The following is a 60,948-nucleotide window of genomic DNA, read 5'->3' on the forward strand; positions in this document are numbered from 1 at the left end:
CATGCCAGCATGTCTATTATATGTTGTCTGCTTGTTCCAACCTAACTTTATTTTGCCACTGTGCATTAGCAACCAACTGATTGTACAAAGCACAGGTTAAAACTAGGGTCTCTTTGCACATGATTAACAGCAACAGGTTTGAAACACTGCAATAAAGTAAGCAATGTATCTTTTCTGTTTCAGTTTAAGTTTCATTTTAGTTAAGTTGTAGCTTAGTTGGGTGCGATACAGCTGATGTTTAGATGTTGGAACACCTTGATTAGCTCCTTACAATACTAAAAAAATATCTCTTTCCTAGCAACATATTCATAAAGTTTGGGAAGTTTAAGAGGCAAACAAGGCTCAGGGTCAAGCTGTCAGATAAAGTGTGAAGAGGCTGGCAGTTCACTGTGCTGTACCGCTCGTAATTATACACAACAAAAACTGCTATCCATCTCTTTCTTTGACAGGGGACAGTGGTCAGAGTCAGGAGTTGAGTTAAATGTGAGGAAGCAAAAATTGCCTTCATTGCTGCCCTGGCATTACCTATGCAGATCTTTATCAGGAGGGCCAGTGACTCTATTGTGACTGTTTTGCTGGCCTTACAATGGCTTTCTGTGCACCCATGCTACCAGGAGATTGGCTGAAATTATATTCTTTTCATGCTTGGCTAGGCTGCAGCTTAGAAACAAGCTGCTTATGGAAGCCAGGGGAAGATTGCTGATAATAGGAGCTTCACATCCAGTTGACCTTTTTCCTACTCTCTTTCCTCCTTCGCAATAGCTCAATTGCAGTGACAGGAGAAAAGGAAACAATCTGTCCCGTAGAGGACACACAACCTGCACCATCTAAGCCAAAGCCTTGGCACTGAATGGCAAGGTCCTGGCTCCTTGCAACCAATACTGTGATTTCCACCAGGCCTAAAAGGGATTGCCCGGGCTTACTCATTATTTATGTCTGTCAATTTCCACATCTGCTTGCATCTTGTTGCCTACAGCTGGGATTCCAGACCATCAGGTCTAGGACCTGCAGTTGGCTACGGGCTGTTTGCCACAAAAATCCTCAATTTTATCTGCCCTTTGTACAACATATAAATACAACTTTATAGGCAGAGTTACAGAAATATTGCAAAGACTCTGGGAAGCTGTACACAAAGTTGGAGGCCTTCATTCTCTGAGATTACTCAGGTAAATGCAGATAAATTTGTTTTGGGGAAGACATAAAGTTATTAAATGAATCTGCTAAACCTCACTGCCAACATTTCGCATTGCAATATTGCATGTTATGGTCTGATTTTGGCTGGTCACTAAATGTTCTTGGTGAAAAAGGGTCAGTTCAGGTTCTGAAAAAAAAGTTTTCATAGGGAATACCTCTTCAACACTTCCAATGAAAACATATTCTTTGTATTATCCAGAGTAATGAGGATAATGGTTCTGGAAAGATTTATATTGCTATGATTATTCAATTCAGCTTCAAACTAAAGCTCTTCACCTTTATCTTACTGAGGTCAAGCCAAAACCTGGGCAAATAATACCCAAACTATCTGCATGACTAGACATATGCAGAGCTAAATGCAAAAAATGTTGGGGTATTTTATGTGTGTCTAAGGACAGGAAAAGTTTGTGTTCAAGGTCAAATGTGATACAATAAACCAGTCTGACAGTGTCGAAGACGCTGAAACGTCTTAAGTATCCATCCATCATCCAACTATCCCTCCTTAACTTTTCAGTGAACTGTATCAGTGCCACTTTACTTGCATATATAAGTACTTGCGGTTAACCCGTAGACAACACATTAGATAGATTAGACAGATAAAAGTAATTTAACATTTTTACATAATAATTGGATGCACAATATATTCATCCCTAATAGACGTGAACTACTTTTCTTTTTAAGTTCTTAACATGGTTTACAGTAAGATGAATCAATAGACTTAAGTTTTTGTTTCTTGATTTCTGAGCATATGAGTCAGAATGAAGTGGAATGGACTTAAATACATTCAATTCTATCCCCTAATAAAAGGTAACCCCATGAAGCTTTTGACAACTAGAAGTGTTATGGAGCAATGTTTTTATGAGCAGGTCCCTGTTTATTGATGTATATGTATGCACATGAACCTACAACAATGTGACACATTTCTGTGAATGCTGTCTGACAGTAGCTTTTAGCCAAAAACAATCCAATGAGCTTTTACTTTACTTGATTATTTCCATTTTATGCAACTTAATACTTCTACTACATTACATCTAAGAGGCAATTGTTATACTTTCTACTCCTGTACATTTGTCATTTTACTTACTAATTTACTTTTTCAATACTTTATACCTTTCTGTATGTGTTTCATTATAGGTTGAGAATATTTTCAAATGTCTTAAGCTAAATAAACTCTTCAAAAGCGCTCTTGGATTAGCTGAAAATGTACCATCACAAAGCATTAAAGAGATACATGGTTCTAACAGGACAGATGCTACAAACATATGATGATCTTATAGGGGCTGCCCCCTGAGAGGTGATGATTTGAATCATTAGTCGGAGCCTCCACAGTCGACTGAGACTCTGAGTCTAGCATTCGTTTGTTTTCCTTTGTCACAGAAGCTTACAAAAATGTATAGGGATAACCTTGCAATTACAAATTTAAGGAAATCATAAATAGCCTACATTTTTATAATAGCTGGTGCACTTTTTGAAAAATATCATCGAGTTCACATGTGCTGTCGGTTGACTGATGAGAGAGGGCGTAAACAAGTTTCAGCTTGTTTCTTCATCTGTGTCATTGGCGTCAGAGTAATGTAACAGTATTACAGGATGTAAATTTTACAAACTGATTCTCTAAGTCACCACAAACCACAAGAGAAGAGAGAAGAGTGATAGAAATGCAGAGCAGGTGACGCGCTGTCAGACACCTCATTCAGGTGCACCCACAGAGCGCGCAAAGCAGGTGATGCTCGTTTTGTTTGTTTTTGCCACTGACAGGCTCAGATTGTTATTGTTAGTGTCTGGTAACATTATTGAAAGGATCACAACAGTCAGAGACCTTATTTTTAAGTGTAACATGAGTTGTTTTTAACCAGAAACAGCTGTAATTGCTCTCACTAAACTTGCCAGACTCCTTTTACATCATCATCAGCTTCATTCAAACTAAATACGACTCACCATAAACATGCTAGTTCATTTTTCCACTGTCACAACAAACTCTGGTATGGTGAGCAAGGCAGGTGATGCTGGATGCCTGGATGGGAGAGAAGCTCCACAGGTCCGCACACACACGTGTAATTTATCTATATGAAAATATTAATATTTTATATATAAAATAGTATATTATTTAATATTATGTGAAAATATTAATATTTTCACAACACAGGTCACAAAAAAGGGCATTAAAAGGTGAGTCTAACTGGTAAGAGAATGAATTGTCGAATATTCCTCTAGGATGGCCAAATCTGATTCAACTAAGGAAAAATTTTAGCTGTAATATAAAGTTGTTAAAATAAGCTCAACCTTAAACATCTAAAGCTATGAAAGCAACACAAGACATAAATGACACAGGAATATTAATCCAAAATATCAGATATAATAGTAAAACTGATGGGGACCATTTTTTCTACATAATGAGTACATCTACTTTTGAAACTATTCAAGTAAACATTATACATACTTATACTGTGGTTACATTTTGAATGCAAGACTTTTATTTTTAGTAGTGGAGTAGTTTAACATTATGGTATTAATACTTTTACTTGAGGATCTGAATACTTCTTCCACCGAAGATTAAATATTAGCAAAGTAGGTAGTATTTATCATAGCTTACATTATGTACAGTACACATTCATGTAAAACTGAAATAAAATAGTACAATAGTGACATTGTGACAAAAATCTTTGAAAAACATGACATTTCTGTTTAAGCATTAATATGAGTAAGGTTAGATCAGGTCTACGTGAAGCGAACACAGATGTACTAGCCATGGGAAAGACAAGGAGACTGTTGCATTGTGTTGATATTGTGTCTATTGTGATGTTCTTGTCTGCTTGTGTTTGATGTTCCTGACACTGTTGTATGGAGTTCACCTACAAGCTGTACCGAAAGCAAATTCTGCCAACCTTGGCCATGTGGTCATTAATAAAAGAATGACTGAGTGATTGAAGTGGATTAGGGTTGGGCGATATGTCAAAGTTGTCCAACCGACCATCGTCCGCCCATCCTTCAGCAATATCTTCACCTCATCTCTGTTTGGTGGAATCAAATTCATAATTCACCATGTGAAAAGAGTGCGAAGAGTCTAACTCTGCGGGCTGTTTTCCTCTCACTTGTCACCCAGCTCAGCGCACTCATGGTTCGGCTGAGTGGGTGTGTACTGCACCACTGGATGAGAGCTCGGCATGGAGCAGCAGCTGTCACTCTGTAGACCACTGCATTAGCAAAATAAAATGACAAATATCGCCCAAAAATCGTCAAAAAACAACAACAACCGACGATGGATTCACCCCATCGTCGATGGATTCACCCCATCGTTGATGGATTCACCCCATCGTCAATGGACAATTTATTCATCCAATCCAATCCAATCCAATCCAGCCCAACCCTCAAGCAGAAACAGCTGATCAGTCATGTCAGTTATACGTTTCCTTTGTCAGAAGTTATTTTTGTTCTAAAGAAGTGTTTCTAGCTCCCATGAACTCTTTTTAGAAAAAGATAAAAATTATAATACATTGATAGCAACACGGCTACTGATCTGTAGAGGGAGGCTATAAGGCCTCCAGAATATTCTGTCCGAACATGAATCTGGTGCGCCTTGGGGCAAATGCTTGTACCCTCTCCATGACCGGGGCTTTGTCCTTTCAAGCCAGAAGATGAAGTTTGCTTGACAAAATGAAGGAGTTCAAAAACTTTAAACAGATATCATCTATAGAAACATCTATCTATTCATTCAGAGGAGGTTAATAAAGTGAATGTTGTTTTCAAGTGACATTACAAGGCCGGCACTGAAAAAATATTTTATGAACATCTATTCACTTAAATTAGAACTATGCACTTGACTTGACCCAGAACCAAGGTATATCATTTTACATTAAAATGCCAATGATTCCTCTGAATACGATCCATTTGTCTTATTCATTTAAGTGGTTTAGTAATCTCTATTGATGTAAACTACCTATATGAGATGAAGTCGTTCAATTTTCTTCTTGTGCATTATTAGACAAAACTTGTTGAATACATACTGGACTGATGTGGTTTCAAAATGTGTGTGTATTGAAATACTTATTCATTTAAAGTGGGGGAAATTGAGGAAAAGTGTAAGTGGTTTAGCTGATGCCAGTTATGGTCTTCACAGGTTCTCAGTACCACCGAACAAGTCAGATTTTGGTCCTCAACATCTGAAACCTATACAGGAGTAACTCTCATTTCATTTTGCAGATCAGCACATACACTCTCTACATCACCAATACTCAATTTGGGGAGAGCAGTGAGATTTTATAAACCCTGTACAGTAAATTTTATGTAAAATGAACTGCTCCAACATGCCTGGAACCTACCACTTACAACAGTTAATCCAACTCTATGACTGATCTAACATGAAGGAATTCTTGTTTAGCTGCCCTCAGTGGTTTCTAAAACAACCTCACAATAATTTTGCATCAACAAGGACTCCCTATTTAATATAATGCCAGAAGACAACAAAGACAATACCATAAAGAACTGTAGGTGATAAGTGAAAGAGCTGAAATGTTTAGAGAGAATTGTCTACTTTTCAATTCCTACATTTCTACACCGACTTGTGAATTTGAAAGATTTCCTTTGGATTTCCAGTTTGTTGAATCTTACTCCATCTACGAGAATTTCACACAAACTCTCAAAGAGCTAAACTGATGAAGTCTCACGTTTTTCCACCCTTTCAGATAAAAAAAAAAACAGGAATAAAAGTGATCCAAGAGATAGCTCTGGCCCTCATGTGGGGGCCAGTGGTTGCAGGGGATATGTATATCTGCAGATAAAGCCTTCTGTTCCGAAACAGTATTTACCAGGCCTTTTTAGATACACATCAGCTGTGAAGCCATGGGTCCAGCCTTCATTATACTGTGTGAATCTTCCCTCATTTAGCAGGGATAGCATCTCCTTTCTTCCACCTCCAAATACCCCTATCCACATTCCCCATTCGCTCTGCACAGCTAACAAGGCAAGATGTTGCCATTGATGGTGGCAATATAGCTGGAAACAAATGTCTTTGTTCAGGCTTTCTGCGAGACCCCCCAGTCGTTTGTGACAAACCTCGAAAGAGCCAGGGAATCAAAGGTGCCCGAACAGACGATACAAAGTCAGGTGGGAAGACTTGCAAAAAGGCCACCGGCCGATAAGCAGAGATAAGCAAGACAGACCTTTGAAAAGTTATCAGAGAAGAAAAAGACAAAAATTTCCAGCAGAGATCTTTGAAGAATTGCATCTTTTAAAAAGAACAATCCTTGATTTTAAAGTGTTGAATCTCATGTGAGAATCAGACACAACAATATTTTTAAATTATAAAATTTCTCAAACATTTACATGCAATTAGAGCCCAATCAATATATTGGTTGACCAACATTATCAGCCCAGTACTGGCCTATCACAGCTGTATCACTCTATACCAGTCCTGGCATATATGTTGAATGATATGGACCTATATGAAAACTTTTTTTTTTTTTTGCCCCAACAGAACATGAGCCAGATTGTTTTTATTTCTTAACATGTGTTTTTACATTTATTTTGCTCTATTTGTTTTTTATTTCTTATTATTAATATTTATTTTAGTTATTTAGAATTAGTAAAAAAATACCAGTGAAAGTTATTGTTCCAGTGCCCTGATGTGATGAGTTACATAATATCATGTAAAATATCCTGCCACTAAATATCATTGTCACCAGGCACTAAGCACTTTTGAGGGATAATTGCAAGAAATGCGTTTATGTATATATTGAATATTCTGTATATTATATTCTGTATAACATTGGCATCAGCTCCAAAAATCAAGTATTGGTGGGATCCTACATGCAGTATTTGATCCAACAAAAAGAAAAAAAAGACTAAAAACTTTTTGTGACAGCATACTTCATTACACAATGATTTCTGTGCGAAAGCAGTAAAGGCATGAGGTGTGTGACATTCTCACTGATGACCTCTCTCGCAGCTGTAATTAGAGACACTCCGTCCTGAGCTTACCGCCCTGCTTAACACAACTGCAGAGAAAGAAAAATCCTTCATATCCACATGTACAGACATGCATGTTAACTAGCCACAAATGATCACATTCTGCCCTTTGCATGCATGGTTTACATAGTAAAATAGACTAATTCAAAAATCCAAATGTATCCATTTCCTAAATTTTAATCTTCAAATAACAACGTCTAAGGAAGGATTTTATGATTCGACACACTGTGATGTATTTGCCGTTTAGGTCAGAAGACACCCTCTCATTGGCAAGATGCTCCCTGTGACACTCTATTGACATTTTTCCCTTGAGAACAGAAGGCCCGGGAAGCATAAACATTGGCTTGCTAGGCGTGCACTTGCGCTGATGTTGAGATGGGACCATTCCCCTATCAGATTTCCGTCATATTTCTCCGGCTGACTAGACTAAGCACAAGTCAGAGGTATGAGCCGATAAAGGGTGTCTTTCACACAGCAACAACACGTACCAGTGTGCTTATCACCTCAGTGCCTAACATGCAATCACAAGGAGGACAGGGGGAAGATTGTTACATTTGGTGATTTGTTTTTTTTTTTTTTTGCTTGCTTTTGGGGACTGATAAAGAATGTGGAATCTGAGCAGGAAAAGCCCATCTGTGCAGGCACGACATGAACTGCTGCTGAGGCAGGCCTAGATTTGTTCCCCTATGTCTTAATGTAAATAAAATGCTTTGTTGGGTGGTTACTGAAATAAACACAAAAGGTGCAACCCAGACCAGATACAGCACAAAAAATGCTGGAAATTAGACAATGCCTTTAAAATAGAAAAGAATTTGTATTCTAAATTAAAAGGAAGAAAAAAACATCTCATGGACAGATGTGACAAAGGGACTAAAGGATAGAAAAATGTATGCATCTTTACTTATTACACATGCTATTAAATATAAAGCATAAAAAGGCTTTTGATTCCATTAAAAATGTTCTGTGAGCTTTTACTGTGAAAACCACTGAGGCTCAGGCTCACCTTTATTCCTTTAGCTGTAATGGCAGCAATTAAAAAATATAAGGTAAACTTTTAAACAGCCTTTTCACTGGCATGAAAAACACTGTGTAGCAAAATGGTAATAATTCATCCCTAGGTAAACATCCCTGCCATGTCCTTTATAAACAACGGCGGTGAACAAAATGAAAGTGATAATTTCTCTCCCTTTGAGAATTCTCTTCTTTAATTCTGACAGTAAACTCGTGGCTGTTACGGGGTGTTAAGTAGGATTTAAAACTTGTCAGACAAGACATGTTTGAAATTGCTTTAAATAAGTGCACTGTGTTGCTGTCAACCACAGGCTTAGAGGAAAATATCCCTACAATTGAAGCACTCATCTGGGCTCAGAGAGCTGTGCCCCAGCAACCGCGCCAAATTCTTCCCTCCTGCTCGCCCGAGTCTAAGCCCTGTGAGCCAGCACCCCCTGCTGGACCGAGGCTGTACTGCCAGAGTCATCGTCTACACGAGGCACAGATGTTTCCCTTGCTCTTTTCATGTGTGGTTAACTCTGAATTCCAACGCCATGGCTTTAAAACAGCAGAAAATGTCATCAGGTGTTGAATCCAGTACATTTTGTGACCTGAGAAATCTCCACCTGGAGTGTTTTTGATGAATGTGAGTCAATTCTAGATTTAGTTTTTGGCCTGGTATGCACCTCTTTGTTTAAAACTCCAGCCTTGTTCCTCTACTGGAAGTGTTTTGTGTCAAAATAAACCTGCCTCAGTCTTTCTAATGCCACAGCAGAGGCATCTCCACATGTGCCCCCATCGGCTTTAGCTACAGCAGCACTTCCACTTTTCTCCCAGCACATTTTAAAATGTCTATATTGTCAATGATGTGAGTGCTGTTGCATTACAATGACAGGCTCAATTCTTTTCTAACATGATGTTGAGAGTCACTTAATAATGTTTGTGCTCAGGTTTCAAAACCAATTATGATTTTCAAAAATTCAAATCTATATTTTCTTTACACATTTCTCTTCTGATTTTAGACATTCTTAGGGTAATAAGGATTAAAAAGAAGACTATTATCAGTATTTCAACACAGAAAAAGAACAACAATAAGATTTTAATTTCAGACCCCAGGAAGTTTTCGGATGCCACCTTGAGTCTTTTGATTCCTGCAGCCTATAAAGCTCCACTGTGATCTACTGGGGAAAAAAAACTGATTCTGCAAACAAGAAAAACTGCACCAAAATATTTTTAAAAGGAAAAATGTTACAAACTTCACTCTCAGTGTGACTTCTCGGGGCGATTGCTGTGAGGACTTAATTACTGATAATAAGGCTTCATCCTTACTGTGTGCTCATTGTGAGTGAAAAGGAACCAGAGTCTAATCTGTCACTAGAAAAGAATACTTTTGTAATGTGTAATAAAAAAGAAATTCAGTACAAAAGCGAGTATTATTTGGTACATGCAGTGTTTTGTATGTGTTCACAATTGAAGTACCCCTTTTTAATGGAATATTCTCCCTTTTAAACACAATCATATGGTTTTCTATTTTCTACAAGGACAATTACTCTTATGTTTAATTTATACCTGCAAACAAGAACTTTTGAGGCATGATTGTTTTTGAAATTCATTTGCAACTATTGTGTGAGGATTAGAGCTGCAGTGATTAATGGATTAATCAGTTGTCAACTTTTATAGCAATCACCAACTATTTTGATCATTTTAAGGCACTTAAAATGCCTTCTCAATGTGAATATTTTCTGATTTCTTTAGTCCACTATGACAGTAAATCTTTGGAATGTGGACAAACCAAGACATTTAAGGATGTCACCTTGGGCTTTGGGAAACATTTTTTTTTTACCATTTTCTGACATTTTACAGACCAAACAACTAATCAATTAAAAATCAACAATGAAAACAACCATTAGTTTGAGCCCTGGTGACGATTTGCTGCTTTTCTTTGTTTTAAGTCACTGTGAAATTAATCTTTTTTAAATTTATTTCCTGACATTTTATTGCATCAAACAAGTACTTACACTGATCATAAAAATGTACTTTTTTCCATTTAATTCCAAACGCTCTCACTCAATTTACGATTCATGCTATTCCACGACTAGAAAGGGTTAAACCAGCTGTTGTCAAGTGCATCACACAACTTTTTGTATTAGTGCAATAACTTTGGCTGCCGGGCCTCACATTGCTAGTATTTCCCAGTGAAAAGAGGAGGGAAAGAAAGAGCGGGGTTGTGATTTGAGGGACTAAACCTCTGCAGCACCTTGTCCTATGATCTGGCACACTCTCCTGCCAAGACGAGTCTTTATCATACAAAGGGATTAGATTGCCCAGTGTAAGTGCCTTCAAGTTATTAGCACCTTCTTATACAAAGTATAACAGCAAACCCAAAGACATTGATTGCAGGGAACAGTTCAAATATGATTTCCTTATAGCTATTAATATGTATGCCTTAAATAGAAGCACACCGCTAAGCAGCTTATGATATTATGAAAAGAATGTTCCCTCAGGGGCATAATATGCCAGCAGTGACAGTAAGGAGAGATTCGTATTTACCCAGATTGGCTGTACTTACGTCAAGCATTCTCAGAGCTTGTGGGAGGGAAGATGGGGCAGTGGCAACAGCTCGGTTTCGATAAGCACTTACCGTGAATAAAAGACAAGCATGAAAGTGAGGTTTAGCCTCTTTAAAGATTCCCGACCAAATGTAGAGGCAGATAGGGCAGGTGCCTTTGGTTCCGGACGTGATTAGCCGTCTGTGCAGCACTGTTCCCACAGAAATGAGACATAGCAGAGACATTGTCCAAGCTTGTCCAGGTGGGGGACCTGTCATCCCAAACCAGAGCTTAGCAGTGCAGTGCTTGGAGCGAAAGATTAGGACCCAGGAATTCAGATTTTTCTCCTTTTTTCTTTTTTTCAATGAATGCTTAATTCCAAACTGTTTTTTTCCCTGTTCCTTCTGCTCGCATCACATCAGCTTTCATTCTATTTTATTCATCATTACCTTCATATTATATTGATCATTTCTACCTTGTCTCTCATGTCTCATGATGGCTTTATACGCCTATGTGTCATGCAGACATTTTTAGGTACAAATGTTCTTGACAGACACCACCAGTGAAAATATGAGTCTGTGCTCTCTTTTCTCCTGCTTTGTTGAGCAATATGCAGCATATTACAAATTAACACTGATCTGTACAACTGTATTAATTCTTTCTTATGACCCCAGCTTAGATCATCTACAGAAGAAAATGATCCTTTGAGGTACATCAAGCACAGATCCTATGACACATCTAATTAGGGGAGCAGGGTTTTACTCTGTATATTTCATTGTAATATTTGATTTGCTTTGGGTTTGTGATTGCAGGACTCGTCAGCACAAATCCGAGGAATGGGAAACTGGGGCAAATTAGGGCAGGGAAATGTAATACATAACAGTTTTTCTTTCTTCAGTTAAGGTGGTCTTCAACAAGGCTCCCAACTCCATGAAGCGGGTGAGTAGTCAAGGATGAAGGGTCAAAAGGTATTTACTAATGAAAAATCCTTGACTAAAATCAATTACTTTTTAAACTGTTTAATAATACACCATCAATATTATTTTAAGGAAATTATTGACATGAAAAATGACTTTCTCCTACACTATCCCTTTGTGGGGCTTTAAGGGGCAATGAGTCAGATTTACTGCCCCAGAGCTCAGAATATGTCTATGATGGATTGGTAGGATTATTGATCAATACCAATGACTTCATGACCGCTTTGCAAAAAAGCCAGAGATTTGTGGTTTTCCAAACTCACTTTCCAGCCTATAAAAGTGGAAATAAAAACACTTCATGTCTCTCTACCAACCTTTTCTGTTTGCATGTTCGACTGCTCAGTAATATTACATCTAGGGCTGCATGATATGATTAAAAAAAAAAAAAAAAGTCATACTGTGATTATTTTGACTTAAATTGCAATTGCAATATGCAATCCACTTAGTGGGACTGCATTTTTGCATTATGGTTTTCATTTTTATTGAAAAAAAAGAAAAAAAAAACAGCCAAGGCATCTATGCAGCACTACAGTACTTCATTATAATGATGGTTTCTCACATTTTTCTTTTTTTTTTTTTATAAATTGCAATTTGGTTCTGGTTTTGCAATTTGGCTATTTGGCACATGACCACACTGCAATTTTGATAATATTGTGATTAATTATGCAGCCCTAATTATATCATATATTGACTATCACTACACCTGATGTTGTTGATAGCTCTGATGGGGTAGCTTACTCATCTCTGCCATGAAAACATGACGTTTTTGTTTAGCTGATGTTGCTCATAATAATCCGAACATATGACAAATTTGGTGACTGTGCCAAACATTTGTGTGGGAGGAGATGATGAGTGCTGCTGTGATTCTTACAGGTCACCACTAGATGTTAATGACAGTCATTTGAAGACCTTTTTTAAAGTTTTTGTATATCAGCAGCAAACTGGTAACAAGAGGTATCTAGAAGAACATACAGACAGGTGTAAAAGTCTCACCATCATATCCAAACAATAAAAAAAAGTTGCCTGTAATTACATGCACTAGTTTCATAGTTTTCAGTCCAAGTGTGAAACAAAGTATTTATTTAGTGAAGGAGTAAGTCAATCCTTTACTTAGGCAAAAGCACTTAGCTATTATTAGCTAAATGTAATTAAACATGGAAGTACTTGTTCTGCAGAAAAACTGATATTTTGATTGTGTTGTACTGTACACAGATTATACTGTGGAATTATTATTACAAATGCACTGATGTATAAGCAGTTTTTTAGTTCTCCGCCTCAACCAGCTACTGTTGTAGGGCTGACTGTTTAATTTAATTTGCAAAACCTTCTGCTTCATGCAGACATTTCTGTCTATAAATGACTCCTAAAAACATATTTTAAAACAAGTCAAAAGACATCTCTCAGTGGGGTACTGTACCTAAACTGGCCTTTCTTACTTCAGTGTTTGAGTAAATGTCAGCAGCAGCATACATACAATCCTGCCCTGCACTACAGGCAAACATTAAAACATGGAGCCTCACTCAGTATTTGTCTCTGCCAAACGGAGGTCTGTCTCCCCAATAAATGAAATATTCTTCTCTTTATTTTATTTTTTAGAAAGGGTGTCAAAATTAAATATTCATCCACTAGAATGATTACAAAAGTTTTAAACTGCATTTAACAGAGGACATTCTCCTAAAATGCGCCGGTCAAAAATGATTTAATATGATTTCATGAGTCTGTTTTTGATTTGCTTTTTCTGATTATTAGTGGAATAAAAGGCTAAATACACCAAACAAAACAAAACACACTAAAAGAAATACTACAGATGAATAAAATTAAATCATATTTGAAAACAAATGCACAATGAGCCAACAAACAACTGTTCTTCAGTTCTTCAACACAACATTCAATGACATGTTTTAAATTAATGTATGGTGTGTAACTGTATACATGGATACATCAATCAATCAATCCTTTCACATAAAGAATTTCTATTAGATATTGATAGCATGTTATTGGATTAAATTGTAAAGCTCCAATGCTCTGCTGAGCTGCAGCAGAAGGAAAATGGCTCAGATGCACAGCCATCACCAGCTGTGATTTTACCTGTACTGTGTAGTGTTAACCTGTTGAGAAACTAATTTCTCATAGTGAGATCTGCATAAAAAACACGTAGCATTACATAGTGTATATGCTAGGGGTGGGAATCTTTGGGCACCTGCCGATTCGATTACGATTACGATTCAGGGGCTACGATTCGATTATAAAACGATTACTGATGCATCTTTATGTATATTGATGCACTTTTTCACTAACACATTTCTTTTTGTCTCACTGAATAAGCATTCGTCACTTGCAATTTTTAAAAACAGCGCATTTGTAATAAGAATTCATTTCGATTATATTTTATTAAACTATTGGAAATATGTGCAAACTGGAAAGTACCAACAGTAGCCACTAGTAGCCGCAGCAACAGCAGCCTGCCGTCTCCCCGACTCCTCCGTCGGGTGGAATCGAGTTACGGCTTCTCATGTTTGTTGTGTTGCCAAAGTATTTTATTTTAGCTCGACACAGCTTACATATAACGTGGCTCTTGTCCAGTTCGCTTCCACCGTCGATGTTGTAGAAGCCGAAGTGTTTCCACACGGCTGCTTTTAAATTAGAAGGAGCTGTTCGGACCTCATGGCGAGGTGGCTGCCGGTCGGCCATGTTTGTTTTCCGCTGTGCGCGTGTCGCTCCAGGTGCGCGTCCCAAAGTGTCCCGGCGATGACGCGTACCGCGCTTCTTAGTTCCACATTATTTAGAAGCTTCTGTATCACTTTAATTAACAGATTTAAATAATCGAAATTTGGACGTTTGTGAATCGATTCAGATTCGTCCACGTCCGAATCGCGATGCATCTAAGAATCGGAAATTTCCCCCACCCCTAGTATATGCCCTGCAGCTTATTGGCAAAATTTTAGACTTCAGTGAGCAGCAACACTAAAACCACTCAGGTGAAGTAAAACCAGGCAAGTGAAGACTAAGCTGAAGGAGGTGCATCAGCAGCAACATCAGGAGCAGGAACAAGTGTACAGCATGTGGGACAAAGTATAAACATAGCATCAGACAGTATTGTGTGATCTCAATGAAGTAAGTCAACAAACAGCAACTGTCTCAGTTACTATGCGCATGATATAAAACATAGAAAGACAGAAGTGGGTTCCTGTGTCATGAAGGTCATTCAGCTGCATTCCACTCTCTTCACTGTTGATCTGTGCCAGTACTACACCAATACTACACTGCATTCTCAGAGGCTTAAATGTAGATGAATGTCCTTTATACAATTTTCTGACTTGGTTAGCACTGAATGAAAATCCCACCAAACACTAACATAATTATCTCTGGTAAAAGACTGTTTAAGATTAAATTTAGTGTAGAAGTACCATAAAGTTAGGAACCTGACTCATTGAAGGGACTGTTCATCTTTCCTCTGGTCTGTAGTTTTATTTATTCATCTAGATTGTTTTGGTGTAAGTTGTCAAGTTTTGAAGATCTAATAAAGAACTTGATAACAATGTCTCTCATGACCCTGTTACTTAAAATAATCCCCAGATCTTGTGAGTAGTCTTCTGTAGGAACACCCTTCTTTCTAAGGCAGAAATTACATAAAACTGTTCACAACAAGGTATGTGGATTATATTGAGTAACCAGGTCATGATTTCTGTAAATAGGCATTGCTGTTGAGTTAAAAACCATAAATAAATAAAAAATCAAGAGAGAGCAGACTCTACTCTCCAAAACTCAGGGCCTCACACCAAAACAGTTTAGATGGATTCAGTACTACAGGCAAGAGGAAGCATATGTATTTTTTATTTTGGGTTGCACTGTCCCTTTAATATCTGTTACACAGAAATATACAACTAAAGTTTGGTAAAATTTGTATACATTATCTAACATATTACTTAGAGTTGTAAGAAAAAAAAATCTAATCCATGCACAATATTATGTTTTGTGATACTATTAATTCTCAAAACACTGTATCAAGTATTTTTTGTGGCAGCGGTTCATTTTGCGTTCTGTTTAAACTCCCAACCATTACAAAGCAGTGTTGTTATCCATCCTCACTGTTTTGACTGCATAAATAGGTCAACCTATTTAACTCAAATTTTATGCATATAGTGGCGTCTTCTTTACACCTTGAAAGTTTTACCAAAATTGGATTTAAAAGGATATTAAAATATCACCTTTCTAGTACTGTGTACTAGAAAGCCCAGTATTGATATATATCGTATGGCCAAATTCTTGCTGGGCAGTATGACAAAATTTTCATATCACTTTAAAAAAAAAAATAAAAAAATCATATCGGTTTCACGGTATTTGACTTTTTTTTTCATGCAACAGTGTTCTTACCCACATTTTCTTCTAATGAGAAAAGAATTACTGCAGTTGATTATCTTTAAATAGTCCATTTTACTGTCATAAGGACTGTATCATGTTTTTTTTCATTTTCATCAAAAGGTGAAGCGTTTACTAAGTTGTTATCACGTTTGGTACAGTAATGTGTAAGGTTTGTATTGCACAGCGCAAAGTCGCGTGCATTTCAGCAGCATTTAAAGTACGATTTGGCGATTGTAGACTGTGATTAACGTCTTCAAATGGTTCTTACTGTTAGTGACTATTCTAAATAAAGTTTTGCAATTAGTCACCAGGAACATCCCTAGTGCACACACTCAAGCAAGCACACCTGTGCTGTTTGTGTGCAGCAGTGAAATGGGTCCCCGCTGAAACACTTTCCCGCTGCGCACGTTCTGGACATTGTTAAGGCTATTCACTGGTATGGCAGTATATGAACAAGTGATATTATAATGAAAATAAAGATCAGTTTTCGGTACGAACCGGTATACCGCACAGGCCTACCCTAACGTTAGTCATCATACCAGACCACATGACGCTGTAGCAGGAAAACCCTTGAGAGCTCTATCTTCCACCTGGCACAAAGCAGCGTATAGTGCAGGGAAGCTGGCATTGCTATTTTCTGACCAACGCCGTCTTCATTTTCAAATCCAGCGCTCATGTTGTGTAGGTAGAAAATGTACTTGCACCCATCTTGCACCAGTGGGTGTGTTGGTCTTAATATGAGGTGTGGTCAAGCACATTGGTGGCACCTTGCTATCTTAAATAAACAGAAAGCGATTGCACCTGGACCAACAAAAACCTGGTCTAAAGTCAATGACACAGTAATTTCCTGCTATTTGAAGGACGTACTATTCAGACAGTAAGATGTGCCTACAGAGACAAGTTCACAACGTGCTTTCACTCTGCTTCTAGGACACTGCTTTTAATCCACTGGTCATAAAAATGAACATTCTGATTAACAGTAGATGATTGCAGGTGGGTGAAAAAGGATAAAGCGGAGTGCACGTAAGAAAGAGACATTGTGTCCATTTTCGCACAGCAGTGTGTTGCTCAAATTTGACATGTTCAGTCCGGATCTAAATTTAACTAAATTTTAATTTTAATGTTCTGCGTTTTTCTACACATCCAAAAAGTCTCACACACAAAGTTAATACAGATAAATTGTTTGGAGTAAAGCAGCCGCCTGATAAATCCAGAGCTCCATCAGATCAGCAAAACTATTTCCTCTGTAGATTTTACTCTGTCCTGTCAAGTTTATGACTTCAGTTTTTAGTCTTTCTGCTTTAATATTAATGATATCTGCTGCAATTGCATTACAATGCATATGGAAATGAAACTAAAAGCAGCCTCTGATCATTAAACCATCGTTTAAATGTTGATGGGCAGCACTGGCTTCTGAGATGATTTCTTTATTGTGTGATGTATTGTCTTTAACAGTTTAATTTAATGATACGAGAGGTTGCTTTCAGTAATTAACCTACTGCAGTAATGTTTCCATGTGCACTGTGCCACAGCAGTTATCCTTCTGTGAGTCTGTTCGTGCATAAAGCGCACACACACAGTTAGGACAGGGGAAGACTCCTCATCTTATTTCACATACCTGCAGCCCATCCGCTGTTAATCATAATGTCCATTTTCATGACCTGGCCCTCCCAACCAGCAGGTTAACCGCAGCGCCTGCATCGCTACAAGTGGGTCATTTCAGCGTCTCTGTTCACTTCTCCAACTTGCCGTAGTCATCATTTAAATAGCAATGCGCCAGAGGCAGACGTACCAGACTCTTAAAGGGATTGGGAGATGGCACTCTGATTGGTTTCATTCATGCTACACTCAAATCACACCTATGATTAGTTAAGACAGTCGTTGTCAACCTTTTTTCCTTGGAGTCCCTCCTACTTGTATTTAAGTAATGCTGAGCCCCCTTGCATGCACACAGATACACACACCAAATGAGTGATTCATTCCAAAACTTTCTCAAAAACTCAAAAACGCACAAATCATACTTGTTTCCATTCTTAGAACCTGTACCTTTGGTAAATGTCTCTTTGATTTCTTATTAAGTTAAACTTTTTGCTAGTAAGAGTTTCTTAGATGTGTGTGTGTGTGTGTAAGATATTATGTTATTTCCTCTTTGAAAGTGTGATCTTTAAACCCTACTCACCAAAAGGAGTGTGAATTTAGTAGATGTTTACAGTTTCCTGTTTAACTCATCTTTTTTTTAAAGCAGTTCCAATTTTCTAATAGATATTTTCATTTTATTGAGTGAAAGCATGTTTGGAGATGTTAGAAAATTAGCTTTCGTTATACACAAATGATATGATAGTGTAACATTTGTGCATGTCACAGTGAAACTCAGTATGATAACCATTTAAACATACAGTGACATGGCCAGCGAATGGGCATCTGATGGCTGGTTTGCAGTCTGTTTCCAAAAATATACTTCCAGGAAGCGGAATTGCATTAGCTTGTAGCTGTATTTTCATTTGGACTGAAATAACTTATCATTACCACCACTTATTCATGCATTCATATACTGAAGCATGTATAACTACATCAGAGGTTCCATCAACATAATAATTTTCTTGTTGGCTGATAAATCATGACCTATTACTATGTGAAACCAAGGTACAATGGCTGTGTTAGCAGTGTCACTCAGAGCTTCATATCTTTGCTGTTCTAGCAAGCTGCTACGTGCTGGTGACCAGCAGCAAGGGCTCCAACCATTCGGGGCTGATGTGCATATTCGTAACCAATCACATCTGTCACAGTCACAACATTCTCCAGGGTCAGATCAAGGCACATTGATATTTTCATGTGGCCTATTTCGACTGAGCATGTCACAAATTATACAAATTTTCACATCATAAATGTAGTCTGGTGCAGAATTAGAGCGGTCATACTTCTTAAATTTTTCATCTCAGATACCAAACTAAATTGCACAGTGGTTGCAAGTTGCATTATAAGATGCAGCTCTATACAGAAAATGCTATAGCAGGCAGCAGGCAGTGACAGTGTGACCCTAAATGTCCTGTTAACTATCCACACAATCACAGTTTTGCAAAGTAGCCCTTCCTGGGTCAATTCTCACTGTTATGGCAAATGACAAAAATATGGTAATATGCGTATTGAGATTGGACTAAACACCTCCTGAACAAGCCCCGAACAATGAACTCACCCTGACCCTAATGTTTATCGACTCAATTATCCTTCTATCTCCACATTTGGACCGTACACTTGGACTACTTATTTGTCCCGTGTAAAAGATGAAAGCAAGTGAAAAGTGTGGCAAGGAAAAAATGAGGGATGGGGAGAGAGTCAAAGAGTTTCATTTATAAGAGGAGGGAGGTATTATGAGCACATTTATCCAAAATTGGAAAATAATGAAGAAAGATTAAAGCCCTCCCAGTATTTTAGATGTTCCAAATGGACAACCAGTCCTGTAGTTGACAATGGACCACAGAGAGTTCCAGACACTATTATGTGCCTCAAATGAGAGAGTGACAATGTGAAAGCCTCTTTGCAAGATAGAGGGAAAGAAACTTGAATAAGGTCTACTTGTGCACATCCCCTTTTATACATTTTGTGCAGTGGTGACAAGACAAGAGATAAGCGCTCACTGTCTTAAATGAAGTAAAAAGTGTTAAGAGGCTTTTACATCACCCATTTTGGCTGTTTTATACTCCCACCTTTGCAAGTGCAGCATCTCCATCCTGACCCCTTAATTCTCTGTTCCCCTGCAATACATGGAACCAACACATGCGGCCTGCTCATTCAGTCCTGTTGCTGCCTCTGATTTACCTCCAAAAAATGAAAAATATCCTTTATTAGTTCTAGTTTTCATTACGCTTTCTTGAATGAATGGGCTCCTGTGAACTATGTGTGCAGTTTCTGCTACACATGACAGGTTGAGCATTTTGTTCAGTAGTGCTAGATGAGAACTACAGCCTCCATCACCTCGACCTAAGCTGAGAAAATACAGACAACCAGGTCACAGGAATTCTGTCACAAGTTATTGGGCACCTAAGAGTGTGGGAAATCCTGTGGTGCAATATTATTCTCTGTAAATCTCAAACTGTGAATAACACAAGCCAAGCAATTTAAAAAGGAAGGTCATAGCAAAGTAAAGCAGGAAAATTGCCAGGAAAAAAAACGGGCTTTCTGAGAGAGTGAAATAGATGAGAGATGAAGGGAGATGAAAAGTTGACGGGCTACCCAGGCAGGTCTACAAAAAGTAATGAATATCCCTTGGTGTGGAGCGATTTTGAGGAACTGTCATTCTGAATGAAGTGAGATAAAAATTATATTTCGCCCAGATAAAAAAAACCAACCAATACAAAAGCAGAAAGGACATATGTCTGCCTGATGCTGCCCTTAATCCAAGACAAGGCCTGACAGCCTGCACCATCAAATGTCAGTGCGACTGAAGCATCAAAACAGTATGATTATACAACAACACATATGGCCAAAATAAAACCAGAAGAGCATTCAGAAAAAAAAATAAACAAACAGAAAAATAGAATCTATGGCTATATTTGAAATGCAAATTTAATTAACTCTTAACTCCAGCAACTTTTGATCTGATACCAGTGTGTTAAAAATGATATTGATCTCATTATTAATAGAAGAGCTGGGCAATAAATGAAAAATATTCCGGACATACAAGTATGAATTAATTTGCAATACAGTAAATTATCATATTGTCATATTCAAGTTTTCAGTGTTGCATTACTGTAGTCTATAGGGGTGTGTATCTCAGACTGAAACGATTCAACACATATCTTGATATGTGTTCAACGATAAGATACATCTATTTAAATAGCCAGTGATTCAGTACAATACAGTTCAGCCTTTCTATCACAATGCAATACTATATGATGCAATGTGAGGCGATGCAATGTGTGAGTCTTCACATTTTGATTGATTTTGATGATCTTATTAGGAATCTGTGTGAATGAGATCCTGCAGCCTAAATTAGAATGCATGAACAAACTTTAAAACGGTTTAAAATATTAGTATTTTTTCAGTAAGATGATCTGCTGCTCAGTTTCATATGAAGAGTGCTGTGGTTTTGATTAATGTGGAGGAACAGTGATGCTCCATGTTACCTGCTCTCCCAGTGACATGATGTCTCTGTGGGTCAGACTCGTAGCTCTGTACTCTGGTGTCCGACATGTTCTGCGTAAATGATTTGCAGCAGTTTCTCATCTTTCTTATAAAACCCAAACTTATTCCACACTTGCCCGTTATGAAAACTTGGTGGTGCAACATGGTACGACTTCAGTTCTTTCACTGCCTGTTTTCAGCACTGTCTGTTCTGAGGAAATGAAAAGGAGAGACAGGACAGGGAGAGGGGAGCGCTTGTTTTGTGTGAGCAGGGCAGCAGGTGTCCAGTGAGAGCAGGGAGAGAAAGGAAAGTTACAGTGGCAGTTCACTGATGCCAAAAATGAAATATAAGCGCGTCCTAATAAGATGCATCGATATGCTAGTGCTGCAACAATTTTTTCAAATTCACATTCAACTTTTTACTGATACAGACCATCTCAACTGATGCACTCATATCTTACACATTAAAGCCTGATGCATTGGATGCATGAGTGAACTGTTATAGCCCTAGCAGTCAACCATAAAGACAGACAGAGACAAAGACAAATACGCTGAGGTTGCAGTATAATTTGTGTTTGTAGACCCTGTTTTTACATTAACTCAGAGTCTTCTTGTACCCTTCACAGTAAAGTAAAAAGCTAATGCTAGCTAGTTAGTAGCTACGAGTTATTGTGTTTTTTTCTCACGGTGGTGGGAAAAAAATCTCTACAGAAAATGCAATCAATCATCTGATCGCTTTTGATACCCTTCTCAACTTGTAGACCACAAACAAACAACACTGCTTCTCTCTCTCCCCCTCTCTCTCTCTCTCATTCACACTCACACTCACTCCACAAGCCCACTGACCTTAAAGGCAAAGGCGCAGCCAGTAACGGTAGATAGTTGCAGTCAGGCTATGGGTATATTAACCAAAGGAGGAAGAAGCATTCAGATCCTTATTTAAGCACAAGTACCTCACAGTGTTTTAAACCTCACTAAGGTAAATGTACGCAAGTGTTCCGGCAAAATTTTTAGCTGATACGGACAACTGATAATTACATGCTTCTCAAGGCTGACGCCGATAAGATAACCAATAATTTCATGTTTTTGTATTTTAAAAAGTTCACATAACCTGTAATTTATGCACACCTGAGGGTAAGAAAGGCTAAGATATAGTGAGCAAAGATGAATGATTGAATATTCCACAGCTCTGACCGAACTAAATCTTACTGACATCACTGTTCCACCAAAAACAAACAACAGTTCTGACTCTTCAAATGTTCTTTTTCTTTTTTCTTTTTTTTTTAGTAAACTTAATCAAATAAATAAATAAAATCAAAACCGTACTTTGACTTTTATAGAGCATTTTGCCCAAGAATTCAAATGACTTGCTTTGACATAATCCACCAAAGCAGATATTAATACCACTGTTATTTTTTGGCTAATACATGCAGATACCAATATAAGCTGATATAGCCGGCCCATTACTCTCTCTGTAATAACAAAAAATTGAAAGCCAGTATCTGAGTGTTGGTTAACACTAGTAAAATCCTAAGCCAATCAAGACAGTGAAAGAACCCCAGTTATCTCCAACAACAACATATCCAACAAGCTAATCACCTGAAGATGTCAATGAGGTTGTTGATACCTTGGTTGAAGTTTTGTTGTCGATGGAGGAAAAGTTACACTGTTAAGGCGCTGGCAGCAAGTGTGCTAATGTTAGTTGCAGCTGCTGTTGGGGAATTAAGCTTTCAGACTAAGAGCTCCTCAGCTTTTAGATGTACTGTATTTTGTGTTTGTGTATTTTTCATTCTGTATTCAGAATGGAAAAAAAGGTTAAAATAAAACATCCATTATCATATATACATAGTTATTTATAGAGTCAAAACTGAGATGCAAAATGGACAGGGTTATCACTTTTAAATGTCATGGTAGGCAGTAAAAGATGGCCTATCTATGATTTCAGACAAACTTTTTCCTCCTCTCCTTTTTCTTTTATGAATTTCCTTTGCGAGTGCAGAATGAACTGAGCAGCCATAGATTTTGCCTTGTGTGGTAGAAAATAACGTGTCCTTCGCTAAGAATGCAGTCATGCTTCTCATTCCAAAGTCTTAATGCTTTTTTCCTTGAATAAATCATCCACATCTATTGACTCCTTTTCATTTTTTCACAACACAAGCCCACCATTCAAAGAGAAAAGAAAAGATTCTGAATTACTTCAAGCTCGAGAGTTACCTTGCATAGAGCGGAATTAAGGACCATTTGCCAATATTGTGGATCAACTATGCCAAGAACAAAAGCAGCATTCTTGTGTTACCTGGCTGGGGAATATAGCCACAATGGACTTCAAACAAGGACCAGCGCACAATCCACGGATTGATTTTTACTTGAGGGACCTTGGACTTTTCACAACAAACATTTTCCAGCAAAGACAAGCATAAAAGGGAAGCATCTGAATAGTCGTTGTATTACCCTCTTGCCCTTTGTCGGGAAGAATGTAGGCTGTCCATTGTACGTCAATGGATGACCTCAATCTCATAATTTATCATTGTAGCGCAGAAAAGTAAAAAGCTCCCTTTGAATACGGTTGTTTTGCATTGTTCACAAGCTATTTGGTGTGGTTTATAAAACGCAAAGTTTTCTTGCATTTTTGTACACTCGGCACCTTCACATGCCCTTCTCTGTTGAACAGTAGTTTACTAATGCAGAATAACCCAAAACAATGATGAGCAAGGAATAAATAATGTCTACACTTTCTACAGAGCAGACAGAAAATTAAACTCAAACTGTTTTTCCATCCTTTTCAACCACACAGGAAAGGCTGTAAAAGTTTCAGCATCTGATTTCAAACAAATTTTTAAAGAATGAGTCAAAGTGAATATGGGGGTCTGATGTTTGTGCGTTTCATTGTCAGTACTGTAAGCCGGCTGACTATCCCTGCTGCTCTTAAGGTGCCCACACTCCCACCTGAGTGACACTCACTTGAGCTCTGCTCCAGTCTCTAGCCCCTCTAACAGCAAGATAAGACTCTTATCACCTCCAAGAGTGAAGATTTGGCCTCAATCCAAGAGAACCAACGGAGCAGGAAAACCACTGTCTAGACACTTAAGGTGAACTAAAAGCAACAATGCTCTGTTTGACAGGAAATACTAAAGGGCTGTCGCTGAGGCACGGCACGCTGAGGAGGCTGTAGTTCAGACAATGTCATTGTGCGAAAGCGCCTCACCAAATCCTCTTTCCTGAAGTCATTTTTCATCACCATCTACCATGAACCTTCTGTAGGACAGGGGAGGTAGCAGCACATGTTTTCCCAGGTCCCAGGCCAGTTGCATTGATGTTAATTGCCATGACACATATTGACGTGCTGAGATGACGATGATGATGATGATGTGGTATTTTGGTCCAGTAGATTAAAGGTACCCTGTGAAGTTGAATTTTAGACAGTTAAAGTTGTGTTTGCATTCAGTGTGACTCAACAAAAGCCAAATTTAGTATCTCTGAGGCCTGAAAAGTGTGTTGAATGCTTTCATTGCCTCATCTTTTACATCCAATAAAATACTTCAAATCTTGCATGTTTACACTGATTGTTTGGTTGCTGGCTATCTTCTTCTTCCTTGCCTTTGGTGGGGCATTTTGTTTGTGCGTTACCCTCATTACTGTCAATTAGCTCTACAGTAGAATAAAATAGAATAGAACAGAATAGTGCTGTTTGAGGCTGCAGGGATTGTGCAATAGTTTCATGGTGTTTTTACCACAGGGTATGTGCAATATGTGTTATGTATTTGTATGTGCAATATCTGTAATGTGCAATGTGGATTATGTGAAATTTATTTATTATGTTGTTTGTTTTATCACACTGTGGAGGTATGTTGTGTGCAGCATTCATGTCCAAAACAAATTTCCCTATGGGGACAATAAAGTATATCGTATCGTATCATATCGTATAGTATAGTACGAAACTGACTGCAGGAATGTGTGTCATGTCGCCTGTGCATAAACAAAGCAGGTATCCATCTCATAAAAAGTATTGTAGAGTCAAAATCTCCACCTTTAATTTTAGAAAGTCCAGCCCAGTGATTTACTCCAAATCACATAATTGACATCCCAACTAGCCTTTTTACATTTTGCATTCTTCCTTGTTTTAGAAATTTACCATTCCAGCATCCATTGGTTTCCATCAATTTCTGTACAGTTTGAAAATGTATGAGCAAAGTATAGTATTCAAGGTTAGTGTGCATTCATCTTTGTTATTTTCATCACCCTCACTAGTCAGCACCCGAAATACTAGTTTGTTTATTGTTTATTTATTGTTATATAGCCACCTGACTGGAGCAAAGCGTAACTTTAAACGTAATTTAGCACGGACACGGACCTACAACCTGCAAGCAGAGCAAGCTGCTGCTCCTAGCACTGCTAACATTAGGCACACTGTGTAGCAGCTAACGTCAGCTCCAGGTAAACAAAATAGCTTACCTGCAGACACTGCAATCCTTTTCGGTCTAAAAAGATGACGCATTTGGTTGTCATGTTTTGTAGGTTAATGTGAAATGTTTGTATTGCACGGCATAAAGTGCCACACATTTCAGCTGCATTTAAAATACGATTTTGCAATGGTAGACTGTGATTTACTGCATCACATGGCTCTTAATACACACAGATTTTTTTTGGACAGTGTTTAACGTTAGCAATTAATGAATTGCTTGCTCAATTTTGTGTTTTCTTACTGTTAGACTAGTCTAAAATTAAAATTTGCATGTAGTTGACAGGGAAATTAGTCACCAGGAACATCCCTAATTGTAAGAATATGTAATAATTGTTGTGAGGTAATGGTACACCCCACATAATATTGTAACAATGGCATAAATTAAAGCTGACTTGTACATGCTTCCATACAATATGAAAATGAGTGTAAAATAAATTTGAAAAGACACTAGTTAGCAGTAATTTACAATTAAATACTCATTTTGTGACACCTATACTTTGGTTTTGAATGTAAAGCTGTTGTTCATGGCAATGTGCCGTTTACTTCACTGTGTGGAACTACAGTGGAAAAACAACTTTATTTTATTTTTAAAAAATTCAAAGTTTGGTTAATTACATTGGAACTTACATTGTCTTTAATGATAATAAATTATGAGCTGGAGATTCAACAACAAACAGTAAAGTGCTGTGCCATCTCGTCTGTACATCAGTTTGTTATGGTAAGGCATTTCTTAAAAACAAGGCTAAGCTGTGAGAGATATCAGCTGCTGCGGGTTGGAGCGTGCAGGAACACGAGACTATTTGTGCTTTCCAACACTTCTTTAGGTAGGAACTCACCTGAAGGTTTTTTTTTCTTTCCACACCTTGTTTTAACAGTAAAACATAACTTAAAACCAGTCAGGTGATGTGGACCTGGATGTGATAAGGTGCAGACTGCATGACCCGATTTGAATTTACTGGTTTACTTGGATAATATTTTGTCCAGTTAAAAATACTGAAAAGATGCAAAGAGAAAAATGTGAGGCTAGTCATTGGTTCCCAAACGGCACACTTATGTGCCTTAGGATTGTTGTGACAACCCTGTATTATTATTGCAATGTACAACTATACAAAAAGTTATGAATTCATTTTTAATTTACTGTATTAGTACTTTATACGCACTCATTTCCCAATACAGAGGAAAATTTTATACCCTTTTCTTCCCGCCAACACCTGCATTCATTGCCTCTGATTGGCAAGTACGTTATGCATTGCCACTGTTAGTTAGGTTGGTAATAGAGTCTGTTTTATATGGATATGCCTTGAGATTTTGGCTTGCCATTTGGTGTGCCTTGGGCATAAAATTTTGTAACCCACTGGGTTCTATAACTATTTACATGAAAATGCAACAAATTATTGATTTAGCATTTCTATTCCTTAAGGGCCACACTGTAGTTTTTAACCACATAAATCACAAATATGTTAAAATGAAAAAAAGATTTTATTTGATACATGTGCAGAGATTGACACTAGAAGGTTGTTTTCAAATATATCTGCTCAAGGGGGAAAGTTAATTTGCGCTAAACCTTAATCTAGGTTAAAAACATGTACATACAAGCGTGATTTTGTCACATCAGAAATGATTTGGCAGCTAATCATGGCCTACTATACAACTTACACATGTGTGATATGGAAACCTGAAACCTCCAGTGTAAATACAATGACAGCTGACCTTTCAGTGAACTCCAATATCTCGCAGTTAAATTAAACTTATTTGCATATTCATAGATTGGGGATTCTTCGCTGTGGTATAATGAATAAATACTTTTAAGAATCAGAACATGGTTTATTGAACCTTTTTTTGTGGAAAACCCATATCAGATCAAATTATTATTAAAAACAGAGTATTTTATGTGGCTTAAAATGTGTGTATGGGATCTTTACTATAATAGATTGTTGTTTGGTGTACATCTGGATATTGAGAAGAGACAGAAATAAAAACAGAAATAAATTGTATGTATAATGACAACATTAGGTAGATAGATGGCCAACATATAAAAAGAGTCATAGCAGATTATGAATTTTATTGGCAACCCTCTTGTTTACATTTAGATGGTGGATAGTGCCTTTAAGCGAGCGGTGAATTCCCTGGCCACATGTGACCCCTACTGGTCACTATAACAGAGTCCCAACATTAAAGCAGGCCTGTTCACACCCCTCCTTTAGCTTTTTAACTGCACAAGTGCTGACACAGTCGAATAAATACTTGAGGTGTGTGTGTGTGTGGACTACTCATTCTCTCACTAAAATCTTAAGATATGGTACTCGTGTCCTGTCAACGGATGCAAGAATGCACTGAAATGTGGTTGCTGATTTTCAACTTGACCGAGTCAAACCCCAATGCAGGACAAATCAGAAGGCAAATTGGATGTTTTTCTTCTTCTTTTTTTATAGAAGTCTTTAAGTTCAGCAAAATTTCACATAGCCAAGCCTTTTCTGGGGAGTGTGTCAAGGAACATTGTATTCGCTTGCATGTGAATGTGTTGCCTCTCATCATTTGATTGAGCCCTGCCAGTCTCGATCGCAGGGGATTCCACAGTCTGCCTGTGCCATTTACTGCCAGGGCCCTAAAATCCAAATTGACCTAGACAGACACACAGATGGGGTCTTTTTTTAGCATATAAAATATTAAAATTAGACATTCAAGCCAGAAGACACTTACGCAGTTTCTTTTTTTCTGTGTCAAAACTGCAGAAAAGTTTAAGACGAATGATGCCGCAGCTGCAATATTCACCTCCGCGTGGATGAATTCAAACACAGGGGATGTAAACTATCACCCTCCTTACTACTGCATGACACCATTATCCAACTAATTCATTTGATAAATCTGTTGCAATGGGAATGTAAAATATATCAGAAGTCATCCATGTATCTCAGTGGAATCATATTATCTGTTTAATAATACATCTTTTAAAATTATAAGGTGCACATACACAGTAATTCTAAATTGAGTTTAAGAATGATCTATATATGTGTAATCATCTACATTCTGTTAAAGCTGCACAGAAAACAATAATTCAAATTCAACAAAAAATTACCAAGAGACAAGCAGTCAGACGAGGCAAGAAAAGTGGAAAAATTTGCACAAAATAATCATCATAATGTTGCTTAATACAGTTGTGTTTTAAAACGTAATGTTCTGTGAATACATCAAATAATCCAACTTCACCAACTTCAGCATTTTACAACTGTCCAATTGAATAGTAGACACTGTATATATAGTGAAAGATGAAGGATTTATCAGCTTCTGGGCCAGTTTCATTTAATACAATATGAATATGAGATGTATGAGGAGATTTCTGGGCAAGCTGACGCTGAGCGTGAGGGCTGATCCTGGCTGAGAGAATATCAAATTCAAGTCTATCAATGCCATCTAGTGGAGGGAGAGATTTTAACTTGAACACAGGGAGACTATTTGATGTTATGCATGTATGGCATCTTCAATATAATACCCTTTTCATTTTTTTCAAACTTTTTTTAAAGACTAAAAAGATAAAAATTTCACTTTTGTTCAATACACAATAACCCTTAATAACAGAGCAACATGTTTTTATACATTTTTGAAAACTGAATAAAATACAAAAAGAAAATCTCATTTACATCAGTACTGATAGAACAGCTTTTGGTTTCTTGTTCACTTCCTACAACTACTGAGTTTGCACGACCAGCTGTAGGAGGTTATAGTGTTATAATTGTTATAATGTGGAGTTTACTAAATGGAGATGTCTGCATTATTAAATTAACAGCATTATTAATTGTTAATTAATATATACACTCAGTAATATACAGTTGTACTTAAGTAACGAGTAATGACATATGGCTGATACATTTCACTTGACCATTGATCAAAATGCTATTTAATAAATAAATAAAACTAAAAAATAAACTAACATTGGTAAGATTAGCTTAATTAACGGTTTACCACTCATTCTGAATGAATACTACTGAGTCAAAAACACATATTTCTCCTTGTTTTCACAGAGAAGTAAACCACCAGGTCGTACCCTTATTTAAGTACTGCCAGTTAAGTTTAATAGGCTAAATCATTTGTCCAACTAAAACAGTTTACTTTATTTAGACCTTATGCAACATCTTGTGATGCTTCAGTGACATCTTGTCTACATAGCTGACAGTTCCTGAGTGGAGGTGTTCAAGATGCTTCATAGCAAACAATTTACACATAACTAATGTCTTTATTGGTAGATATTTCAGTTTTGATGGTGCAGCCTGAGTTGGTAAATTACTAGTTTGAAACTAGTTACCAATAACGCAAAGGTCATAACATCCCTGTCTTCAAAAATAGGTACTGCAGTCCAAGTTGAAAAAATTGGAGCCAGTACCCCAACGCCCCCACCCCCGACTCCCTCTTCCCCAGACTCGAAACTCACCCTACATTAACACAATACATTACTTTTCTCTTCACTTCTTCTCCCCACAAACACACACACAACCAGCACCGACTCTGTCTCTCTCCCTGTATTTCTGATCTGTTGATTTTCTTCATCAGCAAAATAAAGTCACCCAAAAATGCAACTCGCGTTGTTTTTTTTAATCTGCGATGTAGTTTACACAGCAGCAACTAAAGACACGCTAATGACAAAGCCTTAAAATGATCGAAACTAACATGCTACTGAATGACATCGACACCAATCAGCTGCACTTACAAACTTTTACGAAACAGCTGCATGAGTAGGCATATACTGTACATAAAATAGGAGACTGTCTTTGCGTTTCTCCACAAAGTCTGTGCAATGTAACTGTCTGACCCTTTTCACACAGCAGAGCAAACAAGTGAGGGAGGGGGAGACCAAGGGTAGATCGATCTTGGATGGCGTTGTGTTGTCAGATGGATAAAAAAAAATTAAAAATGTCAAAATGGGCCACAAAATTACTTGGGCAGCTGCACAAGTGTAAGAAACCCTCCAGAGTGTGGAACATCATATTGGTCACAGACAGGCACACTGTCATGAGTTTGACAAAGAGACAGACAGAGACAGGTTTGTGTCTTGCAGGGAGCCCCAGACCCACAAAAGATCGTGCAACAGTGATCATTTTAATAGAAATGTACAAATCTCATGAGAGTTTTGCAAATCAAAGGTTCCCTTCTAGTCATGGCCGAGAGAGGTGCACACAGCTCTAAAATTTGAAAATCAATTTGTGATGAGCAATGTTCTTATTGTGGCAGGCTGCCACAAATGAACACTGGGGAAACACTGCAAAAACAGACATTCTGCACCTGACTGGAAAATTTAAAGAGTAACATAGCTTTGTTGTCTGGAAAGCCACTATTTCAACTTAGCATGTTTCTTTACCCTCTATGATTTGGAACAGTAAATACATTACATATTTCTCTTTTAAGAAGGACTTAACACACAAACTTAGTGATGGATTTATGAATAGCTGGTGCAACCCAATCATGGTGGCTCCAAATTTCTGATTTTATTCCCCTGCCCAGATTTGTGCCTCAACACAATTGGACACTTTGACATGTGACAGTGGAAAAAGCACCGGTGTAAATAATTAAATTATTGACGTCTGAATTCCATTTACCTGCTTCACTTGCTATTGTGCATGCTGGCTCACTGTCACACTGTCACGGCTTACTGGGACATTTGAATAGAACAGAGCCATCGTTAATGTTATTAGTAACACCTGTGCCTTTTCCTACTGTGACAAGTCAAAATGTCTATGAAAAGGGACTGTTTGAATGCAGAGGCGTACAGAAAGTCCCTTGGACTTCATGGCTTGGTTTTTTTTGTCTGGACAAACACCATGAAATGTAGGATATTACATACAAAGACATGTGCCTTTCTAAATCATGTCCAATCAGTTGAATTTGCCACTGGTAGGAGTACAATCGAGTTGTATAACTCAAGGATTATGAAAGCAAACAAGATGCACCTGAGCTTAATTTGGAGTGCAATTTTGTATTAGTGATAAATTTGCTAAACTATGTACAAATGTTTTTTCCTTGTCATGATGAATAACTATCTACCTTGCAATTACATTCATTTGCAGTGTTTCAATACTAAACCTCCATAAGGCTCATGAAGTTGGGATTTCTTTACAACTTTTTTGTCCAGTAATCTCATACATACCTGTCTAATTAAATAGATGTGTGAAGAGTTGTTTTGCGTGAAGTGATGGCCAAAAACTACATTTAATCAATTTTAGTGAAGTTTATAACACAAGGTGTGTAGAAGGTAAAGGGGTCTGAATAAAGTTCAAAGCCACTGTATACCCTGATCACATTTATTATTTACTTAGTTTGAACTCTGTGATACTCAGAAATTAAAAAAAAAAAAGGTATTTTTATGTTTTATACACACATGAACCTAGCAAAAACTTTTAAAATCAAAACAAATTATAACAAAATATCTCAAATACATTTTTTAAAAAATCTCACATTCTTAAATATTTTAATATTAACCTTCTTTTTACTGTAACTGCACATAGATCGTTAGTCTTCTGTTTAATCTATTTCATTAAATTTCTGTTTATTTTGATATTTATTTTACTCTTTTAAAATCCTATCTATACATCTTCTGTAAATCAAGTAGATTCAAGAAAAGACAAGTGAAATCATTTAGGGCAAAAACTTGTTGTCTGAAGGTGCTACAAATAAACATGCCTTGCCTTGAACAAACATAGTAGCCTATTTCATTTAGGAGAGTATTCTTTTTTATTATTATTACTGAAATCTTTATACATTTATCAATTGCAAGAAGCTAACATCCTGCATAGATTTTCACCCCCTCACACACAGTAATCTCATACACTATGTGTTGAATTCTGAGTTTGTCATTGGATGGCGAGGGAAAGACGGGGAAAGAGAAAGAAAGTGAGACACAGATAACGGGCCACTTGGCTCTTTTAAGTCACAAGATGCAGAAGTAGATGGCAGCAGAGGCAGGTAATAAGACGACAAATGCCCAGAGACACAAATCCACCACTCAAATGTTTCTTTCATTTTCAAAATCAAAACTGTGTTAGCTTACGGGCAACCTCAATGGGCAAAGAGATACCTGAGGCCACCTGGATCCCACTCCAAAGAGTTAGCCAAGACAATTTCCCTCAAATCACCTGCTATCTTAATCTGACAGCCAGACTCGATTACAAGGCGTAAAAATTGCTTTTCTCGCCACCAGCAGTCGTTGGGAAATTATCTTAATTGTGTCATGATTATGCCTCAAAGCTCTGGTGAGAGCTTTACGTTGCTCCTTTCAAACACACAGGAGCACTTCATGAGTGTTGAGAGTGCACCTCTATCAGCATTCAAGAGGAGAGAGACAGAGGATGAGAGGAAAATAAATTCATCAGACTGCACGCTTTTTTCTGTCTGTTCAAGTATTTCACAAACACGCACACATGTGAACCACAAAAGGGAGGAGATTTCAAAAAAGTCCTTATATTCAAAGAAATAACCAATAAAAAAATATTCGACATTAAATACAAATTGCCCTTTAGGTAGTTTTAAGGGGTATAAAAGCTATTTAAGTATTTAGTTTGGAGTAGCAATTGCATTTGTCGTTTGTTGCCATTTAATAATGAGTAACAGTCTTTGTTCTGGTTGGATACAATTTATTAGAGAGTTATTGAATTATCAGTGCTCCTGTTAAAATCACTGTTGTTTTTGTGGGGCCGGTTAAAATGAGATGCTAACCTAAACACTCATTTCAGCTGTGGTGTGGTTCAGAAGCCCAGTCAGACCTGACATTTAAAGAAATAAGGTCTAAAGAAAGTTATTTATGAAGGAAAAATGCCTCTACAACATTCAGAATTTGGGGTTTTTCTTTGCTTTGCAGGACTGTAAATTGGATATCTCTGGGTTTTGAACCTTGCTCATACAAAATTAGTGATTTTAAGGGGTCACCTTGAGCTCTAGGAAATTTTTACAATCATTTTTCACTATTTTCTGATATTTTTTATAGACCAAGCAATTCTATTCACATCAAAATCAGCACATATCATAGATACGTGACTTACACATTTCTTATCTTCTCATATAAAAATAACAATTAAAATAACACAAATAATAATTGGTTATGGTCACATAAAAAAGTATCAATGCATGTGTCTACCCTACCTGACTTACATCAGGCCCATTGAACTGGATACGGCTCTTTTTCTTTTTCTTGTTTTTCTATGGCCCAAAAGAAGCTGCCAGCAAATCAGGATGGTACATGTGTGATATGATAAATAAATGTAAGGTAAACATATATGAGATACTTTGAAACATCTGAAGCATAGACTGTATGATCTGAACCAATATGGTACTGGTTACGTTGAACACATACGTGCTGTGATTGGCTGCAAGAGTGTTATACTCACTCTGCACTTGCCATTAGCTCAATCCGCTACACCAAATGTAAAGAGATTTTTATTGGTATGATTGGTAACACCTTTGTTTGTGCTACTATTTTCAGTATGGCTGCAGTAAAAAAGGTTAAAGTTCTGCTTAAAACTGACACAGAAGAATAAATACATTCTCATAAGCAGCTAGCAAACGACAATCCACCAACTATAACAACAGATAATCAACAGGTGACTGACCAGTACATACTGAAATTGAAAAATTACCAATTATTCAAAGCCTGCAGGCTTTGTCTTAACTAAATATTTTTGTAATAGCAGCAACAACATCTTCAGTGCCCTGGCAAACAACATGTGCCAACAAAGCACGGTAGCCTTCACAACAAAATACTGTCAACAAGAACACAGCAAGTAGCCAGGAAACTATGGTGTAAAACGCAGGCGCGCGCTATAGCGGGACATTTAAACCAGGAAAGAAACCGGTTAGCAAAGAGATACAGACAGACAGACAGACAGAGGGTATAACAGACTCACGTTTGTTGCTGCTGAAGGCATTCTCTTCTCTTGTATGAGGGTGAAGTGTTCATGTCAAATAATGTTGCTTGGAGTTGGTCGTTTTGTTGGAAAGAACTCATCTCTTCAGTCCGTCCGCTGCTAGCTAACTTGTTTGACGGCGCACGGTAGCTCTAACTAGCTGATAGCATTAGCATGATACTTTAATTAACTTTCTGTTCTGAAACGAAAGACTATAAAATTCAAGAGACACGTCCATTAACAGCCACGCAGTGACACGACAGTTACGCATATAATTATTTTACCAGCTTCAACTCCCAAGCTTGGGTAAGAAGGTACAAGGTGGTTGACCACACAAATTGACTGGCACGTGGTGACAGGATGTGAAGGGGTGGGGGCAACAAGTATTTGTTTGATAATTCCCCCCCGGTAATTAAAATATGTTCCAAAATACACATTAACATGCATCCAATATATAATTAGCAAAAATAAGTGGTGTGTTGATTTAAAAAAAACAAATATTTAATTTACACATACAAAAGGCTAAACATGAGCAAGTTACATATTCATGAAAAATATAATAGTTTAGCTGTATTGTTATCTACAGTGTACAAACACTATAGTGAGCCACAATGGATTCTTTTATAATCAAGAAATTCTGACATACTATCCACCACAGAAACCACCTCAGTGAAAGCGCAAAACGTGAGGCTAACAACCATGCTACTACTACTGCTGCCATAGCAGTTTCAGGTAAGCACAAACAAGAGATGACCCCAAAATATTCAGTGGTCCTATACTTAGTTTATAACTATCTACCATCTTCCATTATTCATGTCAGAAGGTACATAATAATTATACACATTTTGGTCATTGGGCAAATTGGGCTGTATATAACACACGTCCCATTGCATTCGGATGAACCAATGATGCCTTTACTAGTCCCAGGGCAAAATATAATCTATTTAATTATATAAATATAATATTTCAAATGGTAAAGAACAGAATCTGTGCACCATTTTAAAAGTGATACCTCCTGTATTGCTAGACTGTACTATGGGATTCATGTGCCATATTTTGAAACTAAAAAAAGGTTTAAATTGAATGTTTTGAATTCCTGAAATTTTATTTTAAAACAGGGTTTTGCAAGATTTAAACTAAGTTTTGAAGGCATGCATGGTTTGATAGGCTGAAAAAAAAATCTGCAAGCATTATCTTGACAAATATTTTGCATTTCTCATGTTTCAATTCCTCATAGAATTGGTACAGCCAGAGATCGAGATCCCCCACAGACAGAACAGCCCAGAATCTTTTGAGTGGATCATCACAATGACCTCTCTTCTAGCACCACCCTCAGGCCAAAAAGTAAGACTGTTGCACAAACCTCGCATGATTTCAGAGCAGCAAAACAGTACCATGCCATCAGCTTTGCAATTTGCAATTGAACAGTTGTGTTAATTTTAGGGTGGGTTACATTCCATAACTAAATGAGTAAATTTGCGCTTCACAAAAGACTCAGATGAATGCACAAGAGATTTTCAATTTTTATTGACTTTTTGGACAATTTCTTTTCCAGTGTCATCCATAACCGTTCACTGTAATGGTATTTGCATAATCTTTCATTCAATGCTAGGAGGATATAAACCAAGGTAGGCTGATGCTAGATGTTGAATTAGCAGCTAGCAAGCTAAATCTTCACTCCTCAGGCAAAATTAAACTAATTACAATAACTGGGGTGGGGGGGGGGCAATGTTCCAAGAGCTTTCAAAGGAACAATAAACATACCTTCCAGCTGTCCATTAAAAAATGCACCTAGACATCATCTCTACCTGGTTTGTATCTTTCTAGTTGTAAGGCTGATAAAAAGGGCCATTGCTATTGAACAGAACAATCTGCATAGCAACTGGAAGACAAAAGGACTGGACACTGACCCAATACAGAGGATGAGTAACACAGGACATCACTAGACAGATAGTTGGCACGAGATGGTCTGCTGTTTTGCTCACAAACACAGTCATTATATTTTTGTAGAGTGATTTACTTTTGAATGTCAAAAGAGTTCATTCAACCGTTAGTGTGAGGTTTGATGCGTTGGAGCTCGAGGCCTAGTGTTGTAAGAAGTTTAGTTCTGGCAGATCTCCGAGCATCTGGCAGTTTGAATGGGTGCCATTCTGCAGTGGCTAAAACCGCTTTCCCCCCCTTAGTAGAGTTTACCAATTCGTAAGGCTACAAGGTACGTGCCACTACTTGACCATATTCACAGAAGCACAGCTAAGTAAATGGAGAGATGTGACAGAGGACAACCACTAACAGTGTGCTTGAGGGCTTAACGACTTGACAATTTTCACTCAGCTACATAAGTAAAGCAGGAGGGGGGCGGGTTACTGAAACAGCTGGCCCCTCGTTGGTCAGGCATCATGTCTGCACATGCCACCAGCGGTAATTCAATCCTTTTACCCCACCCTGCGAAGGCAACTAAGATAAGGGCAGCTCAAAAAAACTGATGTCTGGCCACCACTGAATTTGGTATAACAGTTCAAACCACAATGAAATGTCAGGTCTAATAAACACTTAAATGTCAGTCTTGTACAGACTGGAGACTTAACCGCAACATCTGTCACATTTTTTTTCTTTTTTTAGCATAAGACAGTATCATTTAATGCAGATACAAAGCTCACAAGTCAATTACAGTATCTGAAAGCACTTTTAGACTGATGAATCTGCAAGGGCAGACTGGGATAAGTAGACAGAGAAGGATGACATTCTCAGAACTGAAGACTTTGAGGGTCAGCGGTCAGTCCAGGTCAAGAGGTGGGGACGATGAAGGGGGAAGATTGTGTCCGGTTAAGTTCAGGCCCATCTGTAGCAGCACAGCTTAGAAGCGCTTGGGTCCCCAGGGGGAGGTCTTGGTTGCCACTGGGGCTCCAAAGCTGGGGAAATCTTCAGAGCTGCTCATATCAGGGGCCTAAAAGTAGAAAAAAAAGAAGAAAACAGAGATTAAGAAATTAAGGTGTGACCAATTGTAATTCCAAACAGTGTCAGGCTCGTGGGAGAACACTCACCTTCTCATTGGCAGTGGTCCAGGGAGCCTCCCTCACCACAAAGCCTTTGGATGGGCCACGTTGTTCATCCATGGCAGCAGCGCTACCCCCAGGAGGCCTCATGTAAGCCATCTTTGCCTCGTTCTCCACAACATCTGCCATCTGACAAAAAGTGGCACAGCAAAATACATCAGAAATAATTATTTAACAGCAAATATTACAAATATTACAAGTATTTCTTATATCATCTAGAGCAAAAATGAACAGTTGGCATGCAGGGAGCAGCTTACGTATTCTTCTTCCAGGTTAAGGAGGTGGTCAATGGCTTCATCCACAAGCTCAGGGCGACCTGTGACTGTCACAAGGTTCGGGTCTGCAGCTCCACTCTGGGGAAACCTGAGATCAACCTAAAAAAAAAAAAAAAAAAAAAAAAAAGATTGATACCAGGCCACATTCAAAGACTGGATAGCTTGAAATGATAAAATACAAAAAAGGGACTCAAGAGTCCAAGTGGTGCCCCAAGAGGCAGCCCAGAGCAAAGCTTTTTACAAATATATTTATGTTGCTTTCTTGGGTAGGCGCCATCTGAACCCATCACACAAAGCTGGGTCGTCATGGAAAAAGCCTGTTGCTAAGCTTGTTCACGTTTAGCTGTTAAGAGTAGAGATCTCATAGGATTACAGGAGTCTCAATCCACCTCTCCCAAACCAGCCCACCACAGTGGGGACACTCAACACCCAGGTCTTTCCCAGGCCAGAGTCACAGCTATGAGTGCTATCAGTGTCAGAGTGTGAGCATCAGCGAGATTACACAGAAGGTGATCATTTTTGCTTTGATGGATTTGCTGCAGAAAATTGGTCTTTTCACACTACCAAAATGTTATTACATCAATTATTGATATTCTTGTTGATATTAAATCATATTATACAAGAATATCAATAATTGACACATTACAGGAAGGCAGCTCCAGGTCCTTACAGTCTTACATTCACATTTACTGATAAAAAGCCCTGAAATGGCATTAATAGTCTCAAGTTCTGTTTGGGAAGGTCTTCAATATTTATTTATTGAATGTTGTAAGCATGGTCTAAAAATCAATCCAAAATGCCTGTTCCCAAATGACAAGAGTTGAATTCAAATGACTCTGTTATCTTGTTACAGGATTTGTTTTTCTATTCGTGTTTGCATAGTTTGTCCCTCAGTAACCATCACAGCATGTGTCTGGACATGAAAATGTGAGCATGGAGAACTAGCTAGTTAACTGACTTGCAAACCCTCCACTTTCTGTGAGCTTACTTTGTACACTGAAAACTGGCTGTCCTGGCTCCATACTTCAAGGTTAATACCTTGTATTCCTAATGAAGACCCATTAATGTTGGCAAGTGGAGAAGTGATGTTAAGAAGCTGCAAGTCCGGCTTTCGCCAGATAAGAAAGTGCTTACAAGCTATTAGTGGTGACAGTGAAAGCTCAAAAAACAGCGAAAGTACACTGCAATCAAGCGAATTAATGTTATGTTATGTTATGTTGTTTTATTCCACTGATAACAACATGTCCAGTCCTCTCAGTAGCCTCACCTTAAACTCATCCATGATCTTGCGGATGCCCTTGCCACGGGCTCCAATAATGCGGGCATGGACCCTGCTGTCCAGGGTGATGTCTTCAGAGATCATCTCCTCAAGCTCATCCACGATAGCCTGGATGGCATCTCGTGCTGCTATGGCTTTGTGCTCATACCCTGTAATAGTAATCTGATCCTGTAGAGACATGAAAAAAACAACTATGATATTAACTACTACAGCTGCTGGCAACTATCATCCTCTATTAGTGTTCTCATATAGTAATGTCATGTATGAACTGGTAAATCAGCACCACCTGCTGTGCTGAAGGAGTACAGAGGGTTCACAAATTGTCCAGAAACGCCATACCTGGTTTTCATCATTCTTTTCTGGGAACTGGATGTTCACGTCATGCTCAGTGCGGATGTTGGTTATAATGGCACCCTTGCGGCCAATGATTTTGGGGTGATACTTGGGGTCCACAGTGATGGTCAGCTTAAAGCTCCTGAGTGCCTGTAAAGGGGTTGATGTAAACAATGCTGGGTTAGAAGTCCAGTGAGTTTGACAACTGGCTCATTTCTACTCTACATACCAAAGTAAAAGTTAATAATTAAGCTGTTTGCTCATTCATGGTTATCATGAGGGTGGCCTTTAAAGTAATCTCAAAGATAATTTAACTGCTCCATGAGTGTACGCAAATCATAAGACAGAGATAATTCAAAATACTATTGGTAATACTAGAGTTCAGTAAAAGGTGCCCCTGCTCAGTACACACCAACATTAACACCTCTGGAAAGTTGGCTTGAGATGGTAAAAATGCAAATGGTATCAAAGTTGAATGGCTCAAAGTATGAAAATAAATATTCATAAGTAATGTAAAACCTTGTTCACAAAGAGCTCATTTTGCTGTTTAGACTATTTCTCAAGATTGTGTAGGTATGGCAAATGATGTTTGACTGGCTTAGAAGCACCGGCACTGATGATAAGCAATGTACTGTTGTGGAAAGGGTCAGCAGAAAAACATTTTATTCACTTTAAAAGGGACCACCAAAATAAATTAACATGCTATATTTGTAATATTTTCACCACTTTAATTTGCCGTCAGACAGCTCTTTCCGGTAGGGAACTAAGGCCACTTCTAAGCCACCAGGCTCCTTTGACAAAAGGATTGGCCAGTTTATTTGTTTAACTGTGACTATAGTGTTTTAACAAGTTAGTGTGGACCTGAACTGACATTATTTTCTGCAGATTGAGGCAGCAATGGACCAACAACTCTCATGTTATAGGAGGTAAAATTACCTTTTTGTCAAAGGAGCAATATATCGGCTTCAGTTCCCCATTGCTGAGTTAGCCAAATCAACAATAACTCAACAACAGGAAACTGAAGACTCGAGTGCAACAAATCTCACTGCTTCCTTTTAATCTGCCTCTTTTTTTATGATCAGTTCACAATTATTTGATGAATTGATGGTATCATTTTTGTAATAAATGTCAGAGCATAAGCATGCCCCATTCAAACAATTTAAAATATTAGGAAAGTTAATATATTTTATATAAATACTATATATACACTAATACTAACCCGATCCTCCTGCTCGGCCTGCAGCTCTTTAACACGCTCCAAGAGGCCCTCTTTGGCGCGGTCGAGGTGATTGGCCAAGCCGGTGATGGCAATTTTATCAGACTGCTGGTCAGGAGCAGGCACTTGAATATTGACCTGGAGGAGGAAAACAGAAAACAGTGAGATCACTCGGAATTAGCCACAAATTAAAAAGCTTCTACATCCCTGTGCCATCACTAAAGCTGTACTAAAACACACACCTCAAATTCATCCATCATCTTGCGAATTCCACTTCCTTTCTGTCCAATGATGTATCGATGAAGCTCAAAAGGCACTTCCACCTCAATTGTTACAGGAACCAAGGCCTAAGGAAAGGAGACCGTTAGAGAATAAAGCAGTAATTTTGAGAAATGGAAATAAGCTCAGATATGATCACTGTATACGATACCTTCAATGCTTCCACAGCAGCATCGCACCGCTCTTTACGACCAGAAATCACAATCACGTCACACTTTTTGGGTGCGTTTGGATCAGCTGGCTCCTTCACTTCTCCATTGGCCTCACCATTCTCCTGAATAGGGGCCTCTGCAGGAGGTGCTGCTGGAAGAGTGAATCAAATGAAGTTTGATAAGAAAAACTGAATTTAAAGGACTCAATTCCCAAGTCTTCACACCTGTTATTGTATTTCATTAGTTTTTCATTTTTGTTTTCAATTCAGTTTAGTTTCATTTAGTTTCCAGAGGGGAATAGCTTGTTTCAGTTAAGCTTTGTTTAAAAATGTTGACAAATTTGACTAGAGTCCTAAAGTGTATATTTTTCACTGTAATTTACTTTGTTTTGTAAGTGCACAATATTGTTTGTTAGTTTTTGTTTATTTCTATAGTCTGGCTCATATTTTATCATTTTATTTCAGTTAACTAAGATGTTATTCCACACCTACTTTTAAATTCAGTTTTGATTAACTATAATAACCTTGCTTCACACTAGTCATGTGTTCACCTTGTGGGTCCTCACGCTCGGGAAACTTAATCTGTACATTGTGATCTCTGGTGATCTGCTGGATCCGTGAGCCCTTAGGACCCATGATAGAACGGTGGAACTTCTGAGGAATCACACACTCAATGGTCACTTGAGCATCCTGGAGAAGAAAATATTCAAACATGAGGGGGAAAAAAAAAAAAAGATGGTAGATCGGTTACATTTCAAAACAGAAGAGGGGGCATAAAAAACACACAGAATAAAGATCATCTTAGCCAAACAAAACTGTATCTACTAACCAAGTCCTCAACAATCTCCTGCATGCGCTTTTTGGCTGCTTCCACACATTCTTTGGCTCCTTTGAGGGTGACCTTATCGCTCTGAGAACCCGTGCGAGGAAAGCTCACCATCACACCACCATATTCATCGGCAAGGTCCCGAAGGACTTGGCCACGGCGAGCCACAAAGTAGCGATGGTGCTTTGGATCAACGCTCATAGTGTCCTCAACAACATTGTCCTGTAACAAAGAGTAAATATATTTAATATCCAGGCATTTGTAAGAGAAGCAAAGCCATATCGTGCTACGTTTGCCTTATGTATGCCTTACCAAACTCTTGATGAGCTCCTCCAGCTCCTTCTGGGCCTCTCGCACTGCCTCTTCAGTGCCAATCACAGTGATGAGTTCTTGGTCTTTGTCCTCTGCGGTGGGGAAGATGATCCTGGCTCCGGTGCTGTCACGAACCTTGCGGATGTTTCCGCCACCTTTCCCAATGAGGAACTTGTGGTATTCTGGCTTTGCTCGCAGCTCAGCAGTGTGGCTCTTGGTTTGCTGAAGAAAAACATTTACAAAATAACAAGAAATGTATTACAAGTCAACCTCAATTACAAAAGGTCAGCACAAAAGATTCCCCTAGTAACTTCAAAGTTATAACAGATGGAAATTTTCTTCATGCTCATTGGGTAAACATGATTTAATCTTGAGAAAAAAATCTGCAGCAACCAAAACAAATTTTAGCCTCAGTTTCTGACACTAGCTATGCACAAGCATGCCATTTTTATTCTGACAGCTGAAAGAAGCTGTCAGCATGTGGTAATGTACAACCAATGAGGCACAGAAGCAGCTTTTTGCCATTTTAACCCCCCTCTCTATGCCCCTGTCAAATGGATGCCAGTTTTAGAGAGGTCAACATAAGTTCATTCTTTTATCATTAGAGACATTTATACAAACCTTCTCCTCTGCCAAAGCAAGCAGTTGCTGCTTGGCTTTCTCCACCTCCTCTACAGGGCCTCGAATGGTGACCTTGTCAATCCCTGAGCCCTCAGTGGGAAAGTGGATGTGCACGCCACCACACTCCTCCATGATCGAGCGCACAAAACGGCCCTTTGACCCGATCAAGGAGTTGTGCAGCTTGGAGGGAATGGATACTTCTGCCTCTGTGATGTTTGCCTGGACACAATGAGACATTAATTGAGTGCATGTGCTTGATGTTGATCCAAAGCGTTCAACAGACTGATATATATGCATGCACACGCTTACCAGCTCCTTCTGAATGGCCAAGATGCGATTTCTTGCAACCTCGCAGTTTGCCTTCTTTCCGGTGATGACAATCATCTCTGAGTTGCTGTTCTCAGCAGGCAGGTCAATTTTTGTGTTAGTTTCCTCCCGAATCTACAAAGCAAAAGAAAACAATTGGTCATGGGGGGGGGGGGGGGGTAATTTCAAGCCCCTGTCCTAAATTCTACCTTCCACTGTCACAGACATAATGACAACTTTCCCAAAATGATTTTTTTTTTTCATTCTACATAATATGTATAGTTTAATAATTTTGTTTCACTAACTCATCACTTCATTGACTCACCCTGGTCTGCCATGGAATGTCTGCTGGTGCTGGGCTCTTACATAAAAACACTAAAATCACCCTAGGTGTTTGGCACCAGTTTGTTTTGATTATTCTTTTAGTAACTATATGAGTTACTGTTTGTTTATTTCTAGTCATTTGATCAATAAATGCATCACTGCAAACTGTAGTGCAAATGCAAACCTGTTTCTGACTGGTATACAGAAACATACACACACTCTGAATAAATATCACAGTTAACACTTTCATCTCAAACACCATGACTGTGTGTAAGTGCACATGTGGCAAAGCATAGAGTTCGTGCTGGTGCTACCTAATCTTATTCCAAACACCTACCAATTAAAATTGGTGACATCTTTAATTTTTGAGCAATGACACGGTCAAATTTAACTTGACAGCCTGAAGAACTCATTCAACTACATAACTTCTATTTCATACACAGTACCTTCTTGATATTTGATCCTCCTTTTCCAATTATGTTTCTGTGGAACTGCTTGAAGATGGGGACCGAGACAGAGAAGCTATTCTCCACCTGACAAAAGGAATCACTGTAAGTTAACATTCAACTATACTTAAGCACTTATGGATGTCAATTTAAGCTATCTTTTAACATATCATCTTCACATATAAGACAAGATGTGAGTAAAGATTTACCATTTCAGCCACTATCTTCTGCATGAACTTGGAGCATTTTTCCACCTCAGTTCGTGGGCCCCTAAGTTGAACGATGTCACTTTTCTGTGCGGGGTCGGGGAAATTGATGATGACCTGGAATGGATATTATGACAGAGTTATTAAAGTGTTTTTTCAATGATTCAGTACAGCTAAACCAGTGCCATCTAACAGCTGATGTCAAACAGTTTCCAACTCACCTCTGGGAATTTGTCACGCACTTCCTTTATCTTCTCCCCTTTTTGGCCAATGATGGCTCTGTGAAAACGCTGTTCAATGATCAAGTCCTTTGTACGCTCATTCTCCTGCGAAAGACAGTATATTCAATAACGGACCATCAGGATCCAGTTTGCAGCCTCTTGCCCATGAACTGAAGTTTGATCTCACCATGCGTGACGCAAGCTCGAGCAGCTCCTTCTTGGCTTCCTGCACACCCTGGGGATCCCCCTCAATACGGATCAGGTTGCTCTTCTCATTGTCAGGGGGGATACGGACAGTCACCTTGTGCAGCTCTTTGATACGGTTGACTACAAATAAAAAATAAATATATGGCTTGAGAAGGATGCCGATACAGTTTTTGTTGCAATTGAGTAAATCATCCTCTAGACAGGAACACTGTACTTACTGTTAACACCTCCTTTTCCAATCAGGTGTCTGTGGAATTTGGGATCCACACTGATCTCTGCATAGTCCATGCGGCTTACCTTTTAGGTGAAAGAAGACAAAAACATGAATATCACTGGAACATATCAACTGAAGCTTATAAGCAGTCTGAGAACCAGATGAATCTGCCAAGCTCATGTTTTCATTTGATCTGACAGATATGTCTGGGCTCTCTTCCATTCAGACAGAATTCCATCAGCCTTGGATCTGGTCAGACCCATCACCACTATTTATTTAATATGGGGCAGGTTCTATACAATGATTGACAGAGGAGTGTCAGAAACTCAGATCAAACTGTCAAACTAGGTGGTGCTGCTTAAATGGGGATAAAGATTCTGTTACTACAATGCTTATTTCTTGCCTCAAATGTTTTCAGGATCATAATTTTGTGTACCGATTAGCTGTGAGACAGATTACTACCAGGCAGATGCCATTTTGTGTCATGCTTTCAAACAAAGTCTCCAAAAACTCCAGTACAACTAGACACGTTTATGAAATATGGATCGAGATTCGGTTACTACGTTGCTTATTTAAGGCAATAAATATATTTTAGTGTGTCATTTAGCTTTAATATGAGAACTTTTTGTTCTCTGCATGAAAACGAACCAAGCTCAGCTACTTCACATGTTTTGTTGCAAGTTTAGCCAATTTTGGCCTGCATGTGTTGATTACACCACTTGGAAAACAAAAATGCCCTGAGAGATTCCAGACTAAAACATATTTGCGAATTAGTCTAGTGATACCAGGCAAGCTCAAAAGCATTGTTGTTACGGTGTGCATTTTTTCCCCTTTTACACAATCTACTCTCCAGAACATAACCTTGACATTAGAGGAACCATTCTGATTGGTAGGCTTTGGTTTAAATGTATAGGTAACTCAGCACTCACCAAATCTGTAACAATGGCTTCAATCTGGCTTTGCACCATCTGCACGTCTTTGGTAGGACCTTCCAGGGTGATTTTATCTTCTCCCTCAGTGAACTCAATGTGCACCTGTATGCAAAATACATAAATAATAAGTTACAAAATGAAATCTAAAGAGTATTTAACGTGCTAAGGTTAAGAAATCCATCACTAAGCTGACCTTGGGCATTTGTTGAGTTATCTTGGCCAAGTTCTGCCCCTTCTTGCCAATAATGAAACGATGAAGCCAAGATGGAGCTGAAACCGAGGAAACAGTGTAGCTGTTTGCCTGCGAAGAGGAAAAAAAATTCTTAAAGTTACTCATCGTTTTTGTTTTCTTTTTTTTTTATTACAAATATCAAAGGTCATCACAAGAACATTTTAAAAACATTCCACACCTTGGCATAAACTTCAGTGAGGGCCTGACCCAGACGGTCCGGCTCCCCACGTAGGATGACAGTTTCTGAGCTGCTGTCAGATGGTGGGATCTCAACTGAGACACCAGTTTTGTCCAGGATCTCCTGCAGGGTGTTTCCCTTGGGGCCAATCACATACTTGTGCTGAGATTTCTTCACCTCTACTGCAATGGTAGTGGCATTCTTTTTCTGCAATAAAAAAGGGTAGTCAATCAGTAACATTTAAACTTGGATAATTAGTTAAAGCTTCCTCATACCAGTGCAATAACAAGCTTAACTCTAATAACTTACCTTGTCTTCAGAAATCTTCTTGATCATAGCCACAGCAAGGGCCACCTGCTCCTTCTCCCCAGTGATAACAATCTCCGTCTTGTTCACACTTGGAGGGGGGACATTAATGCGGGCACCGGTCTCCTGCATCATCTCTCCTACCAGCTTATTGTAGGCACCGGTGATGAATGGGTGGTAAACCTTGTCAATGTTCACCCTCTCCACAGCACGCTTGTCCTAAAACAGTAGGAGTGGCAGGGGGAGAGAATGAAAATATATCCTAAAGCTGTGATGTCTGGGATGTAGCTGAAAGTTGGTTGGCTGTCTGAGGAGACACATTACCTGCTCAGCAGAGATCAACAGGATCTCATGCTTTGCCTTCTCCAGGCCTTCCTTGGTACCAGAGATCTTGATCTGGTTGCTGGGGTCGTCAGGTCGTGGGATCTGGATTTTGGTGGCAGTCTTGAGCTCGAGCTCCTGAAGCTTCTCCCCATTTTTGCCGATGACAAAACGGTGGTGCTCCTTGGGGATGGCGACAGTAGCTGAAGCCTGTGAAGGTTAAAATGTACTGTTGGGACTGTTGTTTTCGTCAATGAGTAATACTTTATGCAGGTATCATGAGCAAAAACGGCTCTCCTGACCTGAGTCTGCAGTCGGGACACAATTTCCTTACGGGCCTTCATCACAGCATCCAGCTTTCCAGACACCATGATGGAGAGACCCTGATCTTTTGCCAAGGAGAGTTCCAGGTGGGCTCCGGTCTTATGCATGATGTCCACACAGACCTTCGCTTGGTCTCCTTCCCCAAACTGGTTGATGTCCTTGTACTTGCGCTCCTCTAGCGGCACATGGAAAACCTAGTTCACGTGGTAAAACAAAAATGATCAATTTGAAATTTAGTATTAAGTTATAGCTGTTGGTTGCTGTCCATGTAGAATTATTTTGGTTACTTAGAAAAGTTATTAACATTTACCCTGATTGCAAGTCAGGTAGAAACCATATTTTAGTAGTTTTAGGGAATTTAGCATTCATGTTGTTTGCAAGTTAGGCCCTAAAAGCTCATAAACACACTCAAGTCAGAAATTAGGACCATATGAATGCAGCACTAGTGCTGACATCACTTTCAATTGTTTTGCATAAAAAGTTGTTTGGCAGCTGCACATTTAGTTATTACTGTAGGTATAAATGTAATTATTAACCAAAGGATAAACACCATATTAAATCTAATCTATAACTGGGACTAAACCAGCTGAGAGAGTTACTATTTACTAAAACTGGCTTGTTCTAATGTATAATTATTATATTAATATAATTATTTTAGGGGGGGAAGAAGTTGCCTGCATTGAAACCAACAGTTATTTCACATTCTATTAACACGAATGCAGGTGGTCTTAATTTTAAAATGTTATACCTGGGTGATAATAGAAGACTTGAGAGGACGAATCTTGTTAGTCCAGGCGTTGGCAGTTTCCTGGGTCCCCTCAGGTGAGGCCGCTTTCTCGGGCAGAGGTGGGAAGGCATCCTTGTAGGTAGGAAGGGCATCCTCCTCCTCTCCAGCACTGGTTCCTGCCACAGCAGCTGAACACATAAAAAAAACAAACAGATAAGCCCAATTATGCCTGCCATTGCATTTTACAAATCAGGCATAGCCTTAAAAATCCAAACACTCACCACCACTCTGCTCTGGCAAGAGCCCACTGCGGTGCTCATTGAAGCTTTCCTGCGTAAGTACAGCGACTGAGCTCATGGTCGAAATCCCACGTTAACACAGAGTCCGAGTGTGCCACTGAAAGGGAAGTTCACATCATTTTCACAAGTTTGGCAACAGAAAGACGAGAAGAGCAATTTACATATTCTCAGAAGTTTGGCAACTGAAAAACAAGAAGAGCAATTTACATTATTTTCACAAGCTTGGCAACAGGTGGAGCATTATATAACCCTCAAACTCATTTTCTCAATCAGCTTCCTATTATGAGAGAAGAGGTCCTCCATGAATACATTTGCTCCCAAAGTTAGAGCAGTTTTAGTTATTTGGGAGATTTCTGCATTTGTGTTTTTGTCTTTGTTTTTCCTCAACTGTCTGAAGTAGGCAGGACTTACTTGGAAAAAGTTAATGTCACATATTTTAGTAAAATTTATTTAGTAAAATCTGAATCAAGATGAGAAAACTAAGTGAGTTTTGGAGTGGTAAGGTCTTGTTAAACAGTGCCCAATGATGATTACCTCAGATAGTTGCTCATCTAGTTGTAAATATGTAATGAAATACTTAATGAGTCAACAAGTAGTTTGTTGTTGACAGCAGCATATTGCTGCAACGCCAGAAAATGAAACAGACCACTATCACATTTATAACATGAAAAGTTTGCTATAACGTGTTTCATGTTATAACAAGATATTGTTGCATCATTAAGACATACAAAAAAACTTTGCTCATTAAAACTCTATTTATCTTGTTAAACATCATTTTCAGGTTGTAACATGAAAACTTAGTCACGTGTGTGCAAGTTATCACATTATAAAAGGAACACTTCATGTCATAAGACGATAGTATAGTGTTATAACAAGAAAAGTTGCTTCTCACATACACCGTAATAATGTGAAAATATTGTGTTACAACATTAAAAAACTGTTATAATGATTGTAATGTGATGCTAATTAACTTTTCTTATTTTTGTCACATTTTCTTACCATTTAGTACGTGCATGCTTGCTACGTAATTCTAAATTTTACATGGTTATACATGTTTGGTGTCTGTTCAGTAGTCTGATACAGCTTCCTCACATTTAATAATAGATAAACCATTATTCCTATTTGCATTGTGTCATAGCAAATTTGGGCAACACCGACATGTTGTAATTGTTTGTTTGCCCATCTATGTTTTACACATCAGCACCGCTATTAGCATGAGAATATGACAGGTAACATGGAGATTATACTTCTGTAACTCAGAAATTGAATTTTGCATACACTCGTAGCTAAAACTAGAAAAACAAGGCCCTTGTTTGAATGGTAGAAAAAAAAAGGGATCATCCTCTGCAGTATCACGTGCACATGTTTAGTATGGCATACAAGCTTATCACAGGTGGACTTTGGGATCTTCACCATTATCTAATCTAATTTTATCAAAAGAAGCAATGTCACTCAGAATAATCAGACTTGCTGTCACTTTAACATGTCAGCACTGTGTTAATGTGTGCAGAGACAGTAAGTGGTGAGTAAATTATCCATGGCACCACAGAGAAAACAGTGTGGGCTGGGCTACAGCTACAGTACATTTTGTCTTCCTAAAAGAAACTAGTTTGTCCTCTGTTGGACGGTCTTTGTCCTGTGCTACACTACGAAGTGTAGCTAAGTGAGTAGGCTCAGAGGTTAAGAGGATTTTTTTCCCACTGACCCCTCTGTACATCCATGTTGGATAGGATTAAGAGAAAAATCCACCAACAGAAAACTCAATGTCCTGTCTGGGATCTTTGAACAAGAACTCTTTACAAGAAATGAACCACAAAGCAAGTCCTCCCATCTATGACATTTATAAATGAAGCCCTATGGCTATTTTGATTTCAGAGTTATATAAAACTGGGAATGCTGACTGAGTTCCATTAACAATAATTATTTTTGCTTTCCAGAGGAGGAAATAAACAAATGAGTGCTACAACAACAGCTTGATTCTGCTACACTGTCAATGATGAAACTCAATATATCATCGGGAGTCACTGTTCTGTTTTTCTGGCAGAGCAACTTAAATCCTGGCCAAAGAGAGCAGAGGAATGTGAATTGTTTTAAGGCAGATTTTGCCCCCAAGCACACCTGAAATTTATCTGAAAGCACTGATAAATTCCAGATGTCACAGAGAACTTGTTGATATTAAATATTTTCCATATACCAGGCAGTTGAAGGGAATTCACTTCAAGCGTCAACATGGCGGTAGTCAGTTTAACAGGCTGTTTCCCCCCCTTCATATTTTAGGACACCCTTTCAGTGGCCTCTTCCTTGTCAGGCTTCATAAACTTAAGGCTGCTCTGCCCAGCACTCATTACAGTTTGCAAACCCTGTTGCCAGTTTAAGTCTGTAAATATCCTTTAATTTAAGCATTGGTATGAACAAGCAGCTTTACAACAAAGGATGGAATGGTGTTGTTGTCACTATAGTACATTTTTTTCCAGAATCTCAGGTTTTTCATATGCATTTAATGTCTGTGACATGCTAGCAACCTTGTAGAAAGTCATTTAATTGTTGTGGGTAGGCCGTAGCTACTTTGTTGACATTCTGTGGCAATGACATTTTTGTGGCAAGAGGAGGTGCATGATGGGGGAAAAACAAAGCCACACCAAAGCTAAACAGACTAGAGTATGGGTTTGCATTATTTAAATTACACAACAGGTTACAGTGCACACTTCATTCATAAGTGTCAGCCAAGAAAAAAAAAAAATACTCAACAGTAGTTTATCCAGGAGATAGCTTAGAATAATTGATTTTGTTTCCTCCACACAGACCAGGTGTTTGGAGAGACTCAAACAATGTTTTTTTTAATGTCTGTATAAAGTGGGAAAGAGGTCTCATATTATGAAAATGCAGTGAGGTTTCAAAAAGTCCTCAAAACCTTCTAGCTTGCTTTTAGTTAACTCAAACATGAGAAGGGTCCAAATTAAAATAGCATTTTTTTTATTATTTCAATGCAAGACTGTGGGACAGTAAGTTTTGTCTGTTCCATGTCGTGTCAAGGCTACGCTTCCCAGCTTACAGCCCCTTTTGGCCAAAATTCAAATGGTAACACGTGGAGTACAAAGCGAGACAAACTACTCTACTCTAATTTTCCATATACACAGGATGACTGGTGTTCAATGTAATTTAGAAAAAGCGAACATCATAACAAATTTGCTTAGCCAAATTGTGTTAAATTCTTTTTCTCACTCGTAATTATACATCATTACTACATGGCTAACTTTCAAGCTGTGGTTGGGGTGGGCAGAATCACATAGGGTAAACAAAACAGTATGCTGCTAATTGCTTAAGACGGTATTAGTGTCAGTTCCTGCAATGCTAATAATTGTTGAGAACTTACCAGCTAAATGGTCAGTTACCAGATAATCCGTCCTGTAAAGATGCAATTTCCCGTCAGCCTGCCAGCTTTTGCCTAAAGACAATGAAAAAGGATCAGTCATACTGACATAACCAATACAGGTTATTTCTTGATTTTTTCTTTGAAAAAAAAAAAAGAAAAAAGAAATTAATATTTCAGGGCCCTCATTTCAAAAACATTGCACGGATTGGCTACTTCACAGTTATGTGCACACAAAAAAGAAAATTGTATTCTGTACAGTCCATTTAAAATATTGCTTGTCAATATGAGCTTTCAGCCTTGCATGATATCCAATTAACTGAAACAACTAAAAAATAGTTAATGATATTTTAACAATGGATAAAATGGTTAGTCATCAAATGGAAAATGGAGACATCAGAGAGCAAATACCAAGTCATGCCTCCCTCTAACTGTTAAACAGAAGCAGCTGTTGCTGAGGCCCAGCTTGTATATTTTTGATAGTCATGGTTCTAGTGAGATCAGTAGGAAAAATACTACCATAGTGCCAAAATACTGCCACCTCAGACAACTGAAACCATGCAGAAATAAAGACGTGTTCAGATAAGTCTGATGCCAAGAAGCACATTACTTGACTGAACTCCAGTAAAGTATAGCGAGGTGCCATTGGAGCTCACCCTCCTTGACAAGCATCTGGCTTCTACAATTGGACGCCGCCTCGTCAGACAGAAGGACAAAGCTGGCAATTGATGAAGCTGCTGTGGGTGAACCAGGTAAATAGGCCATTGCTCTCTTATGCCAGTGATGGCAAAAATTAATGTTTTTTTATTAAAGGGAGTGATTATTAAAGGCTATATAATTTAAAGTGGTATGAAATTTTATATGAGAGTCATATGAACACTTGGACCTATTTTACTAGTTTGCCATAGGTATCATAAATTTTCTTACTCCAGAATAATAATAATAGGCATAGGTTTATGTTTCCACTTTGTGTGCACAGGTTCCCATAACGCTTGTTGTTATAAATCCCCAACTTTTGTTGTGTAAGGAGCATATTTTCAGTCATGGTTCATTTTGGTGCACAACTTATACTTACAAATTGGCCACTTACAAAGTTGCTGTTCCTACTTTTAAGGTTTATATTATTTTTAATTAATCTGTCGATTATTTTCATGGTTGATCATTTAGTCTATAAAATGTCAAAAAACTGTGAAAAATGCTCATCACAATTTCCCAGAGCTCAGAGTGATCTCCTCAAATGGCTTCTTTTGTCCAACCAAGAGTCAAAAACCTAAAGACACTTCACTTACTATCATAAATGACAGAGAAGCAGTAAATCCTTATATTTAAGAAGTTGTGATCAGCAAATGTTGAATATTTTTGCTTGAAAGATGACTGTAATGATGAAATGAAATGATCGACTATCAAAACTGTTGGCAACTATTTTTCTCTCAGTCAACTAATCATTACAGCTTTATCCCCAATAAGGCTCATCAGCAAGGGCACATTTTTGGACATACTCAATACATATAAACTGGGCACTAAATAAAATATAACCAACTAGCGTTAGCTCCTGCTCCTTAGGAGTGTAGTAGTGTTGGCAAAGACTACATCTTATGGCCTGGTCCCTTTAACATTATTGTATATCATTATACAGATACAGCAGCAGCAGTCAGTAAATGGAGACAGAAACTTCATGACTTGAAAAGAAACAATTACAACACAGTAATGCCAAGTTGTTTTGCTAAAACTACCACGTCATGGATACAGCTGTGAGCCTTAAAATGGTGACTAATAAGTATGACATTTTTATATTAGTCACGAGCTCCAAACACAACCACACAAAGCAATCAACCAACGTCCCTTAATAATATGTAGCATCATGTTATTTTATCTACGAGATCATTCATGTTAATGAGCTGCTAACAAGTTAACGCTAACGTCCTGATAGTTAAACTTGAATTAACATTACCTACAGCATGACATCCTTCGACCCTATAGAACATTTACTCAAATCCCAGATTAAGGATTTAAGTGGCTGGTTAGTGTGAGTGCTAGCTAACACGATATCAAGTTAACTAGCTGACAATTGCCAACGACACATTACAGTGAATGCTAGCTGCCGTCATGTTGGCTAGCGTGGATCAACCATAAAAAATGTACAGAGTTAAAGACAAACTAACATTATCTTTATGGTCAGGGACACTGAGATAACGTCGTATGTTTAGCGAATATGTATGCCTCTTTACAGAAGAGCAGCAAAATGACTGTAGCGTGGGTTACTAACGTTAGCTAGCTAGTTAGCAAACTTGCTAAAAACTTTGACTGCGACTGTGACACGTAGCTCCTCAGCTAATATGTAGCTCAAACAGCACCACACAGAAGTTCAGGCTCTAGCTTATCCGGCTAATGACATTAAGCTAACAGTGGACTGAAAATTGAAACTCTGTGCCATACTCGCACACTGTGGCGGTGTCATTTTTACATAAATTAGCCGAGGCTAACATGCTCGTAAAAAGTACAAGTTGAACTGTAGCCTTTAGCTCGCGAGCTCATGTTAGCTTACAGTTTGTTCTGGTAGCTCGCGAAGTCCACGTAGGCATACAGCTGAGCAGGGAGAAATGACACGGAGTCAGGCCAGAACATACTGTAACATTCAAGGTTCACCAATAAACTGTCCCTTCAACAAGTACCACACTGTCATGTATAGGGCAGGCAGAGGTCATACATAAAAACAATACAGTCACATTGAGTAGAAAACTGTGAAATACTTACTTATTTTATGTACTCGTCTGCCCTGAAGGTGCAGAAGCTGAGATGAAATTCCACTGGCGAGAAGGTGGGATTGAAGCCTGACGGATATATACCAGAGCCGCCCACCAATCATATCCTCCGACGTCACGTCAGAGAGTCCGGTTACAAACGACTTCTTTTATTTCCAACAGTGACTCTTGTGTAACTTCTCAACTCTGATTACATCGCCTATGCAAATGATGTAAGATAAAAAATGTGGTTAATGCTGTATTCCCTAGACGGTGCAGCCCTGGCCTAAAGTCAAATCACATCAAGAGGACAACTCTCACAAAGAAGACAAACTGACGTGGCAGAAGTCCGTCTTGCTTTTGATCACTCCTCTCAATATGGGATCAAAGAAGTATTTAGATCCTTTACACAAGAAGTCCAAATACTACACTGTGAAAGTACTCCACTACACAGTAATGTCCTGCAATCACAGTTTTACTAAAAGGGATAGTTCACCCAAAAATGACAATTCAGTCATTATCTACTCATCCTCATGCTGATTGAAGGTTTAGTTGTTTTAGTCCACAAACACTGCTGGAAAACAGTGTTGCAGAATCTCCCAAACAGTTTAAGTGAATGGTGACCAGTTTTCAAATGGCAAAAAGCAACCAGAAAAAACAAACAAACATGAAATGCCTTCATACTGCTCCTCTGGTGTATTTCAAGTCTCTTGAATCTCTAACATGCCAAGTTGACTTGAAAGATGTAATTAACACCACGTTTTAGCCAAGATCTTCACTGGAGATCCTTAGCTTGGAGTCATGTTCATGTCTTTTTTTATGCTTGAAAACTGGTCACTATTCATTCAAACTGTTCAGGAGATTTTGCAACACTGTTTTCCTGTGAAACTTCAGCATTGTTTTGTGGACTAAAGAACTAAATCTAACCTTCAATCAACATGAGGCTCAACAGATAATGACTGAATTTTCATTATCCCTTTAAAGGTCCAGTGTGTAAGATTTAAGGGGATCTATTGGCAGAATATGGCATATATTCACGTTTTCATCATAAGTCTCATTTTCATGGGGCACACTTGGGACATGTCCTCACCACTTTTTGAAAATGGCTGATTGTTCCATCGCTTTTTAAAGGCATGATTTGTTAAAAAAAAAAAAAAAAAAAAAAAGTTTGTTTAAAACATCAGTCATAGCAAGAAATGTGAACTAACAAATAAGAACACTTTGAGAATTGATTATTTGCAGAATGCTGTTTCCCTTTATCTACAGATGTTTCCATCTGGAGAGTATAAGTGACAATTCATGAAATTATATATTCTCATTATGATTTTGTTCAAGTTGAACTTGACATTGAAAGTGTTATAGGAATTTTCAGCAACGTATATTTTTTATTAATATGTTTGATTAATCTTTGTTGACCATTCTAATGTTCATCTAATGTTCAACTAGCCTCATGGTTAACAGTGAATGAATGTTCAGCAAACAATGAGTGAATCATATTCTAGGTTGAACAGTGTCAATATCCCACGCATTTGTATATACTATTATTTCCACACATGTTGTGTTATATTGATGGCAGACCAGTATGGACATGCTGGTGTAACTGGTCAGATGATTTAACACCATCTTGTCCCACACCCCTGATGATGGAAACCCTGTAGGATGCACTGAGTATCTGAATCTGACAGGCTGAATAGGCAACAAGGCTGTGAAGCAGGAAGGTTCATCTTATTCAACTTAAAATGTTGTTTCTGTGGATCTGCTGTAATCTGGTGAGCTGCTTCATTGCTGCCTTGAAGCTTAAACTGGCTATGTCAGGCTAATGCTGTATTTTGGTAAGGTTAGCTAATTATCTTGCTAATTATATTGCCAATTTGTGCTAGCTCGCATTAACTCACACTAGCTAACTCATCCTAGCCAACTTGTATTAGCTAATATGGCTAATTTGCACTTACTAAGTCATGCTAAATAACTAACTGTATTTTAACTGGTATGGTGGTGGTTTTAGCGCTGGTATTAGCTAAGTCTATCCAAACTAACTGAACTAGCAAATTAAAGTATGAGGCAGGCAAATTATGCTTCTGCCACAACTGCACATCCTCCTCCTTACTATTTTAGTCATTGCTAATTTCAACTGAAATAATGTTGAAGCAAGAAACATACAGTTTAATGTATACTGTGAATATTCAGGTCCATTTTCAGTCTTACAGTAACTAACATGGTTTTCATCACCTCTTTCTATCACACCATGCGCCATTCAGTTCATTGTTCTAGCACGTGTCAGTTTTCAGTGTTTCTCACACAGACTGTCAAAAGTAGGGGAGACCGGGATCGGTTGTCACAATTTTCACTTTCTGCCATATTTCACTGGAATAATTAAGTTATACAATTCTAACCAGCAGCGAGTGAAAGGTTAAACAGGGAATATGCTTTCCATGCCTACGACTGCACAAGAGTCCACGAGAGTCCACTGGTGTCAGCGTGACATGAATTTCGTCATCAGGGAGTGCACACATAGGCTCTGTGCAGACACTTGGCCATTTGTTGTGACCACACAGATTCGTCCACAGACCTTCCCATGCAGCCACTGTAGACAGCAATCTACTGCACACGTCTGGAGCGTTTCCTTCAAGCGGACTCCAGAAGGTTTTATAAATATAACTAATAGTCGTCTGTGGCATTATCTGTGTTTGTGACTACAAGGCCGAAGATGTAGTTGCTTTTAACAACCCATGATGACTGCCTCATGTATCATGCATCAATTTGGAGCAATGGTCGTCCTCAAAAATGAATATATGTGAACGCAAATGTGTGGTTAAACAGCAATCTCTCGACCCTTATAGAGGCCTTACAGTTTTAGCTATAAACAAATGTGTTTGGATGATTTGTCATTAATGTCATGTTTTGCATTTGTGTCAACCAGCCAAATAAAAATGCACAGATGTTTACTGGTTATGGCAGTGAGAATCAACTTCATGTTTACATATATGTGGTTCAGATTCTGCAGTAAGAGCTCAGGTGTCTGCATGCACTACATGGACATGGCAATTATCCATTAACCTGTTTAATAAGTAAATGATAATTGAGTTAAAATCAATAAAGGACTGTCAGAGAATACAAATGTAGTGGAGTAAAAAGTGCAATATTTGCCACTGAAATTAGTGAAAGTATAAAATTGCAACTGAAATACTCATGTAGAAGTACCTCAGTTTTGCACATAAATACTATGCCTGGGTAAATGTACTTTGTGACATTCCACCTTTGCTCTTTTCAGACTTGATCAGATGAAGGATGACTGTATGTCAATCCTCCTCAACTGCAAAACCCTGTTTAATGCTATGAATCAAGTCCGGGCAAACATGTTGTTGTTGTTGTTGTTGTGAATGTGAGCGAGCAATGCCAGACTATCCTGCTGTTTTCTTTGAGGAACAACATGTGAAGAAATAGTTTCTCTACAACAAGTTCAGAGAAGCTACGTTCTCAGGTCGTACTCATTCCTCAGCTAGTTGTTAATGGACAGACTGCGCAAGGTCACAGAGTCCATGTTTACTGTAGGAGGACTGCTAAAAACATGAATAAAAGTAAAAATAACTACAACTTGCATTTGTGCTCACAACATGCTAAAAGGGATAAAAGTCAGTCCATTCTGACCAGAAAGTCTGCCTCTGCATCTTTCTCTGAACTCACAAACTCTCAAAATTCTGCTAGCTTGAATGTTTGAAGTATTTTGCAGAACTGGATAAAACAGTTGTTGTTTTGATCTGTCATTTCACACTGGGTTTCTTGTACTAACAGTAATGATTCATAACATGATGGTAACTTTGAAACATCTCTCATCAAAATCATTTCATTGAGTTTTGGTAGAGAACTGATGCAATGGAAAGATTTATTTTTAAGTTTATTCTGTCACTTGAACTGCGCACTAGATACATATTTTTCCTCTTACATGCTGTTTATCTATCCAGGTAGTTTTGGACTGAGTTATCTTGAGTAAGCAGGTCGTGATTTTTGGAAAGAGACATTGCAGTTGAGTTTTTCAAATGTGTGTTTTATGTTTTTTGCCATCTAGTTCCATTATACTCAAGAGAAGACAGACATCTCTACGACTGCTATCTACAAAACTCTGCAACTCACACTAAAATAATCTAGTTGGATAAATAGCTCTACAGGTAAAGGGAAAAATGTATATGTGTGATGTATTTTTGATCTTGGGGTGCCTTTAACCAAAATGTCCATTTGTTGTCCCTGAGCAGGAGGAAATACCTCAGAATCATTTGATCAGGATGCAAATTGAAGCCCCAGATTATCAAACAAAAATAAGAATAGAGCATCAAGCCCATTTTTTTTTCTCCCAATATTGATCCAGACCATTGATCAATTTCTGTATGTTTGTTTTTCAATTTAAAACCTGCAAACCTCACTGTATATAACCAATTTGTAAACAGTAATATGTGTAATATAACATGAGGCTGTAACCACACATCACTTCTTGAGACATTCATAAAATCTTCAGGCTGTGCAAATTTCAATTATCATTATTATTTAAAGGGACTGTTAATCCAAAAATCAAAAATATTTCTCTCCTCTGGCCTTTGCTTTGGAGTTAGCTGCTGAGTTCTGACGACATCAGCTGTAGAGATGTCTGCATTTTCAACAGCTGCTACGAAACTGCTCACAACAAGGTACGTGGATTAGCTTGAGTCATGGTTTCTGTAAAGAGACATTGCTGTTGCCTTTGAGTTAAAATGTATTTTTTGGCGCCATCTAGTTCCTAGAGAAGGCAGACACTTCTTTGGCTAATATCTCTAAAGCTCAGCAACTCACACCAAAACACAATAGGTGGATAAATAGAGCTGCAGGTCACAGGAAAAATATGTGTTTTTGATTTTGGGGTGAACTGTCCCCTTAAAATTTCTAATTCAGTTGAATTTAAATTAAATTAATTTCATGAAACATTCCATAAACTTAATACACATCTTATGGCCTTTATCAGCAGTGGAGTTACTTTACATTCAGCATCCATTGTGTTGCAAACAGAGAGCAATGAAGCTTAAAATATTGTTGGCTAAGTTAAGTAGTTCCATCCATGTGAAAATCAAATTACCATATAATAAGTGAATGCAAGCTTAACTGATGGTCAGATGATTTAGATGAGTGTGCTTTGCATCTTCAATCTGAAAGACTTTCTCCAAGCCCCTCACTTCTGTAAGGCCGTCTACTGGAAGGCACCTAAAATATTTGAGGCTGCTTCCCTCGTCTCCTGCACTACTGAGACAGCAGGCGTCCAGTCTCTGACTCATGGAGGACAGCAGGAGGTCGCTCAGGAAATGTATGATTTTTTAAAAAACATTTTTTAGGTTATAGGGGGTGACAGCACAATGAAACTGGAGAGGAGATATATGGAAAATGAACAAAATCCACAACAGCAGCCTTGAAAATATTCTACCTTTGACGAGTTTAACATCATAAACTCCCTAAAGCGAGTGTTTATTTCAAGTCTATTGTACTGGCTACTAAATTACACGTGTCGCCGTCAATGCATCTACCCTAAAAGAAACGTTAATATTATAACATCTACCCAACTAATTTAATCACAAATGGGCACTGTGAGGAGGTCCAGGGCTCTTTGAAGATAATGCACACAAGATCAAAAGAAAGCATGGAAAAAGTCCAGACTCCATGCTCTCTATTGATCATCTTCATCTTCCTCCTGCATGCTTTCCATCAACAGTAAATTAAATAATGTGAAAAATCAGCAAACTGAAAGTATAACAAATGGTAGCAACAACATACAGACAAGATAACAGCCATGTAACTACAAATCAGGTTAAGACAGAGTTTGAGAGGTGCATCAGATGCTCATCTATCAACTGGCAAAAAAAGAATATGTTTTCTTTACAGAAATTAAGTTCCGTGGTGGACTAACGAACTAGCCAGTTGATTGTGTTGCATTGCATTGCATTGTTGCAGTATGTTTCTGCACTGTATCTGAATACATCATTACATCACCTGCAATCCAGAGACAAACACTTCACTGCAGTTTAAACTGTAGGTCAAATAATGAACACTGATGACTAATCCGATAAGATCCTACATAAAGCAAGGAAGTGAGCGAGACTTTTTCTTATCATCTCTTCATAATAGTAACTGGATAGACCCGCAGGGCAGCAATATTAATATGAAATAGTTGGGTAAACACAGGTGTTAGCAATGATACTAACTTAAGATCCTGTTACGTGTAGTGCTAACATGCACAATAGCAGCACCTTGACTGTTTCACCTGAATGGAACAGTAACAGTAAGCATCTGTAACACCTGTGTTTACGCTGCTATTTCATGTCAAAGTGGCTGCTGTGAAAATGGTCTATTTACACTTTATGATGCTTTGTGCAGACTTAATGTTAAACCTTTTTTAGACATCCTCATACAATTATATATACATGCCAATGTATCTGTCGACAAAATCTGAAACAAAATCGCATACTGTGAAAATGAAAAAGCTAAGAAAACTCAAAAATTTAAAGGCAAAAGACTTCAATATGTTTTTGAATTTTGAGCCCAACATAAATTCTTAAGTTCTGAAAAAGTTTTACCAACTACTAATCTTTCATTGAGATTTACTTTTCTTCTTTAGATAAACTTAAAGCTTTGAATCGCAGAAACTCAAAACATTATATTTAAAAACTATTGAGCAAATTAATTTAAGTGAAAGACTTAATTTTTTCAAGTATTTTCAATTAAAACTATT

The 60,948-nt window shown here is 38.2% G+C and overlaps 1 protein-coding gene across 2 annotated transcripts; it reads right to left on the minus strand.

The window, feature by feature from the left end:
• Positions 1-36,015: 36,015 nt before the first annotated feature.
• hdlbpa (high density lipoprotein binding protein a) lies at positions 36,016-54,303 on the minus strand. 2 transcript variants are annotated; one of them, XM_084722519.1, is made up of 28 exons: positions 54,217-54,303; positions 51,466-51,537; positions 48,075-48,189; positions 47,815-47,981; positions 47,045-47,260; positions 46,746-46,952; positions 46,425-46,640; positions 46,116-46,322; positions 45,899-46,006; positions 45,703-45,807; positions 44,778-44,856; positions 44,540-44,679; positions 44,353-44,457; positions 44,135-44,248; positions 43,926-44,012; positions 43,159-43,290; positions 42,850-43,068; positions 42,229-42,450; positions 41,920-42,138; positions 41,642-41,780; positions 41,091-41,239; positions 40,903-41,007; positions 40,664-40,798; positions 39,451-39,594; positions 39,100-39,279; positions 37,815-37,931; positions 37,546-37,686; positions 36,016-37,448 (listed from the first exon to the last, which is right to left on the minus strand). In XM_084722519.1, exons 3-28 carry the CDS (start codon positions 48,148-48,150, stop codon positions 37,359-37,361), a joined length of 3,819 nt encoding a protein of 1,272 aa, XP_084578645.1. In that variant the 5' UTR covers positions 48,151-48,189; positions 51,466-51,537; positions 54,217-54,303; the 3' UTR covers positions 36,016-37,358. The 2 variants fall into 2 exon arrangements, with proteins under 2 accessions (XP_084578645.1, XP_084578644.1); XM_084722518.1 differs by having other exon boundaries at positions 41,091-41,242.
• Between the last annotated feature and the right edge of the window lie 6,645 nt (positions 54,304-60,948).

The sequence above is a fragment of the Lutjanus erythropterus genome, chromosome 7 (genome assembly GCF_056507025.1).
Source record: "Lutjanus erythropterus isolate fLutEry1 chromosome 7, fLutEry1.hap2, whole genome shotgun sequence".
Taxonomy (NCBI): Eukaryota; Metazoa; Chordata; class Actinopteri; order Lutjaniformes; family Lutjanidae; genus Lutjanus; species Lutjanus erythropterus.

Coding starts and splice junctions, on each gene's coding strand:
- hdlbpa (XM_084722518.1), bottom strand. CDS start 48,150: ATGAGCTCAGTCGCTGTACTTACGCAGGAAAGCTTCAATGAGCACCGC. Junction 46,007..46,115: donor TCACTGAAGTTTATGCCAAG/GTGTGGAATGTT, acceptor TCCTCTTCGCAG/GCAAACAGCTACACTGTTTC. Junction 44,249..44,352: donor TGCGTGACAAATTCCCAGAG/GTGAGTTGGAAA, acceptor TATCCATTCCAG/GTCATCATCAATTTCCCCGA.